The 72,089-nt window shown below is 31.6% G+C and overlaps 2 protein-coding genes across 5 annotated transcripts in view; both read right to left on the reverse strand.

Annotated features, from left to right (window-relative positions):
* Positions 1–2,938: 2,938 nt before the first annotated feature.
* On the reverse strand, positions 2,939–56,956 carry LOC108910799 (dihydropyrimidinase). Its single transcript, XM_018715527.2, has 8 exons — positions 56,682–56,956; positions 24,512–24,791; positions 21,194–21,609; positions 16,140–16,372; positions 10,195–10,531; positions 9,910–10,122; positions 9,188–9,317; positions 2,939–4,093 (listed from the first exon to the last, which is right to left on the reverse strand). Exons 1-8 carry the CDS (start codon positions 56,718–56,720, stop codon positions 4,017–4,019), a joined length of 1,725 nt encoding a protein of 574 aa, XP_018571043.1. The 5' UTR covers positions 56,721–56,956; the 3' UTR covers positions 2,939–4,016.
* Positions 56,957–62,218: 5,262 nt separating this feature from the next.
* Positions 62,219–72,089, reverse strand: part of LOC108910797 (cAMP-specific 3',5'-cyclic phosphodiesterase, isoforms N/G) — a 311,572-nt gene continuing 301,701 nt past the window's right edge. For 3 of the 4 annotated variants that reach the window (XM_018715522.2, XM_018715523.1, XM_018715524.2), the window contains 2 exons: positions 64,641–64,734; positions 62,219–63,883 (listed from right to left, as the gene is read on the reverse strand). In XM_018715522.2, coding sequence (XP_018571038.1) covers positions 62,607–63,883; positions 64,641–64,734 — 1,371 coding nt within the window. In that variant the 3' untranslated portion in view covers positions 62,219–62,606. Of the gene's footprint in view, positions 63,884–64,640; positions 64,735–65,888; positions 66,244–72,089 lie in introns of those variants that run through there. The other variant, XM_018715525.1, reaches the window with a different exon arrangement.

The raw sequence follows: 72,089 nt of genomic DNA on the forward strand, positions 1-72,089 counted from the left end.
GCAAAAAAAGAAAATCGGATTTTTTTCAACCTTCTAATGTGGTTTCCCCTTAATGTATAGTATTTATCTCAATATTTTTTATAGTAGATATTAAGTACAAATTAGGGAAATGTGAAGTAAACATAAAAACACAGTATTTTGCAGAAGTATTAAATTTTATTATTAAATACATTACAATAAATCTAAAAAAGATTATATAACTGCAAAAAATAATGTGCAACTTAAATAAAACGTGCTATAGGTACTTTTACTAAATGTAGGTACTGTTTACATGCAAAAGCTAAAACTAACAATCACATCCCGCACATATTCATTTCAAGATATTTTTATCAGATTTCAGTAGGTATTTGTTAACAATTAACTATTTATGTAAAAGAAATGCTGTGTTACATAGGTAAGCAACTAAAGACATATCCATTAGAGGACAGGTTGTTTGTAGTATTGTTGGAAATCTAAGGAATAGGTATTTGAAAAATATTAGAAAATAAAAACAATATAAATTTGCAAATAATACAAATAAAATATACTTCTAAGTAGAGGTGCAGTAAAGATGGAAAATTTCTAAGGATCATAAAATCATCAGTGTTTGGTATTTTCACATAAATTTGTGTATCCAAATTCAAATAGAAACCGAATAATTTGTACAAATTTTAATTTTGCAATTAAATCTTGTGAGATCTGGGACTATAAACTGATTTCAATAAATTTTACATACAATAGACAGCAAAAGTATTCGTACAGGAGAGCATGCGGAGGCACAACAGTCTGTTATCACATAAACACATGATGGCATGATGGCCAGTAGTGGATGGATTACTTACCACAACACATCTTTAGTATTGTTATTAATAATGGAAAGTTCAGAAGCTAGTAGGAAATAAACACATTAACTGTACAAACAAAGATGGTATATGCAAAAGTATTCGTACATCATTTTTAGTAAGCAGGCATTAGCATGATGGTAGTTGACGGATCTCTTTTTACATTGTAGTACTCTGGAAGTAGTTCAGCTTACAGTTTACATGCGTATGATTAACGTTTTTCGTGATGTCTGGATGGAAAGAAAAAGAAACGAAAATTGCCAAGAGAAATATAATATCAAGATTATGCAGCCAACAGAAATAATGATTTCAGATAATGATCAGCAATAGCAAAGGCTATCAACGGAAACCATTCAACTGTTTAGTATGTTATCAAGAAATTTGGTAACTAAAACAACATTGAAAATAAAAGTAGAAGCAGACATATTGGAAATAATCCATGATTAAATGCACCTGCAATAACCAGGGAAGTAGAAGGCTTCAATAAAAGTTTGTCCGGATACAATTCACAGGGTACTTAAACGTGCTAACCTGAAATTGTGCATCACCCATCAGAAGCTGTACATTATTGCTACAAATAGCAAATTTTAGATTTTGAAAAATAGTATATAATTGAAAATCCTGATTTCTGGAATAGTCATTTTCTCCCATGAATCGAAATTTAATATATTTGGATCCGGCGGACAAAGAAAACCAAATGAAGAGCTGAATCCCAACAATTTGCAATCTATTGTGGAACATGAAGGACAAGAAGTCATGATATGGGGCTGTATGTTTAGCAAAGGTGTTGGAAATTAGTAATAATAGAGGGTATAATGGATGTGTACTAGTGTGCATCCTGAAAGAAAAATTTAAAACAAAACGCCAATTTGCTTAGAATGGGAAATGATTACAATCCCCAGCAGGACAACCCAAAGCATAGAGCTTACATACTATGTCAGTGAATGGCATTCAATATATTGAGAATTTATAGGTCAAACTTGAAAAACGTGTACGAAAATGTAATATAACTAGTACAAGCCAATTGAAAACCATACTGCATGACGAATGGAAGATGCATGGGCTCTGATTTGACCCAGAAATTAGTAGCTTCTATGCCACGCTCTCTAAAATTTTTTTTTTTAAATCTGATGGATATCCAACCAAATATTAAATGTGTAAATTCCCTACAATACATATTTGGTGCTTCATAATTTCACAACTGTACAAATACTATTACAATATACACGGTGTTCCGAAATTAATGCAACAAAATTTAGTCACAGTTTCTTACGACAAATTTAGGGGATCAGTGTTTTTTATTTTTGCCAAGTGGCCCCCCCTCTTTCGGAGTTACAGACAGCCCCCTGAAATCCGTCCCTAAGAATAATCTTTTTTTTTATAGCTCAGAATCCTGTTGTACGAGAATGACTAAATTTGATACACAGGGATTTTATGACATGTGGAATCTGATGATGCACACTTTTTGGGGGGGGAACCCCCTTAAGACAATTTTTCGTGGACCCCCTTGTCTTTAGACCCAAAAGAATTTGGTCTCATTTAAATTCTTTAAAATTATTAATCTGCCAGAAAGTCATTAAATTTAGAAACTTTTTTGTCTCTCGATACTCTTTTCGTAAAACGCAAAGTTTCCGAGAAAAATGTCAAAATGCGATCGAATGCATATCGTGATTCGCCATTTTCCTCAAAAACATTGTGTTTTACGAAAAAAATATCGAGACAAAAAAGTTTCTAAATTCAATGGCTTTCTAGTTAACTAATAATTTTTAAGAAATTTAAATTTGCGACCAAATTTTTTTGGTTCCAAAGACAAGGGAGCCCACGAAAAAGTGTCTTAAGGCAGTTCCCTGCCAAAAAGCGTAGCACTATCAGATTATGAAACCTATCATGTGAATGTCATAAAACCCCTGAGTACCAAATTTAGTGATTCTCGTAAAACAGCGTTCTGAGATATAAAGAAGACTATTCTTAGGGGATGATTTCAAGGGGCTGTAACTCCAAGAGGGGGCAATTTGGTAAAACGAAAAAATACGGGTCCCCTAAATTTGCCATAAGAATCTATGACCAAATTTTGTTGCATTAATTTTGGGACACCCTGTATATTTGGTGCTTGGCAAGTTCTTTTAATTTTCCATTCTTTATTAATGCTTTTTTTTTATTAGGTATGAGGGTGTAGAGGTCCTAAACCCACAATGACTTAATAAAAGTGTTGTTTATGTTTGTGTTTTATTTACATCGATACAGATCTATTGAGTGTTGCATGCTTTCCTGTACAAATTTCTTGGCCACTGTATTTCTAAATACCTTTCGAAATTCAAATAGATCAGAATACCGAAGTGTTTAAAATAAATAATGCATATCCTTGAAAAAAAAGCTACATTTTGTAAAATAATGTGAAATAGTCTCCAATATTGCCTATTATACAACAGCTAATTGTTGCGCTTTGCTTTTTATGTTGATTTTACGTTTAGTTAGTCCTTAATGTATCTTGTTTTTCTAAAAGTAAAAAACACATTATATAATTTCTTTAATCGTGAATTAAAGGGAAGTATATCTATAATGATAGTCGACCAACAAACAGTCCTTATTTTCTAACTACTTCCATCGAACAATGAGCAGTCTGAATGTTAATAAATATTCCTAAATTGATTCATTATACTTATCGATTATTCAATTCTAAAAAAAGAGAAACAAAACATACTTGAGCTATTATTAGATCTACACAATGAATTTTGAAGATCAGTAATCTTTTTGGCTGCAAAGAGACGGAGAACATTATTAAGAGATATTTCTTCTATTCTATTTTTTTCTTGAAAAATATCTTTAGACACCCCATACTATTAACACAGAAAATAATATTTGTATTGTTGAAAAATAAGGCAGTTTCAACAAACCCCCATTTATCCTAGCCTAATTTAATTTATGCATCAATAAATAACGATTTTAACTAAAACAACTAAGTTTAACAGTAAGTCAACAAAACTTTCAAACTGAACAATTCAATTTGATTATGCTCCCGACACATCAGTAGAAAATCATCAGTATAAATAATAACTGGTAATATATCAAAGGAAATAAATAATACAGGTACAGTTACTATTAATAATATTAAAGTAATTATTTATACTTTGGTACTGTTTTGTTTTCATGGTTTATTTAAGCAATGTTGAAGCGAACACATTTTTCTGTTATTCTTTACCAGAAACCGGAAGATTTTCCACCTGGAGGGTTCCGTACGCGAATACATGATTTTCTCTCGACATCAAGGTCCTCTGAAAAATACAAAGTACTATTAATATATTAATTTCTTTAGGGATAACATTTAGTTTTTTATTCAATGTTATCTTGAACATTATAACAAATTTCAGAACTAGATTCTACAATGAAAATTGGTGAGGATAGTTCAAGTTCAAATCAACAGAGATCCAAGAATCAGGGTGTTGAAGATAAAAAAAATAAACTCAGTTGTACTTATACCTTAGAAACCTAATAATTAATAACCCTTTCGCTGCGCGAAAGTTTACCGCGGGCGTTTATACTCGTCTGGAGCAGTTAGACTACTTATATTTTTACATTATGTTGTGTTAAATTAAATTAAAATATGTTTAAAGGTTTCAAAATAATTGTAATAGTTTTGTTATTAATATTTTATAAAGTATCCATCACTACGCTCCTCAATCTCAAACTTGTTGCTGTTGTCGCTCTTCGATAAATTTTCTTCCAGTCTTCTGTCAATTTTCTAGATATTTTTACGATTTTATTTTAAATAAAATACAATATATCAACAGCCGTATTAAATAGAAACTAAAAAAGAGATGAACAAATCTTGGCATTATTACCAGTACCTTCTTCCATAAAAATAATTGCCATAATCGCTATGAGCTCCGCCCACAAAAATTTCCTATACCAATTGCAGCAACCGAGTCACTAATGCGCATAGTTGCGCATATATACGGTTTGAGCAGCCTGATCCAGTTTAACTATTCAAGCGAATTAATTCGTCTGGAGCAGTGAGAGTTAAAGGAGATATACGGCTGACTGAAAAAAATGGTAAATTTAGAATATGTAGACTATATACTGCTAATAAAAGTGATCTCTTGTTTCTGTTGAAAACGAAGTGTCGAAAATTTTTATTTGAACTACCTTCCAACTTTTCCTTTTTTCAATTTCAACTGTTTGAGGTGAAAATTTGATATGCTGGAGTATGGAAATACAATGAAGATATTTTATTTATTTGTACCATTTCAATAGGTTGCACCATATTGTAGTATAATAGGGATGTGTCCTTAAGTAAAATTCTATAGGAATGTATTAATATAAGTACGTTTAATAATAATATGTCTTGTTTCTTATAATTACATGCTTCATTCGAAAATCCTCAAAATAATAATAAAGTGTGAGATGAATGACGTCCTGTATTGGCTAAAGTAAAATTTACGAATTTCAATAAAATGTTTAGTCAATGACAGTCAATATAACAACAGTGTAAATTTACAATACACTAGATTTAATCACAAGGAAACACAAATGCAATTAACTTACTTTGGAAATATAGAATTCATTGTGTATACGCCTTTATAGTTGCTAGAGTTGCAACACTGTCAATCTACAATACACTGGATTTAATCGCAAGAAAATTTTAAGTGTAAGTATCTTGATCGAGCATTGACAGTTCAATTATTTACTTTTTGCGAATTATTATCAGCCGAAAATGCAACATTTTACGAATGTAGAGCTAGCAGATATTCATAATACCCATTTCTGGTCAGACGAAAATCCACGGGCAATACGCACAAATTTTCAAAATAGATTATTTGCAATAAATGTGGACAAGAACTTTTGGAGGACCAAGCTACTTAGACCAATTCAGTTTCCCGTTTGTCTGAATGCAGAAGGATACTTAAACTTTCTGCAAAATGATGTAAGAGAACTATTGGATGATACACTGTTAAATGTACGATTAACGTTACACTATCAACAACATAATGTTATAAATTGGTTAATCGACCATTTTCCTGGTAGGTGGATAGGTGGATTCCATGGCCACCTCGATCTGGAGACCTAAATCCTTTAGATTACTTTCTGTGGGGTAGGATGAAGGCTGTAGTTTACGCTACAGAAATAAATCCTTTGGAAGAATTACAACAGAGGATTCATTTGGCTGCGAATCAAACCAGACAAAATAATTTTAAAGTTTTGTGGTCTTTGCAGACAATTCGACGTCGAGCTGAAAGATGTATTCAGCAAAATTGAATTCTTTTTGATAATTTGCTATAAAAATTACTATTGAAATAAAGATAAGTTTTATTAATAGTGTGGTTTTCAATTATCTTTATTAGTTTGTAATGAACCGGTATTGATGTTAAGTTTTGTGTAAGAGTTTTGCTATTTATTTCTTTAATTAACTTAATTGGCAAGAGCAATTATTGTCCGCGAGTCGAGCTGAACCGTCCGTTTGCCCCACTCTGACGAGTGCCGCGCGCATAATCCCACCAAGACTCCTGGTCAGTTAAGGGGGGATTGTGGCAATAAAACAACCGTGCCTGGACGAAAACAGGCAGTTCAGATCCTGAACTCGAAGAGCTCCAGCTCCAGCCCTGAGGACCACCCCGAGGACCTGACACCGACCCAGAGACCGCCATCCGAACCGAAGGAGTTAGCCACCAGGAGCAGCGACCCGGAATAAGTAAGCAAATTGTATTTCCTGATCTTTACTTGTCCTGATATTGGTATAAGTCCTGCCGAGTTTTGAACTCTATTTTGAACTAAGTGCTGTCCGGTGCGGCGGCGGCGTTATCAGGCGGAGGTTGACTGTGCATAACATCGCCTTCGTTTTGAGGAACGTAGCTAGGGCACATTAACTGAAACCGCTGGTTGACTGTGCATAACATCGCCAGTGGAAGACGTTAGGTGCTGGCCAAACCGTGACAGATAGACCCAGGAAGTTGGCTGTGCATAACACCGCTTTCAGGAGACATCTGTCGTATACAGTACGTGGTGCGGCAGCGGCGTTGTCTGGCGGCGGGTTGACTGTGCATAACATCGCCCTCGTTTTGACGAACGTTGCGGGGTACCTTGACTGAAACTGCTGGTTGACTGTGCATAACATCGCCAGCGGAAGACGTTAAGTGCCAGCCGTACCGACGGATAGACCCAGGGAGTTGGCTGTGCATAACACCGCTTCCAGGAGAAATCTGTCACCGGCCGCGCGTCCGAACGTGCACTCGAATAGACTTTGCCTCCCGTCACCCAAACTATTCCTGTACCTGATCACCGTTTGCTTATTTATGCCATTTGTGTATTGCTTGCTTCGCTTCCTCCTTGGCTGGTATTAACTCCGCATATTTCCGTTGCATTTGCTAGAAACCGCCGACGATATTTATTTGTAGCATTAGAGTAGCCCGTAATCTATTTTTCTTTGTTTCAGAGCCATTTGGAATCGGCATATTTGTTGATTATTTATTACTCTGATTTGCTAACTGTGTTTTTCTTTCTAGCACCGACCGAAATTAAAACCGAATACCGTTGGCGTACCGTTTCTTATAGTATTAGATTGTTTATTGTAAAAATAAACTAACCGCCTAATACTGCATTTGCCTACCATACCGATTTTTGTGTCCTGACCACCGATATTTTAGTATGTTCTAATTTTGTAATTCTTTACAGCGCCGGAAAACCGAATAGGCATTTTTAATCCCGTGATATATAATTGCTCTAACCAATTCTATTTTTATTCCCACCGTTTGTACATTATTTGTACATTTCTAATTTTAGTTGTTTATAATAACTGTAATAAGAATCTGTTTTACTTTTGTTTGTTTGTTTCAAGTTCAATAGGCCTGATTAATAAATCTAGTAAATATAATTCCCGTTTGTATTCATTCTTAACACCGATAAGATTGATAAATTCCGCTCAGTAAAAAGTCGCACTATCTTTTTGTGACCTACACTGATAAGACCGTTTATTTTGAAAGGAAAATAACACTACACTCAGAGAACTACTTTGCTTGAAATTAAGAGAAATATAACAGACCCCTGGAATTAAACTTTCTTCACTGCAGCTATCCCGAGTACTTACTCTAAACCGAGGGTAGGTTTCACGTGGAGTTTCCCCCACGTAACCGATTGGGAAACTGGCGCCCGAGACAAAAACCGAACAAAAAGATTCAATCCGGAGTACGTTCCTGTGACGTCACTCACCACCGCCGGCTGCCAACCACCGCTGCCGATAAACTAGTAGTCGAGGGTCGTCACAAAATTAGGCGTCCAAATATGGACGTCAGTGACGTCAATAAATCTAGAAAATTAGAATTTGAAATTGTGAATTAAGATTCTGTTTAGAGTTGGTAGTATACCGGGGGCGGCCACAAGTAACGTCTGAACCGAACCGTCACCACCGCAAAATCAAAGCCAAGTAAATAAAGTACGTTACAAAAATTTGGCGCCAGAGCAAAAGGGACGTTACAAGTTTATTGTATTACCTTTTAATAATTTCAATTGTTTTTTTTTAACTTTGTCAAATAATAATTTACTAAAAATAATAAATTTCTGTGAAAATAACAATTCGCAAAAAGTAAAATAACTGAACTGTCAATGCAAATGACGCCAAACGCGTTTTTGTTCTTCACAACCCGATACGATAGAAAATCTTGACAATTTCGATTCCCGGTGATTAACACATGTAACATTATTTTTAAACGGATTTTCACAAAAATGGATCATTGTACCAATATGGACCAAGAGTATCTTTTTTTACTAAAAAACTGAAATTTCATACTTTTTAGTCAAAAGTAACAAAGTCAAAGCATAAAAAAGTTATGGTAAATTTTTCCTCCCTTCCCCCAAGTGTTGGAACGTATGTAATGGAAACTTGCAAATTTCGTTTTAATAGCGGACTATGAGCACGTAAGAGTTAAGCTAGTTACCAAATTTCGTAAATTTATCCCAACTTATTTCAGTTATTTAGAAAAATCCATCATCAGAGTATATAAAGAAATAGTAATGTTTTTCTACTTAGAACACTGTAGAAATATTGTCCTTTAATTTCGAGACGCCCTGTATATATATTTTGACAAACAACTTGTATATTTTTCAAATTTGAACAAAGTGCTGCATTAAAATTACAGTATGGCCAAAAGAGTCTAAAGAGTTTCTTGATAGCATACTTTTTTCTTCCTTATTATTACAGATAGATCTATTATGCTTTATCTGTAATATTAAGAAAGCACTCTAGTCATATATTGAAAATATACAGGGTATTCTGTTAAAAAAAATATGTCACAAAATTAACTGGTAGAATATTGCCGCCTCATTTTAAATTATACATTAACATTATGAAAGTGCTGTGAGGATTATAATATACGTACCACTGATAGAAAATGTTGACTGTTGAATATTTCTCTGCCCTTCTGGTCTAGCTCCTCTGCATGAAGGAGTGCTTACTGCTGAATCAGGTAAAGTAGGAGTAGGACATAAAGTATCGTCTTCTAAATGTACCTAAAAAAATTAATTTATTAAGGTAATCTCCTTTTCATTAAATGTTTTGAAAGATTAAGGGCCAATTGTGTTGTCAATATTATGATTTTCATAAGTATTGTAAACACTACTTTACAGTCCAAGAAAATATACTAAAAACCACTCTTAGTCTCCAAACTATTGCTTAAAATACTTGTGAAATGCATAAAGTATTATTTTGTGATACAAATACAGATTAAAATTTAAACGATTAGATCCAGTTTCAATGTACCTTTTTCACATAAAATAAATTAACGGTATTAATGTGTACAATGCAACATATTTTTTTCCCACTACTTTTTGTCACTAAACATTAAACAAAATAGATTAAATCCAATAAACGAATAAGGACAAAGCCACGTTGTCAAGTCCATCAATCCAATTGTAAGTAAAATATGAAATTTTTTCTATTAATGTAATTTTAAGAATTTAACAACGAATTTGCTTTTTATTTGACTGGGATGTAAATATAATTTTGTTTCCAGCTTATGAACTAATGAAAAAGGTCTATTTGTTCTTTCAGCTAAAATGTTTTTGTTAAAAATTAAGATTTTTTTCAATGAGTAGTAATTACCGTATGTATCCTTTGTAACTGATCCACTTCATCGTCTACCCCATTTTTCTCAGCTCTTAATGACGCAAGTTTCTCTGGATCATATATGTAAGGTGCAAAAGTTGGAGTTTCAACAAAATGTCCATGCCCTTCAACAACACGCAACTGACCTTCATCCACACACACTCTTCCATTGACGATCACGTATTGGGGTACCCCATGACATTGCATACCCTAACATAAAAAAAATTATCAAATCTTTCATCAAAACATGTGTACATTAAAATCTTGTGACTTATTATTTACCTCAAAAATATTAAAATCTACAGCTTGGTGATGTGTTGTAACCGATATAGTTCTGATTGCAACAGGGTCCCAAATCACTATGTCTGCATCCGATCCAACAGCAATGCAACCTTTTCTTGGGTACAAATTAAATATTTTTGCAGCATTTGTACTGGTTACGGCTACAAATGTAGTGGGATCGAGAATACCAGTATGCACACCCTTTTCCCAGATAACAGACATTCTGTCTTCTACGCCGTTTACCCCATTTGGAATTTTTCTAAAATCATTTTTTCCTAATTCCTTCTGCGACTTATTAAAAGTACAATTGTCACTGCCAGTTACTTGAAGAACACCCCTACATCAGAAAAATTACGTTGAATATACTTAAAAATTAATTTAAAACGTATATATTCTACATATTTACAAATGCATTTCTAAAATTATGATTATTTAGCCTGTAAACCATTTTTGAACGTCAAAATTTTGAATTTACAATTAAACTGATACAATTTTTTACCTTTTAAGCATCGACTATACAATAATTTCTCTGTTAAACATTTTCTTGAAGTACCTATCTCGATTTACAAGCTACATAATAAATAAAAAACAAATGAATTTCAAAAAATTTTTTTATAAAATAGAAATTAAGAACACGTACCTGGAACTTATAATATCTCAAAATTGCAAATATTAAGCCCAATATAATTAACTTTCCTTAATTTTTTTGTATTCAAAATCTAATAACACGAGATTATTCTCAAAATCCCCATTCCAATTTCTATTCACTTTTAAATTGTATATAAAAATTAAGAAATGTAACAACATTCCAGATATATTTTAATTTATTACAATAATTATACTATTTCTGATTCTTTTTTTTTCTAAATTTAAAAAGANATAAATTATAGGTAAAAATAGGTACAGTGAATTAATTTTTTATAGAAATATTTTTAATAAAACCTTTTTAATACAAAAAAAAACAAAAATATATAAATATCTAAAAAAATAAAGAAATTCAACGAAAATTAGGTAGAACATAATCTTTTCGGATTTTTTGAAAATTTGTCGTCCACTTTATTAATAAAATCTTCATGGTTGTCAAAAATAAGCTTTCTGTGTATACTCATCATTGCTAGGCCATTGAGACGATTTTGTACCATAGTATATTTCTCAGCCAGGTTTTTATTCTTCTGTTCTTCTATTTTTCATTCCCCCTATATAAAATTGGTACGTTACATATATAGCTTTAGTTGCACCGCAAACTTTTATTCTGATTCCGATAGATAAAAATTGATTTTTTTTTTTAATTTAAAGCTAAATTTTTAAAATATGAAAATGTATTACGTTTTAGCATAAAATTTTATATTTTTTCATTCTCTTGTCAATAAATATTTATACTGATTTTTTACAATTTTTTTGAAAAAAAAAAATAAGTACCTAGTGTATTAGTTTTCAAAATTAAAGTTTACGTATATAAAATATTTTATTAAAAATTTCCAATATATTTTCTTAGCTGAAAGAATTTTTGTACTATTTTCGAATTTCTAGAGGGGGCAGCTGCTCCCCCTTGTCCAGGCCCTTGTTTATCATAAATATTAAAATCCAATATTTGATTTTAGTAACTTGTACAAGTTACTGGCATCCTCTGCAACCTGGTTTAAGGTCTACATATTTAATAAAAAAATATTTGAATTTAATTTGTTTTCTGTTTTAGTTAATGGCTTGTATATCTATAAATTGGGTTTACCTGTGTATATTTGTTTTTGCTATAAATGGCTTATGTAAAAATAACAAAAATGTTTTTGATCCTCAGATCAATTTTTTGCAAATAAAATAGATAAAAATAATTAATAATAATTCTTGTTGATTAATAAAAGTAATGTTACTAAATTTTAGTACACTGTACCTAAGTTACTGCAGTAAATGTAATAAAGTAGGTATTAAAAATGTTTGCCTTATACTATATATAAAATGCTCATCCAACTATGATACAACTAATGTCACAAAATAAGTCAGGAGTTAATTTTAAAAAGTTCTTGTAAATGTGTGCACAAAAGCTTTCCTTTTAAGACAGAAATAGAATGTGTATACACTCTGTATGTTGAATGATATATGTTTTATGAAATTACATGATTTAAACGCTATGATGCATATTAGGTACTTTACATTTGAACTTTTCTAAAGGAAACATCTGGAGATTTATACACGTCACAATACATGTATGATGACAACTTTTGAAATCAGTTTATATTAGGTACAAGTAGGTAGGTATATAGAATTAAAAAAATTGCCATATTATGTAACTAAGAGCATCGAATTTAGGAAGCTGTGTATAGGTACTAATTTCAGATATTTCAAAGAATGTATTACTTATTTTCTTACACAATATAAACCAAAAGATACATAAAAATTCTTCTAATATCTCTTTAATATGTGAACCAACTGAAATATGGCAAAAGGGGTCAAGTAGTAAATATAATGTATTTAGGTACTTTAATTTACATAATTAAATTTGCAGTTCCTGACAAATTGCAAAATAAGCTGGTGAAGTCATCATTCTGTTAAAATGCTATCCCTAATTTCTTTATCATTATAAGGAAATTAAGGTTTTTAGTAGGTAGCTCTATTGTAAGAATCGATAGGATTGTTCGTTCCTATAAAATAGAATTGAAATTTTAATTTTGAAGGACAAAACCAATTTTGTGTGTGCTTTCTTTTCCTCATGTCCTCTTTAATACCTTTGTATAATGAAGATTTACAAAACCGTTTTTTTAACTGGTTAGCCAGAAAGCGTACCTTCTTATTCTTAAGTAAATCTAAAGTTTTAAATATGTCTGTAGTTATTTCTGGTTTTTTAAATGTCTAATAAAATTCTTCAGCTGTGAATACAATGGGTATTTCTAAATTTAGTATTACTAAACATATTTAAAAAAAGTGGGTTATAATTAATAGGTATAAATTAAAATGAGATCACCAGTTCACCTCATTGACAGGAAAGGTTAATATAATTATACTAACTTGAAGTAAATTATATTATTAAGTATTTACAACCAAAAAACGTTTTTGATACATGCAGGGTATAACTTTAAGTAGGGCAATCATTTCATATTTTTACTAAAAAGTGTCTTTTACTATTATTTTGAAGCACTATGTTTAATTTGTGAATCTCAGTGTCAATGACCTTCAACATCTAGTTTAGGTATATTACATAATATCCCATCTGACGTGACAAAATTCAAAGTGGAATTGTGTGCAATGTTTTGTATAGTATAAATGTACATTATAATTTTTTTTATTTTAGTGTTTGTTAGTGATGATATGGTGTGTTTGAGTGTCTTCATTGTTAAAATATCTGTGTGACATGAAATCAACATGCACTTATACAAAATTCCAGTTGGCTATGTGCTCTTGGAAAGTGTGGTTGTTTGAGGTTACAGTATCCTATTGAAAAAAAGTAATGTGTTTTTAAATAGGTATATGTATAGGGTAGACTCTGAACCAATATGACCCCCTTCAAAGTTACGCCCTGAATAACTGTAGATATGGCTTAATTACATTGCTAACCTACAGCAATTGTAAAATATCAACGCCTATGACTAAGGGAAAATTTTTATTGCAAAAACATGTTTTCATTGACTTCTTTTATATTACCATATTAACCACTAACTATTATATTAATAAAATTATTTAGTTGACTTTTTTTTATGTTGCCATTTTCTAACTTATAAGAAATTCGTATTCTATAGTTTGTTACTAAAAAGTGTTAAAGCTTGAATAACCTGAGTTTTGAATCTAGCAGATGGAATTAATATATTCGTAAAATGAGTTGTTTAATTCTATATACAAAATGTTAGTGGTTAATTCACACTTACGATGACAACAAAGCCAAAAGTCGGGATGAGTCAGTATTAGAACGAATTGGTGGTGAAGTGATCATGTTGGCATTAAGGGGTTCTCCGGTAATGCCTACAGAAGAAGCTTCGATCTCTCCAAATACCTTCTGACCGCTGGAGCGTTTTGTACTGATAATCTCTCCAGACTTTTCTGATGTAATGTGTGCCAAATAAAGTGGAGCATTTACCTATATTTAAAATTATGTAAAGGAGTACGAGAACTTTGATGGGTTAGTAAATTGGAAATCGTAGTTGCCACACAGAAGGGGTTATTCGGGATGCAATTCAACAGTGCAAACAAAACAAACAAAACAAAGAAAAGACTTACTGTGCTAAGAAATTCATTAAACTTAAAGGTGTTGTGGGGTCCGGTCTTAGAGGAGGACTAAGGACGTGGCCGGCCGAGTGATGGAAGCATTCGTGTTTGTAATGAGAACCATCTGTACCAAGAGCTGCTACTAATGTCTCACCATACACTCGGGTACCACGTTTGCATGCTTGATCTAAAATTTCTGCAGCTGATTTACTCATCACATGCACTACATACAACGGATTATCTACCTATAACCACACAACTTAAAATAAAAAAAAAAGAAAAAGGACATAAATAATTGTTTACTATTTAGTCCATCAGGGCTAACAATTTATCATTTTAATGGTTTAATGTATTAACTGGGGCATCCCACAATTAATAAGATATACAACAACTCTAAATAGGCACCAAAATATTATAATTTAACTTAATTTACTTTAATTTAAAAGTTGACATTAAGAGATATACAAGACTCAAGTTTTTTTTTTTTTGTAGTAACTAAGGTAGTTCATAAGTTAGTTATTTAAAAATTGCCAAAGGTTTTTTGTAGGACAAATAGTATTTTAATAGATTCACTTATGCTCTGATATATTCATCCACCTTTATCTTTTTTGCCCTCAGGTATTTGACAGTTTCAATTAAAGATTCATATCTCTTCATTATGATTACATAAAAAGATTCTTTAATTTCTTTAAATGGCATATACTATAGGTACCCCTGGAAAAATAGGCTCTTCCCATAGTATAGTTTACGGATGGCGCCAAAATGGCTAGAGGAATGGGTGCAGGAACATCTGGACTCAAACCTAGAAGGAAATGAGAAAGCGGATGAACATCTCAGTGTGGTCAGGTGGGCTTTGGGCAAATGAATGAATGAGTCACAACATAGGAAATATTAAGCTGCAAAACCAGGGCAAAGCCATATGAAAGAACATATGAAGTGTCCTNTGCCAGGTGTCCCGGGTTGGGTCAAGCCAACACAGGTCTTCCAGCTTGGTATCCCATAGATACCAGAATTAAAAAATTTTAAGATGCATCAAACACTTCATGAAACATGCGTTACCAGCTCTTGAACTAATATGGCTTAATTACATTGCTAACCTACAGCAATTGTAAAATATCAACGCCTATGACTAAGGGAAATTTTTTATTGCAAAAACATGTTTTCATTGACTTCTTTTATATTACCATATTAACCACTAACTATTATATTAATAAAATTATTTAGTTGACTTTTTTTTATGTTGCCATTTTCTAACTTATAAGAAATTCGTATTCTATAGTTTGTTACTAAAAAGTGTTAAAGCTTGAATAACCTGAGTTTTGAATCTAGCAGATGGAATTAATATATTCGTAAAATGAGTTGTTTAATTCTATATACAAAATGTTAGTGGTTAATTCACACTTACGATGACAACAAAGCCAAAAGTCGGGATGAGTCAGTATTAGAACGAATTGGTGGTGAAGTGATCATGTTGGCATTAAGGGGTTCTCCGGTAATGCCTACAGAAGAAGCTTCGATCTCTCCAAATACCTTCTGACCGCTGGAGCGTTTTGTACTGATAATCTCTCCAGACTTTTCTGATGTAATGTGTGCCAAATAAAGTGGAGCATTTACCTATATTTAAAATTATGTAAAGGAGTACGAGAACTTTGATGGGTTAGTAAATTGGAAATCGTAGTTGCCACACAGAAGGGGTTATTCGGGATGCAATTCAACAGTGCAAACAAAACAAACAAAACAAAGAAAAGACTTACTGTGCTAAGAAATTCATTAAACTTAAAGGTGTTGTGGGGTCCGGTCTTAGAGGAGGACTAAGGACGTGGCCGGCCGAGTGATGGAAGCATTCGTGTTTGTAATGAGAACCATCTGTACCAAGAGCTGCTACTAATGTCTCACCATACACTCGGGTACCACGTTTGCATGCTTGATCTAAAATTTCTGCAGCTGATTTACTCATCACATGCACTACATACAACGGATTATCTACCTATAACCACACAACTTAAAATAAAAAAAAAAGAAAAAGGACATAAATAATTGTTTACTATTTAGTCCATCAGGGCTAACAATTTATCATTTTAATGGTTTAATGTATTAACTGGGGCATCCCACAATTAATAAGATATACAACAACTCTAAATAGGCACCAAAATATTATAATTTAACTTAATTTACTTTAATTTAAAAGTTGACATTAAGAGATATACAAGACTCAAGTTTTTTTTTTTTTGTAGTAACTAAGGTAGTTCATAAGTTAGTTATTTAAAAATTGCCAAAGGTTTTTTGTAGGACAAATAGTATTTTAATAGATTCACTTATGCTCTGATATATTCATCCACCTTTATCTTTTTTGCCCTCAGGTATTTGACAGTTTCAATTAAAGATTCATATCTCTTCATTATGATTACATAAAAAGATTCTTTAATTTCTTTAAATGGCATATACTATAGGTACCCCTGGAAAAATAGGCTCTTCCCATAGTATAGTTTACGGATGGCGCCAAAATGGCTAGAGGAATGGGTGCAGGAACATCTGGACTCAAACCTAGAAGGAAATGAGAAAGCGGATGAACATCTCAGTGTGGTCAGGTGGGCTTTGGGCAAATGAATGAATGAGTCACAACATAGGAAATATTAAGCTGCAAAACCAGGGCAAAGCCATATGAAAGAACGTATGAAGTGTCCTGTGCAGAAAAGAATAAATAAGTTGCTGAGCTTGAATAGAATACGGCTCAGGAAAGTGATGGGACTTATAATGGGACACTTTTACTTTAGGAAACATGTATACAGGACAGGCTACGGCTTATATATAGTCCGGTTTGCTCAGGATGTGACTTAGCGGATTAAACTTCTCTGTATATCTTGAGAATTTGCACGTAGCAGAATGATGCTCCTGGGAAAACCCTTTTTGGGTCTCAAGGAGCTGAGATAAGTTTTGGCAGAGAAGCTTTTAGACTTAATTAAAAGAACAAAGCTTCTTGCTGAATAGGTTTGAACAGTGGGACGGACAATATGCCTGATAAAACCGTGGTGCTATGGGACTTGAATAGAACCTAACCACAGAAATAAGAAGAAAGCACTTAACCAACAAAATACTGAGTTATTAATGGTTGTTGAGAGATATGTCTCTCGCTCTAAAGCATCAACAATTGCCATGGACGCCTGTGAACTGACAATGTCAAAATCGTAATCTGATGAAATTAAGGCACTATAACACCAGTGAAATTGTTGCTGTTAAATAAATTTCAATTTTTTATCAATACTTTAAAAAATGTTACGTCAAACAATTAATAGAAAAATTGTGATTTTTGTCCCTGTGTATTCCTCTGTATCTATCTCAATGTCAACCTTCCGACCAAAGTAAGTTTGATTAAATATTAATACTTTGCAGTCTCTCAGATAGCTATTCTGTGTCTCATTAATTCTGGAATGTCCTGCATCTCCATATTTACTCTTTACTTAATTACAGAATAGCCAAGAGATACAAGTTTGCTCTCTAGTGCAACTCTGAAAATCATTAGCCCAAAATGACATTCTCCAGCAAGCAGCTTAAAGAACTTAAAGAATAATGGTATATAAAGCAGACACTCTATTCTACAGAATGAATACTCACTTGTCAAGCAAAAATTAAAACTAAAAGTAAAAAACAATTCCTTTAAATAATTTAAATTTGAATTCTTAATTACGTTCAATATTTGTGATAGGTTGGTTCCAATAATTTTTCAGTTGCTGCTAATACTTTTTGTCTATAACTTTTGATATGAGTATTTGTAATTTCCTTCATAAAAAATAATTCTGTGGCAATTGCTATTGTAGGGAAAAACAATTTATCACAATTTATACTACCTACACCTACTGATATAAAGTATGAGTAGTTCCATTAAACATTTAGATAGATATATAAAATATTCGGCAAGAGCGAGTAAAAACATTAATAATGTAGTAAAAAAATACTATATTTATGAAATTATAAAGAATTTTAATAACTAAACCTGAGAGCAAACCGATTTGAAAAAGATAAGGATTTTATTGTTATGCACGTATTTTCACAATAAAAATATTTTTGTCATGAAGATAAGTTTAATACCTAAATAAACAAAAGCAAATTATTTATATTTCAACAAATTTAATTTAGATTGAGTTTTTTAAACTATGTATGTATATATTTTTTATTTTTTAATACTAGTTCTTGAATAGGTACTTTAAGTTGTTAGCAATTCAAACAAATTTCCCAAATTCTCTTCAAATGAAGTCTTGTACAGGGTCCTTCACATAACATGTTACCCTTCTTATATTATTTACATTTCTGTCTAGGACAACATGCACGATAAAGATCAGTTTTATTAAATTTTCCTTCTTCAAAGAAATATGTTTGTTGACTGTGATTTTAGAATCATTTCCATTTTTTAATTATCATGATATATACATAACATATATTTGCTTTGATGGTATTGTACAAAATTTTATTGGTTTATTTACTGGGCTTCCACAATGGACAAAGTCAAAATTGCCATGAAACCAGCACACATTTATGTTTTTCCGAAGTTATTCAACAAATCTTTAAATATAATTTTAAGAAAAAAAATTTATACGAGGTTTTTGTCAAAAAGTAACCGGAATTTTTAAATTACACGTGTTGTATCTTGTCTATCGAGTTGACTTTCATTTGTGTATTGGTAGCCCTGTCAGACGCATACCTGTCAATTTTTAGGCAGCTGCCACGATTAATTTGTGTTTAGCGAGCGCATGAGTAAGACATATCTCAGTGTTTTTGTCGATTTTTTGTGTGGTGAAATGTCAGGTCAGAGATATGTCCGATATTTTGTGTTAAAAACAGAATTAAGTACAGAGAATATCACAGCCACTAATTTATCAATGGTACAAATATTTTCAGGAAGCCTAAGAAGACATTGAAGATGAGGCAAAATCTGGTCAAATGTGAAGGTCCTTCTAACAGTTTTCTTCAGCTATAATGGAATAATTCGTCTCGAATTTTTACTGCTGTACAGTTAACAACAAGTACAAGTTTTGAGCAATTTGCGTGAAGCAGGAGAAGACAATAACACAAAGAGACAACTCGTGGATTTTGTTCCACGACAACATATTGGCACATACCACTTTGCATATCCAACAGTTATTGGCGAAACACAACACCCTATTCTTCGGACATGACCCCTGTGACTTTTTCCTATTTTCTAAACTCAAAAGGACACTCAAAGGACAACATTTTTCAACAACAGATGAGATAAAGGCAAAATCGCAAACCGTGCTCAAGGCGATATCACCAGAGTTTCTCAAACTGAAAACTACATAGGCATAAGTACTCGTATATAATATCACACGGGGGACTACTTTGTAGGGAATAGGATAAAAATTGAAGAATAAATATTTTCTGAGAAAAATAACAATTCCCGTTAGGTACTTTTTGAACAAACCTCGTATTATAAAAGGTGTTCTAAATAAGGATATTTTTTTATTAAAGTTTTCTTGTAATTTTAAAGATCTGCAAGAAGTCCTAATTTAATCTCAATGTAGATGATCTTTCTATGACAGATTTTGAAAGATAAAGTACACAAAGAAAATTTTAATAATTTATATGACCTAAGAAAGAAAATATTGAATAGAGTACTATTAATAAAGTGGGTAACATGGCGTTACGAAAAAAGTATTTGGTTTGTATGTCTGTCAACGGTATATAAAACATTTTTTGTAGTAAGATATTTTTTCTTAATAGAGAGAACTTAAAAACTTGTTCGGTAAATTTAAGAGTGGAAAATATACTAATGCAGTGGTTACATGGCTACTAGTATGTGCAGAATCAGCAAGTAAACCAACATATTGTTGAAGTTCAATATAGGTATTTCATTGATATTGCAAGAAATTTTTTTAAAACTGTGGTCTTTGCCATTATTTTCTAGATGGAAAAGTAAAAAAGATAAAGGGGTTAGAATGTTATGTGAATGGCCTGACCAATGTAACCGTATTTATTCAAAAAAATTAGCAATGAAAATAAANTTTCTTAATAGAGAGAACTTAAAAACTTGTTCGGTAAATTTAAGAGTGGAAAATATACTAATGCAGTGGTTACATGGCTACTAGTATGTGCAGAATCAGGAAGTAAACCAAAATATTGTTGTAACTCAATATATTTCATTTATATTACAAGAAATTTTTTTAATACTGTGGTCTGCCATTATTTTCTAGATGGAAAAGTAAAAATGATAAAGGGGTTAAAATGTTATGTGAATGACCCTGACCAATGTAACCGTATTTATTAAAAAAAAATAGCAATGAAAATAAATTTTTATTCTAATTTAGTTTCCATGTAAGGTACAAATAAGGTATATTCAAAAATAGTTAAAAAAAGTTCTGAACGATAGCATACCTAGATAGGTGATGCTGGTGAGAATTTATAGAAATTATTATTATTACTTAGAAATTTCAATTATCTTTAATTTATTGCCAAATGCTTAAAATTAATCTTACTCGTTAAATTGAATTTATTAAGGAATAAAAATTGTTTGGCCAAATTAATTTTAACAATTTACAAAATTTTACCTTGGAAAAGAATTAATTTGCATTATAATTTGCCTAATTTAAATGAATTTTTAATGTGTCCCTGAGTATCTAGATATAATTTTGAATAATGAATTCGGTTAATTGAAAATGATTATATGTATGTGAAAAAAAATATTGCTGCAGTTATAAAATTTAATTATTGTTAACTTTAGAACAGGGTAGGTAAATAAATTTTAATACTATGTAGGGTTGCAGTATAACATGCACTATTGCTTATCTAACAGACTGACCTGTTTCGCAATGACGCAGGCCCTGTTAACTGCTTCAGCTTCAACCTCTTCAGGTCTGGACAACTCGTGTCCTTCTGGTCCCGTAATACCTTTGGCCAATAGTTTTTCTGCATTCTTTGCAATCACAAGCCCATTCTCTGCATGCACTTGTGCGAGAGCTCCTAATTTTTGGCACTGATCAAAAGCACTGTAGAGTTCGGCGTCATTTAACATAAAATCGTAGGCCATAAACATCTTGAAGGAATTAACACCATGCTCCTTGCATAGTATTTCCATTTCCTTCTTTACTTGTTCTGACCAATAGGGCAGGCAGACGTGGAGACTATAGTCACAGCACACTTTACCGTCTGCTTTCTGTCGGTATTCATAATAAGCATCAATAAGAGATTCGCCCTTCTTGGGAAACACAAAATCAACTGTAAAAATTCATGGTTTTTATAGTAACAGGCAATTAAATAGGTAAGTTACATTTATCGATTTAGTTGATTTCATTCATTCTGGGTAATTTGTTAGAACTTGACAATAGTTTAAAGATATATTAGCCTAACATGCATAATCACCTGTAAAATATCCCATTGTAATGTCTCTGAAATACTATTCAATAATAGTCAGGTGATAGATTGAGAAAGATCACAAAGACATTTATCATATGTATGTTCTTCGATATTCCCATATGTTTTGTTTAATTTTTTAATTCAATGACTTGGTTGGCAAGTACCATGTTAAATAAGACTGATGCAAAAGTGTAAGATGGGCAACTTTTATTCCTCAAGAATACGAGCCCTTAAAACTAGGGTGGGAAAAGACTCTCACTTCATTATCTCCAAACTATTATTTCATTGATCACGACACACCATCCTGTTGAAGACTATAGAGTTTCCATTTAGATATCATCTTGTCATACCTGGTAGTAATGATTCATCAAGAATTTCCTGGTATTTTTTGGCATTTGGTACCACACACAGAGTACAAAATTCCCAATCCCAAAATTCTAGTAACTTTACCGCAATCAATTTTTTGTAAAAATTAACAAAATTCCATATTACAACAATATAAAAGCAATACAAACTGCAGTGGATTTTCACTTCAGTTTCATAAGCTGTGCTATACTTCAGTTTCAACTTGTCAACACACCCACTATTTTGGGTCAGCTCTTATTACCTCTGTTCATGAACTTGCTCATTGGTACCTTAATACCGAGTAATATTTATACAGTTCAGCATATTTCAACATTAAATTGCCAAAAGAAATTGTACAATTTGAGAAACAATAATTTGAAATAACATAAAATATGTTTAGATATGGAGCTTTAAAATTTAAAAAATCCTTGTACACATATAAGTAATAGAACAAGTTTCTGAAAAGAAAGTGTTTGGTCCAACATATAGGGTGTCAGAAGTTTGACTGCCATTACTTCAGCATGAGATAGAGTAATCATAAATGAACAAAAAAGTTGTATATTACGGAGGCGTAAGATTAACAGTTTTCAAAATACAGCGAGTATTAGTATTGGGAAGTTTTATCACAACGTGACAACAACGCTTAACCTAACGCTACACAGTTAATGCATTCCACGTGTGGACGCGGCAGACTTGTCCTACGGAAAAAATGTAAACAATTAAGTATTGTGAAACATTTAGTAAATTTCAAGACAATTGTTTTCCAGTTTTTAAATATATAAAATAAAATGTATCGATTTTGTAGTATAAAGATAGTGTGCTTAAATTTTAGCTCGATTTTTTTAGTAATTATGAATCTTTTAAAATAGGAACTTAACTTCTAACCAAATTATGAATTTGAAATATATGTAATTAAAGTACCAAAAGATTCACGTCATCCAAATAATCATACATATTAAAAATAATTTAGGTAGGTATTTACCGAAAAGCAAAATTCAGTAATTTTTGAACTCACAAGTACAAAACAAACTACAACATATTCGTATGCTCCAAATGCCCATCACTATTTTCGATGCACGCACGACACCTCCAAATCCAATTTTCGCGCACTTGCTGAAAAACACCTCAAGAAAAGGAAATAGTGGTGCGCAAAAAACACTCAAGCAAGGTCCAATTCCAGATACCAACTGAATTGCGTATTGCTGGACAGTTTAGTATCTCGTGTTATCCGCCGCGCCGTTGTCACATTGCTCGATATGAATTTTATCGAATTTTAAATTTATTACAACGCTAACTATTTTTTAGAATTAAGCATAAAGAAGTTCAAAAAGTGATAAATATTGTATTTTATGGTATTCTATGCACACAATTATGTCAATATTCCTTAATTAATCGAACTTTTGTACATCAAGATGAAGATTATGATAATATTTTTCTCGGAAATGGTTGAGTTTTGGATCATATAAGGTTTTTTGTTTATGTTAATGTATTCTATTGTCTGTTAAAATTAAGGCAGTCAAACTTCTGTATAGTTGTTATGGTTCATATTATTGTGATCTACTAATGGTATTGAACAGGAAAATATGAATGTATGTACAAATTTTCCAGTAAAAAGGGGAGAATTTTGCGCAAAAGTCGTTTTCATTCATACCATTTAGCACATAAGGGAAGTTTGTGGATGATTCTTGGAATGTACAAAACATGCAATATTTTTTAATGGACTAGACTGTGGAAGACGATATTAGGAATTATCATAGTACCATAAAAATGTTAAGTTTTACGATCACTTACTAACAATGAAGTTTTTGATAAATCTTAGGGCTGTACCATAACATGATCCCATGATTTACCAGCAGGCCTCATATGCACAGGCACAGATCCTTAAAATATAAGGTTTGCTTTATGGAAGCAGACGGTTCAGGTACAATGAAGCACTTCCGTGTTTTAACAAAGAAGTTCATGGCTTTTGGTACTGAATGTTATATAACTGTTTGGATTAGGCTGTGGTGATTTAACTTCTAGGATTCAGATCTTATACTGGGGATATATGACTAATTTGTTATACATTCAACTAATTAATAGTGAACGAGATCTAGTACAAGCAGACATAAACAATAATGCCATAAATATAATCTGTGAGCAACGGAACAACATTGATCACAAACAACAATTTCTTATTCGCCAATTCCGACTACTGTGTTGAAACTGGAACATTTTTACTAAGTGTTCCTATCCTATATAATCTTAAGCAAATATTCATATGAATCTTTTGTGAATCTTTTACTTTACGGTATTTCTTTTTTTGGTGGAAAACTATCCATTTTATTTTTACCATGTTCAAATAAATCACCCTGTATGTCTGAGAACCTACATAATATCACACTAATATTGAAGCAAATAAATATCGTCGTCTACTTACTGATCATTGTGGTACCACCAGCTACAGCTGCTTTTGTTCCATTGTAGAAATCATCGACACTTTTGGTGCCCATGAATTCAAATTCAAAGTGAGTGTGAGGATCAATACCACCGGGCAACACATACTTGCCTCTGGCATCGATCACCCTGGTTCCTCCTGGAATGATGAGATTCTTTCCAATCTGCTTGATGATGCCATCTTCAACGTAAATGTCTTCATCGGTGATTTCCTCATCACTGACCACTTTACCGTTTTTGATTAAAAGTCGATTTTGTGAGCTCTGAAAATAAAAAGTAGTCTTAAGTATACATTTTTTTGTTTATTTTATAAAATCTAATTTAAATTGTAATAAGTTTACCCGTGACTAAGCAGTTTGCAGCATGTCTAATTTTATCTTGTATGTTTATTTCACTTTATATTTTTCTTGTACTTTTTTATATCATGTATTGTTCTTTGATATTTTTTAACAAAACTTACTAATGCAGGTAATTTTTAACTACAACCCTTTATTTGTCCTTTAAGTGGACATATCCTGTTTAGACAAAAATGAATTTGAATTATAATAAAAACAGCTTGTTATGTAAATGTTATTATATTATGTTATGTAAATGTTATTTACATGTCCATTTTTATATACTTTATTAAAAGTACAGTAAATACGTATATTTGTCATCGATCATATTTTTACTCATGATTCATGATGTTATATGCATTTGCACAAAATTAACGACAGACAGGAAGGATGTGTATGCCTTTTAAGAAGTGTAAATATCAACTAACAAGTGGAACTGAAATATTTATTTATATGTTTTAATTTCATTATAAACATATTGCTAATAGATTAGGAACATAAATCTATTTACAGAAACTCAATAAACAATATTTAAAAATAAGTTTTACACAATTATTAATGAATATTCTATTAGAACAAATGTTAATTTATATAAATTATGTAAAAAATAATAAATAAAATAATCTTTGATTATGCTGCTATATTTAGGGTACGAAAAAAATCATAAAGATTAGGATTTCATAAAGCAATAATAATTTTTATAGGGTTTTCATTTATATTTTGACACCTAGATAAAGATAGCAGAATAACATATATTTTATGTAGATGTGGTGTGAAAATAGTATGGTGTGCTCGTCAGCTGGCTCGATTTCGTCTTGTCTGCGCATGACGTCACCTGAGACCAACTCAAACGTGTATGAATGTAGTACAAATTTGTACTACACTCACACCACGGCAGCTATAATATATATAAAAAGATAATTTAAGTGTACGTAAAACCTAAAACATGTACCTAATTTCCACATTTACATTTCGTATGAATTGTGTTTAGTCAGATTAAGTATGTAGGATCTAAATGTGATCGCAATCTTAAAGATTGTCTCAAGTGTAAAATCGTAAGAAACGTTAACCGTCATATTAAAATGTGAAGATATTTGGGCTGAAACAGCTCTGGACTATCGGGTACAACAGAAATTTGCATATCCATGCCAATATGTCATGATTTCGCCAATCTTGCTCTCAAGTGACGTGCGTGAGCACACCATTCACACATGTAAAGAAACGTTTTTGAGCGTTTTCTGTACCTACTTTTGGTTTAATGAAAATAAGTAAATATAAAAAAATTAGAAACAAAGCGAATTGAATTTTTTTAAAGCACTAATTTTCGCATATTTGGATAGAATGCTCTCTAGAATTAGACTCTCGTTTCGCAAGCCTCCTGCACTCGTCTCATCAATGTGTGTCCAGACCTTTAATAAATCTAAATCTCATTCTTCTAATATTAATAGAGATATGACAAAGAGGATACCATAAGTCTAACGTGGTAGTAAAAGATTATTCGTTTTAAGCAAATAATAAGTTCCACACATGTTTATGGAATAATCTTATGGCCATATGTCTCTTATTATTAGAAAATAAACTTATCAAACCATATACCAATGAAATTCTAAGAAACAGTAAAAATAATATATGAAAAATCCAAAACTAACTTTTGCTTATGTTTATAAGTATAAAATACATTTCTAGCTATAGATCGTCAGAATTGACGCTAATTAATTATTAACAAATACTATTAGGATCAAAATTGATTTATATATATAATATGGAGTTATTGCATTTGGTTAGTTTTATTTAATTAGTTTACCTACTTAAAAGCTAATGTTTAAAAATTTAATAGATTCTATTCCAGTCTCTATATTTTTTTATACTATTAGTCGCTATAAGTTTTTTTAAGTAGTCGTAATCCAATTATGGAAGCTAGTAGTACTTATTTGCTTTGAAACGTTGTATGTACACGACAGGTGCAATAATTTTTTTCTAAACTTTCCCTACTGAGACAATTAATAACTGTAACACCTGCCTTAATTAATTAAATATATAGTATAGAATCAACCAGGTACCCGTTATGGACCTATTAAGAAACAGTAGGTATCCAATTTATTTCAACATTTAAATCCTTTACTCTGTTTTGTTATGTTTGTAAATCTTACCGGAGACATTTTTATTTTCAATTTAAGTATTTTCTTGTATCTATTAACATTGAACTAGGTACTTATTTTATGCTAATATACTCGATTCTAAATTTACCTCGAAATTTATTTTAAGAATTTTCCTAAATTTACTGTATTTTCTAATAATAACTTTATGTATAAAACTTTGCTTTCTTGCATTTAATATATTCTAATTATAGACAGACCATAGCGTGGCAAAAGCGCACCGACTACAAATACACAAAATATTGCACTACTTAAATTTATTTCCATAAACCTTAGATTAGACATTTCGTGTTTCGATGAATTTAACTGAATTTCATTTCCTCCAATATTTCAGCTAAAATGAAAAAGTCTTGTCATAGCAAACACGCAAAATTTATCGATTGTACGTCTGCAAGGTACCAGACTGTGTGAGTTTGTTATATAAAATAAGCATTGCGGGATATACATCTAACAAGCACACTGAATCATGTGCTATTTTGCTTTGGCATGACTAAAGAGAACACCAAACTGTAAACAAGTTATTTAATGACAATTTTCCCACAATACATATGTATGAGTACAAGAACCCTAACCAGTAAATTGAACGATGTGAACCACACACTTTGTAGGAGGACTTTTTTTATTTTCTTCAATGCCATAACTTTATTTTTGACTGAAAATGTATAGACAAGTACTTGTTCTGAAAAGTGTCACAAGTGTCCTTCTAAAAGCAATATACACCGATAACCAATATCCAATATCAACCAATATACAGGGTGATAGAAGTTTGACTGCCTTAATTTTAACAAACGATAGAATACATTAAAATAAACAAAAAAAAACTTATATGACATGGGTCCGAAACTCAACCATTTCCGAGAAAAAAAAATTATCAAAATCTCCAACTTGATGTACAAAAGTTCGATTAATTAAGGAATATTGACATAACTGCGAGTATAGAATACCATAAAATACAATGTTTATAACTTTTTTTAACTTCTTTATGCTTAATTCTGAAAAATAATTAGCGTTGTAATAAATTTAAAATTCGATTCGAATTAATATCGAGCAATGTGACAACGGCGCGGCGGTTAATACGAGGTACTAAGCTGTCCAGCAATACGCACTTCAGTTGGTATCTGGATTTGGACCATGTCTGAGTGTTTTTGCGTACCACTATTTATTTTCCTTGAGGTGTTTTCCAACGAGTGCGCGAAAATTGGATTCGGTGTCGTGCGTGCACCGAAAATGGTGGTGGATATTTTGAGCATATGTTGTAGTTTGTTTTGTACTTGTGCGTTTAAAAATTATTGAATTTTACTTTTAATACGTATGATTATTTGGACGACNATTCGATTCGAATTAATATCGAGCAATGTGACAACGGCGCGGCGGTTAATACGAGGTACTAAGCTGTCCAGCAATACGCACTTCAGTTGGTATCTGGATTTGGACCATGTCTGAGTGTTTTTGCGTACCACTATTTATTTTCCTTGAGGTGTTTTCCAACGAGTGCGCGAAAATTGGATTCGGTGTCGTGCGTGCACCGAAAATGGTGGTGGATATTTTGAGCATATGTTGTAGTTTGTTTTGTACTTGTGCGTTTAAAAATTATTGAATTTTACTTTTAATACGTATGATTATTTGGACGACGCGAATATTTGGGTACTTTAATTACATATTTTTCAAATTCATAATTTGATTAAAAGTTAAGAGATTCATAATTACTAAAATTCGAGCTAAAATTTAAGCACAACACTATTTTCGTACATATTTTATTTAGAAACTGGAAAACAATTGTCTTGAAATTTGCCAATGTTTCACAACAATAGTTGTTTACATTTTTTCCGTAGGACAAGTCTGCCGTGTGCACACGTGGTATGCTTCAGCTGAGTAGCATTAGGTTAAGCGCTGGTGTCACGTTGTGATGAAACTCACCAATATTAATACTCGCTGTATTTTGAAAACTGTTAATCTTACACTCTTGTAATATAGAACTTTTTTGTTCATTTATGATTACTCTATCTCATGCTGAAGAAATGGCAGTCAAACTTTTTACACCCTGTATAAGGTAAAACAAAAGTTTCGGTGGCTATTATCTCCGGAACTAGAAGAGATACGAAAATCTACTCAAAATCACTTCTAAAAGAGGAATTTAAATGTCGTGCCCTCTTCAAATAATTAAATAATAGAAATGATTATTTTATTTACTTTTGCTTTCTTTGTTTCCTATAACTTTCAATTAAACATTGTAAGAGTATTTACCATTAACGTCATAAAGTTACGGGTAGATATCTTACTTCAGTGTTACCTATAATAATTCATAATATATTGCTGAAGAATCTCAACTTGAGGTGTTTCCTTGAGTAGTTTTGGTTGATTTTTTTTTATTTTACAGATAGCAATCATTTCAACTTGTTCGTCCTTATTGTACCACACATTACGCAGTTTTAACTGCATACGGTCCAAATTGTACGAGTTAAACTCGTGAAACGTTCAATTATTGGAGAGACAGCAGATAACAATAGCGGCGATTGTAGAGATAAAACTGAAAACAAAGATGTTCGCAATATTTTACAAGGAATCAAGAAAATACCAACACAAAAATGACCCTGACCTATTTAAAATGGTTCAATTTCTATCACCAAGATCTAAATATTATTTACTATAATTCTCATAAATTAATTAATAATATTTTTAGTTTCGTGACTTAAGCTAATTCAAAATCTTGTTATACAACAGAGTTAAACACAATTCTCTAAACTGTAGTATTATTTGTGTATTTTGTACTTTCTTACATTTTGTGACAATGACAGTTTAATTCTGATATTTGAAAGAACAAAGACACAAAAATATAGATGGAGAATAATACAAACTGAAAAATTAAACACGGGTCAACTTCTCGCAAAAATAACCGAATTATCTCTCTTTTTAATATTTTTCTGTCTTCATTCATTCAAATATCAATATTAAACTGTCATATGTCGTGTCATTGTCGCCACATGTAATAAAGTACAATATACAATCAAATAATGCTACGCTTACTTCAGAGAATAGTGTTTGGTTCTGATGTAAAACAGAATCTTTTGAACTTACAACAGAAGTTACGAAATTAACAGTACTATAATGATTATTCTGGTCATAGTAGAATACAGAATTGGTTTGTGTATTATTTCTGTGTACGAGCAAATTTTTTGGAAAAATATCGACAAAAAAACAAAAACAGTAAGTCAAAGTAAGGGCTGACGTTTGTTCACAAATTTTGATGCTTGCAGGCCGTTAGGGTTCGTTGTTGCATTCCACGCTTTCAGGTCTGCCAAATTACTTACATGACTTATACTATCATGTTATTACAGTTTAAGTAGCAAATTACCTCTTTTTAACGAGTGCTTTTTTAGATCTGATTAATTTCGCCGCCACCTGGCCGCGGACGACCTAACTTCCCTTAAAACTATAATATGTAAAGTCAACAATTAGACGGGCAGGGCAGGACAAATATAATTTGCTACGTCATCTAAGTTCCGCCTTTTGTTATCATAGCAACGGCTTTGAGTCAATTTCTTTAAGTTCTTTAAGATATAGCCACTGAAACTTGTGAAAAGTATGTATTTAATTTGAATGAGTATCAACACTCATATGCTGTTTATTTTATTAAATTGATGATATTTAGTTTTTTATATTTCCCTTAAAGAAATAAATTCGCTCAGGTCGCGGTAACAAATTATAATTAATAAATGACTTTAGTCTGGGAGTTATTAATAATTTTCACGTTAATTAATTCTATTTGTGTTCCAAATCAAGCGTATTATTCACAATGGCAAAACCTCTCGCCTTTCCCATAAATGCCTGGTGTTAACTTTAAAGCTTTTGTCTCTAGGTGACAGGTATACATGGACTTTTAACTCCCTCTTTGGTTAAAATTAATATCTTCCATCATTGCGTGAATTGTATATAATTTTCACCATTAAATTATAATTAAGTCAGCTCGATGCGTGCTTGCGTGAACTTAGCTTTTGTAACTCAGTTGCACACGTAAAAATGGCTACTTGTAATTCTCTACAAGCGAGGAATATAATCATAACTCGTTAATAGCTACTGACTGTTCATATTAACCGTTAACTTAGTTTTATTTACGTTTAACGTTGTCTTTGCGTTTCAGAGACGGTGCACAGTGGGTGAAAACGTTCAAAATTCCGTACGAGGTATTAAAAGTAGTCCAAATTGGGATATATCTTTTAAATACTCGTAATTATGTCCGCTTTCTTATGTTACTGCGATAATTGCAATATTTTAAAATCTCAACTTGCGATATCTTAAATACTCTTATAAACTACAATCGGAAATGTTTTCCATGCCACAAAATATTAATAATATATAGCGAATATAAAAAAGTAAGGTTCATTGTAAACCCTTTAAAATTGTTGAAACCATAAGTCTAAATTCATTAAACTAAACCCACAAAACCCAGATCCATAAAATTTAAACCAATAAAATCTAAACTCACAAAACCTAAACCAACAGTTTATGGTTTTAACAATTTGTGATTGAAGGGTTTACAATTACTGGTTTTAAAATATTGTAATTGTCGCAGTGGTATAAGATAGCGTACATAATTGAGAGTAAGTATTAAAAAAAATATATTCCAATTTGGGCAACTTTGACTATCTCGCACGGAATTTGAGCGTTTCCGCCCACTGTACAGGGTTCTTCACGGCAAGTGGCCTATTAGACGTTTCAGAGGAACCAAGGATAATATGACACTGAAATTGTGTTTAGGGGGTTATCAGATATGTCCCTTCAATGAAAATAATGCCATCAACGTAGCACTTCCGGTTATACCGTAAGTAGCTGTCAACTTCGTTATTTTAAATGGAACACCCTATATATTATTGCATTATCGACAAGGTAAATTAAAAATAAGTCAAAAATGTTAAAGCTTTCCTGTACCTAAATCTAACCGTTTTCGAGATAATCGTCGTTTTACAAAAAAATTGACAGATGGAAGCGCTTCGAAAATTCCTTATATCTTTCTTAGATCTGGGAGCTTTAACTTGCTTTTCGGAATACACAAAGAACATAAGATGCACTACCTTCCGCTATCAAAATTACATGAAGAAAATTATACTAAGTGTCTCATTTTTCACGTTACATTTTGAAAACTTAAAACCGATAAATTTTTTTAAATTCAAATGGAACACTCTGTATTTTCTGCATCATATTATAGAAAATCAAATTCTCTTTTCACCGATATAGACATTGTAGGGGTTACAGTTTCAATTTTCTCAGATATTTGCGGTTTACTACATTTTCACGAATACTACATTTAAATATATCAAATATGCCTTGAAAGGCAAATATTGGTACTATCATTGAGTATTCTACAAATATCAAGTATTTGCTCGACAAGAAAAATGCAAAATAATTATTCTAATACAGATATTTTGAATTTTCGAAACGCTTGCATCTGTCAAAATTTTTATAAAATGTCGATTATCTCGAAAATGGTTAGATTCACGTACAGGGAAGCTTTAACAATTTTGACTTATTTTTAATAATTAATTGTCGATAATATACAGAGTGTTCCATTTAAAATAACGAAGTTGACAGCTACCTCCGGTATAACCGGAAGTGCTACGTTGATGGCATTATTTTCATTGAAGATAACATATCTGATAACCCCCGTAAACAAAATTTCAGTCATATTGTCTTTGGTTCCTCTGAAACGTTTAATAGGCCACTTACCGTGAAGAACCCGTATAAAGTTAGCCGGCCAATTTTAAAATTTGTAAGTAATGTTAATGATCAGAATCTGTCGTTACTTTGTGGTAAATTTACTGTGAAAAATATATTGTCTGTCCAGTATACAACGTTTAAAAAATAGGGGTGTCTCGCTAACTTTATATGACCTTTATATGAACCACTTAGAAATTGCCGTAAATTTGTTGGAAACAAATGATGAAAATCGTTTCTTTGTCTTTTGTTTATATAAAACAACAAAAAAACTGAGTAATTTTATGTAAAGTTAGAGAGCCATCCCATCAAAATATAATCTTTTTTCAATTCTAATTTCGTCAGTGTCATATCTAAAATTTTTGTTACTGCTGATTATTTTGGAAATTCACTCAGCTCATTTGATTCCTAATTATATTTTAGAGAATAACGATGTATTTCGTTTTATTTTAAATAATCACCATTTTGGGTATTTTTATGTATGTAAAATCTATAACAAAGTTGATAAATTTAAAATAATTAATTTCTCAAACAAAAAAAATATATATAAGAACTTTTTGTTACAAATACAGTTGTAAACACAATGTAACCGGTCAAAATTTAAATCCAAAATTGAATTACCAATATTAAGTAAATAGCTAAATAATAATAGTTATTTAATAAATATCTAAAATAAAAATTAGAAATGATATATTTAANCAAGGTATGGACTACGTTTTTTAGGCACTTTTTAGTAAGATAAAATGAAAATTGGGTGTTTTGTAATCGGAAAACCATACCGCGCTAGAGCGACATGTTGGAGATGTCGGACTCGACAATTGCGCCCTCTATTTTGTCGGACAACCCAATTTGCTTCTTATTTAACACATTTTCTTTTAATTCAAATAAAAAATTTGAGTGTTGTAATCACAAAAGGGAACCCGCCCAGAACAACAGGTTTAAGTACTCGTAGTGCTGAAAAGCGCCCTTCCCATATTCTAAAAATTTTACAGCGTGGTAGACTCGTTAAAACGAAGCGATTCAGACCGTCTTCATGACTTATGTAATCAGTTCGAAAAAAGGTCGCTGGCTTGGGGACTATATGCGACAATTACATTTTTAGATAATCTAATCATTCAAAGAAATATCTTAAAAGATTTCACTATTTCCACATTTTACACTTACAAATAATAATAATAATAATAAATTAATATTTATGAATATAATATTAAATAATATTTATTAATTCTATTAATATAGAACTAATTAATTTACTAATTTAATTAGCAAGGAGGCCAAGAAGCGGAGATCGTAAAATCTTTCTATAGTGGCTATTTTTACGTGTTGGTGTTTGTCAAGGGTAATATTAGAAAGGAAAAAAAAGGAAGATATTTGTTTGAAAAATTACATTATTTATAAATTTCACCATGTCAGGTAGGTGTTTTTGTATTAATAGTATTTAGACAAAACATTATTAGTTTAAGCATACCTACCCATACGTAGATTTGTAATCCGGACGACATACTAATTACAAAATATTTATCACTTTACTAAGATTATATTTTATATTGAACTAATTAACCATTAGGTAACCGTTTTCGATTGGAAAAGGTGTAGTAGTAGTATCTGTAACAACCATTTAAAGATATTTCCAGAGCAGTTATTACAAAGTTGAAAAATGTTAGCTGTACTTTTTTCTATTCTGAAGAATATTAATGCAATTTTGACCTGACACTCGGAAAGATACGTTATTTTTGTATCTATCTGAGGATTTATTCTTAAAATAAAAACTCATTACAAAGTTACTTTAGTTTAGAAATTACTTACCTATGTAAATCAAGTTTTATGTGTAACTGTGAATCTAGTGTTACTTTAGCATTCATCCAGTCTGGATTGGCTGTATCATATTCGAGGTTATTTCACTTTACAAATATGATGGACCTATTTGGAACCACGAACTTACTACACATAATTGATGGCAAATTAAAATTAATCAACGTCATTTATTTTGGTGTAGTTTTTACAATTATTATGGTTATTAGGTCCAGGTCAAGTGTATAAACTTAAATAATTTTCTGAGTAAATCACAAAACGGATAAAGGTTTATCGCGGGTGTATGTCAATATAATAAAAAGTATGGTAAAAGATTAAAAATTGATAACGACTAGTAAACTAATATTAGGATTAAACAATGTATACGCAGATAATAGTTTATCTAAATATGTACAAAAACTAGATGGGGAAATAAAATTTAAACAGTTCGTTGGCTAATAATATTATAGCTTAGGTAATCTTCTACGGTTTAGCTTTACGTTTTTTTTTTGTTTTTCATTTTAAGATGCATGCATCCAAATAGAGAAAGATTGATAAAAACGGTTGTTTCTCTCTCAATCTCTTAAAATCGGCAACCATTTTTTTTAAATCAAAAGTAAAAACATTAGTTATTCTCCTTTGTTTTTGTAGTACAAAATTTGCTTCAAAAAACACATAGGTATTGAACACATCTTTTTTAAAGGAGACATTTAAAAAATTTACTTGTATTCGAATTATTATAATAAAGTAATTAACAAAACATGCAAATCAAATAAGATCACAAAATATAGATAGATACAGATTTCAGTAAATTTAAAAAAAATATACCTACAGTTTCTGGAAAAAGCGTCAATTGTATTTTAGAAGTCAGTTTTAATTCAGAACATACAATTGTATTTTAAATTAGTTATTTGTATTTCTGAAAGTATCAAATGTATTTCAGAATTCGTCAAATATATTTCATAAAAAAAATTGAATAAATTTATTCCTGAAATCCATTATAGATATCAAAATTCACATAAAACATTCCTTGCAAGTAAAATAAACTTGGTGCAGTCCGTATTGTTGAGATAGAATTTCAGAAAGATACCTGCGTCATTTTTTTGGAATTAGCCGCATTCGACACCCAAGGTGTAAAGATATTGGCAGCGTGGCGTTCATTGTAGCAGCTTGCAGTGCATACTGTGTTTTGTAGTTACGAAGGCTTCCTCATAAGTGTATCGCCCTGTGCATTTTCAGTGTAATTTCTTATTAAAACAAATCAATAAAGGTTAAAATAAAAGAAATTAATTTAATTTCCAGTCGAAGAGTATCGTGTTTAACGTGTATGTTCCTAGTGAGTGCCTACAAGTTTGAGATTCTAGTGTAAAAGTGTAAAAAATTTAACAAAGGCTTCAGAACCCAACAAATGTATTACCACAGAGTAAGTAATATCTGTGGTATTACAGTAGAATTTTTACAATTCCTTCAACTTAGAAATGCAATACAAATGATATATTTGTATAGTTTCTTTCTTAGAATCACTTGTGAAATCATCGCTTTCAATATCGATTGAGACACCCAGTATAGAATCGTCTCGATGCAGTCTCGGCATAGTTGTATAAATAAGGGCGTTTTCAGGGGGCACGACAGATTTTTCGTTCTTTATCGACTCTTCCACGATACTTGGCGCCGTATATATCAACGAAGGCGCCATGGAATAAATGGTGAAATCGTGAAAAGTCAACGAAACGGCTTTTAGCTATGTCTACTTGCACTTGGATTGCCGAAACAAGATACCTGTGTACTATTTCTATTATAAGTGTTCATATACTAATTGTTTAAATAACAATATTGACCTTCAAACACAAAATTTTACCGGAGTGATATATCCTTCTTTGTCAACGTTTGGAAACATATGGTTACAGAATATTATCCTTAAAAACAAAATGAGCAACTTTTAAGATAAAACAGAAACCTTCAACTGGTTTCTCCAAAATTATAGATTTATCCATTGAAACAAATTAACTAAATTTAATATAACGGTACTCTTGTAGCACAATAAAATAATTTACTTATTTATCTTTTTATCTTTTATTTTATATTTACTGAAAAATTTTTTTGAGATATGAAACCAATACTTCTCAAAACCATTAAATATTACGTCACAGAGGTATAAAAGGTATAAAATATACTTGCATTTTTTTTAAATAGTGCTATAATATTTTTGCACATTGTATTGGAAGGCTTTTTCGGGAAAGACATTTCAATTCATCTTCAGGCAGAGTCGTGCGCGTTGATTTTTGGAAAACGCTTATAATCACTAATCAGTATATGGTAAATACATCTTATTTAAACAATACGTCTTCGAAATTCTATCGCAGCAGCGGAACTTCTTCACAAACCTCTTTCACTTGAAAAAATTTCTTATTGTTATAATAAAGAGATAAAATAAAAAAGAAACTACAAATCAAACGTTTCTTTTGTATTGTGTTTGTAGTTTAATACATTTGATAAGTAAAACACGAAATAAATACATATGTTACTAGATATGATAATATGGTAGTGCCATTTTTAGCTCTTTTAAGCATTTTCAGATGGAGTAGGTAGGTATATGTATTGTTTTTGTTATAAAGAGAAAAATGTACACAAATATGTATATTCCTTTTTATAAATCGGTGTGCTCACAAATGGTGTTGACAGAACGGAAAACTTCTTTATTTTTAATTTTATGAAAAAAGACATTCTTATCAAAAAATCAAATCAAAAATCGTAGAAAATTTTGCTTTAAGAGGGTCAATGTATACAGTGTATTGAAAAATGATTAATTTTGAAATTTTGAAATTAATAGAAACAGTAGTTGATTTTATTGGTAAAACACACTACATCAGTTAGGAAAATATTATATAAAAAATCATTAATACGTACAAGGTGTCCACATATTGTATTAATCGTAGGTACGGACGACAAGCTAAAAAGTTATTTACTGCACATTATTTTAGTTTGAAAAGTTAAGTAGACCTTGTCAAGAGCAAAAAACTTATTTTCAGTGTAAGTAATGAACATTTTTCAAAATATGAACAAATTTTATTCAGAAAAAGTATTAAACGATTCCTACCTTTGACAGATTAATAAAAATTTCAATAATTTTTTTCCCGATCACTTACAAAAAACTTAAGTGAGTAAGGAGAAATTCAGAAATTCAAGATACGCTTTCAAATTTGGGACATTGAAACACATTTTAATTTTGAACACGTCTTTATAATTAAATTTTGATCAATTATATTCTATTTGTTATACAAGAAAGGCACTTTATTTATACTGAAAATAATTGTTTGTTCCATCAAGGTCTATTTAATTTTTCAGATATAAAAACATATTACAAATTAGATTTTGACCAAGTAAAATAATTCCCCAAAATTTCAAATTTCCCTGTAATTTTTTTTGTCATTGACACCAATGAGTAAGGTAACCCCGTATGTAGTTAATGTTGGAAGATAACAGTCTAGGTTAGACGTGGTGTATACATTGACCAACTTTTTCTACATTCCTATATGAACAGAATTTTTAAATAGAATGTCTTTTTTCATAAAATGAAAAATGAAAAATTTCCCCCTTTTTCAATTCCGTACTTGTATATATTGTACAAAAACTGAAATAGAAAACAAAGTGAGTGAAATATTATGCAAAAGAATGCATATTCAGGGTGGTTACGAATTTAGAGAGAATTTTTTAAAAGGTATTTTTAATAATTAAAATAGTCAAAAGAGCAAAATGAAATTAATAGTAATCAAAGTTGTTAAAACTTGAGAATTAAGAACATATTTCATGTTCCCGAGTAACATATTACATAAAAAGAGGTAAATATTTGTGGTCGTAAATTGCAAGTCGTCCACTTCTTTGTTGCGTTTTTTGCAGTAAACAAAAAATTGCTACTTCAATTTTAGATAATCATCAGTTCCACTTTACTTTTCGTTACAGAAACGTGTGTCATTTATTGCGGGAGTTATTAGTGAACAAATGTTTAATTGAAGTCATTTATTTTTCTAGATTCTTATTTTAGATATGTTTTCTTTTTGTGGAAATACTGTGTCTGTGGTGTGTTTATTAACAACTGTGAATAAAAATATTAAAGTGGCACGTCAAAAGTTAAAAGTAACAATGTATTAATGGACTTGGTGGTAATGTACGGGAATGCTGATGAAAACTGAGAGCAGCTACACATCTTTTTTACAACTGTTTCCAAAATAGAAATACACCAATACTTATAAACAGAGGCAAAGCTGTCGGTGGAGTCAGTGATTTCAAACAAGTTTTCATCGTATCAATGTGGTAAGTCGGTAAAAGAAAATATTTACAAAAAATATTTTGCCAATCGAATTTTCGCACCTCGAGTTATTTACTTTTAAAATACCCTCTCCAACTTTGTAAGCACCCTGCATATCACACGAGTGTAAACTTATATTAGGTATAATCAATAACCAAACAGACAGATATCAGTATATTTATCTTCACGAATGGGGATAATAAACCGAAGCTGAACGACTGAGTGAATGACTCTAGACATGCAAAGCAAATAAGTATATTGCAAATGTATGTTAATATTTCTCAAAGTCCGCCATCGTTATACTCCTATAAAGGGAATAAATTTTATTTAGTAACGTGCTTAATTTAAATGTAAGATTAAAGCTAAAATATTGTCGCGAATATTAGGTATAATACAAAATATAAAATGATATATATTCAGAATTTTATTTTATTTTTTTAATTTTAAGACCATATTTTCTATGACCAACGTAATATACATATAAAAGTGTTTGGTGTTACAGAGAAAGACATATATGTACGGGGTTAAACGATGTTTCAGAATAAAAATTAATTGCTTGCTGACTACTGACCATACGAACGCTTTATATAGACAGCAGTGTAATAAAAGGCTGACATATAACCACTTTAATTTAATCCGGAAGCTAGTCAATTGAATTCTTAATGCATCATTTGAAAATTTGCACATACGAATACATGTACACAGGGCGTTTTTTAAAGTACCTTCAGACTCCGTAAAACCACTACATTCTGTAGTTTTTACATGTGTAATTAGATCTATCGCAATTAATAATTATTTAGTTAAAATAAGTGTAAAAAAATTGTCCTACTATTTACTGAAATTATTGTAATCAGTACCAAAAAGGGCGAGGTAAAAAATAATTTTGGGTCAGATTGGCTTAAATGACATCAGGTACATGTAGATGTAATATTTGTAGCACTGTAGAACATAGCCTCGTTTATGTGTATTATATTAATGAACTTACAATGATTCGCACACTGCCCTATTTCTAATTATAATAATTATTCACCTGATGATAGATAAAACGTTCAATATAAAGGGGGAACGTACGCCCTATAAATATGAGTATACCGAGAACTTACTGTACGTAAATGACATGTATTGGTATATTTACTAATAGGTGGAAACCGTATTTCAACGTTTTTTATTTGGGATATTGTGGCAGTAATACAATTGGATTGCCTACACACTGTTAGATTTTTATGACAGAGAAAAGTGTGTGGTTTTAAGTGTTATCTCATAAACAAAAGAACGTATTTCAGTTGCAGTGACTTCGGATTTTCTTCAGTTTCTGTTTACGGATTAATAACGTTTACGAATGTAACTTTAATGGGATTCTGGAATAAGGGGTTCTAATTCTCTTTTTACAGCTGTGCTCAGATTTTTTACCTATGTGTGCGTAAACGCAGTTTAATTAATTAGGTACTAAAGAACCGTAGAAGATATATACCTCAAACTTGGTACAGTGTAATTTCCTTTTAGTAGCTACATTCACATAAAATTTGAAGTAACCATTTAAGTCGGGATTACAAGGGATTCGAGGAGAGATTGAGAGGTTTCAACTGTCAAAAAAAGAGAATGTTACGTTTCATTGTTTATATTTGGTCAGTTTGATACAGCAGTACTTTCTCTCTTCTTTTTTTCTTTCTGTCTTTATCTCAGGAGAGACATGATGTTTCAAGGGATAAAGATAAAAAGAAACTAGTACTGGATCAAAGAAAATGTTCTTTTACAGATTTAGATGAAACAGTCAAAATGATTGTGTTTATTGTACTCTTTCTGCAAAATGCTGTAAAAATCCAAAAAACCATGACAATGTTAGGCGCTTATACGTAGCGGATCGTAGACAAAATGTCGATTATTTTACCACCATAATTTCTGAATAATTATAAAAATAGTAGCTGCGAAAAAGCAGGTCGCTCTCTACCAGTTCGACAGTAGAATTATTATGTCTCACTCATACTCACTTTACACCAAAAATAGCTTCATCATCCATCGGTTGTATGGCATACTGATGGGAACCAAGTTCAAAATCGGTATATGTCTTAAGGTCAGAATGTAGAATGATAATAGCTGTTTCTATTCTATATAAATCTAGATATTGCAGATATAATTTAATGTTAGTCAAGGCCTTAATCGGCAGAGTAGTTGAAAATTATATTCATTCAAATCAATCGAATTTGTGCAAAATCGTGTACCTTTAGGAAGGCACATTATTTAATTTATGCCTTGTATCAAGTTTGAGGCCTGTATATTGTTAACAATTATTTATTTGTGGCATTTTCAGTTACTCTTTTTATTTAATTAGGTATTTATGTTCCATTGGAAAGAAAAATGGTGCAAAAGTTATTTATTTACTTATTTTTCTTTTTAGTGTGAGATCCAAGTAATAATTTTTTGAAAAAAATTGTTAAAAATTAGAATAACAAATTAGATATACAGGGTGTCCAAAATATTGTAATTTAACCAAACTTACCTATATACAAAGATACACCCCTGAGGAGTTTAAGGCCCCCAAAGTGGGGCCTTAAATTTCGAAAAATATTAATATTTCTGCAACACTACCGTAGAGGAACCAAATTTGGTACATGATTTAGGTTTATTACTGGTCTTCTTTGACTATGATTTAAAGTTAATTGAAGCACTACATTGTACCAAACTTTTTTTTCATTGACCGAATTGAAAAATAGCAATATTAATTCACAGAAGAATTTAATTTTAAATTATTTTTACTCTTATTAAATTTTAAAAAACTTGATGGTTTTCAAGAAAAACCGTATTAACTGACACAAGGTTTTAACAGTGTTCATTAGAAAATAATCAAGAAGTCAGTAATAGGCTTTATTTTTCAAATTTGACAATTGGCCAAATAAATTTTACTTCACTTCTCTCATAATTGTGCAAAAAGTAAACAAGTACCTAGGTAGTTTTTAAATAAGCGAATATTGTATTAAGTAAAAACACAAATAAATAATAAAAATAATATTTTTCAACAACATTCGGAGGTAAATGTTCAAATGAAGTAATTTTATTACTAACTGACAAGTTTGAAAGATAAATTCATTGCCTACTACCACAGAATAAATAGCTACGCTACAGAAGGTTCGTGGGAATGTATTTAGCGAATAGGTCCTAAGGTGGCTGATAGATGGCATGATGATGCATACTTGTTAAAATTTCAAAACTTTGGAATATAGCGGTATTCCAAAGAAGCAGACTAGCGCGTCCGTTTCCATGACAACTATTTATTGGTACTGCCGCTGTTGTCACATGTTTCTATCTTAATAAAGCGCGTTGCGTNTTCTGTAGCGTAGCTATTTATTCTGTGCTACTACTAACTTCGATTATTTTCTAATAAACACTGTTAAAATCTTATTTCAGTTAATACGGTTTTTCTTGAAAACCATAAAGTTTTTTAAAATTTAACAAGAGTAAAAAAAATTTAAAATTAAATTCTGCTGTGAAATAATATTATTTTTCAATTCGGTCAATGAAAAAAAATTTCGGCACAATTTTAGGGGTGAGTCATCCCCAATGAACACCTTGTAGTGCTTCAATTTACTTTAAATCATAGTCAAAGAAGACCTGTAATAAACCTAAATCATGTACCAAATTTGGTTCTTCTGTGGTAGTGTTGCAGATATTAATTTTTTTCGAAATTTAGGGCACTACTTTGGGATGGGGGCAACTTTGTATACATATAGGTAAGTTTGGTTGAACTACAATATTTTGGACACCCCTACCTGCGGGACAACCTGTATATCAGTGACATGTATTTCGATGTCTATTCCTCTACTAGTTGCAAATGATAAAAACATGGCGAAGTTTGAAAGTGACTAACACAAACGGTCATTTGGCAACCTCAAAGTATTTTTTATTACGTTTCTCTTACTTTATTGTGTTCTCCTGTGGTATAGATTACTAATAAGTTACGACTGAAGTTTCCAATATGATTATTAACTTTAAAGTCACATTACCCGGTTGAGCTGGTTATAATTATTACTATTACTTTTCACTCTATTGGGGGTACTTTGAAGACACATTTTAGTGAAATCTAGAAACTGCTTGGAGACTTTTAAGAACAAGCGACTTTAATGGCAATTTTCAAGTTGAGTAGAAGTTTGTATAATTTTTCCATATAACAAATTTAAAGTAACTTTGATCTAGCAATGTAATTCAAAACTGACACACTTTTTTTCGTCTAATGAAAAGAGTGTTACCTGTTCACGAATCCTAACTATAGGTTACAATAACTTTGATATTAGTAATGGTAGTGTATATATTCAATGGTTCTTAAGCAGTTGATCAAAAATTGTGTTTCTCTTCCAGTCATTGAAAAATGTTGGTCTGTTTTTTCTTGTTTAATCAACGCGAGGAACCAGCTTTTGAATATTTATAGCAGCGTCCCTATATAAAAGTTACCGTTTTCATCGAAACAATCAATTTGTCTTTTATCAATATAAATAAAGTAAGAAACTTTTGGTACTTTCTTTCTACTAAATTTATCCTTTGCTGTCGTGATTGATATGATTTTGTAAACGACATTTTTTTTAGTGTATTCCTGTCAACCATACCTCAAATAGATCAGTGTCACGTGTTAGCGTCTACCGTTGAGTGAAATCACTCAACGCACGTATCTAAATTTAAAAATAATATCTAATAATAGTATTAATCTAGATGTAACACAAACTGATATCTAAATATATTGTTCTGTTAGTTTTGCATAATAATAATTCATATTCAAAGGGATCGCTTCCAGCTTATACGAATTTCCGCTATCGTAACCTGCATACTAAACTTCGACCGCAACGAGCACGAACAACAAGACAACAAGAAAAAATGTTTATCTAATATTTATATCTTGTGCCAGTTTCAACAAATTATTCGCACTACAACGTTACAGGAAGTATAAGGAGTGCCTTGAGATTTTTTTAATCTGTATTATTTTGTGTAGGTTTAATACATTCCACTTTCGATGCCACGCTGAGGCATCTCCGTTGTTATTAAAGATAAAGGTAGATATAAACCACTTTTTAGTTATTAAAAAAATTAAAATTTAGATATTTTCAGTAAGTAGGTACCCTGTGGAGGCTACAGTTGAATATTTTTCTTATAGTTTTTTCTTAAATTTGAAAAGAATAATAACAATAACTTCTTCTTTATGAAAAATATGTCCATAATCAAAATTAAATCATTCCACTGAGGAAATACAATTAGTCCTTCTCCCCCTCTACGGCTAAACGTACGTAGGATTTGTCTGGAACATTTTTTGCGATTCCTGATAGATGGCGCTTTAATCAACGAAATTTATTTTTTTTTCTGTTTTTCCTACTGAGAACCTATGCATACGAATAAGTTTACAATAAAAAATATCACGTTTTATGTAGATACATGAAATTCGTCGTTAAAAAAATTTCGAATAATTGGGAGATTGTTATTATTGTAGGAATCCAAATGGCTGGCGAATAAACTACTTTTAGCGTAACCCAGGAACAACAAAGTGGTTCTCTTCGGTGTGCTTGATTAACGTGAGTCCCATCGCCTCTCACGTATCAGGGTTCTTGATTTAAGTGAGTCCCCTTGCCTCTCATCTATCAAGGTACTTGACTTATGTGAGTCCTTTCGCCTCTCACTTATCGGAGTGCCTGATGTTACGTGAGTCTACTCGTCATATCATCGTTTAATTAAAGTAAGTAAGTGCTCAAAAGGATAACCTTCGACTTCAATGCACTTATTAATTCTCATTTCAAATGAATGTGCACAACTGAGAGTGTGTTTGATTGAATTTCGGCACAAGCATTTCTGATACGCTTATATTCTCACGTCTTGTTTGTTTTTGTTCGTAAACTTGTCTTTGAGGTAGCCCCACAAAAATAAATCTGGCGAAATATGATCTGGTGATCTTGTAGGCCAATTTACCGGACCAATTCTATCGATCCAGCTACCACTGAAATCACGATCAAGTACTTCATGTGCTACCACCGAATAGTGTGCTGTGTGCAAACCTTCAAGTAATGTTGGCAATTGATTTTCCAAATCGTATGCACAGGTTGTCTGTAGGAGAAATCGAGAAAAGTTGAATTTCGTCGATTGCAGCACCATCTATCACCATACATCGAAAAAAAATATTCAGACAAATCCTACGTACTTTTGGCCGTTGAATTCGAATTTGCAATAAAAAATAGAGGGGGACGGGGGATTAATTTTAACACTAATGTATTTCCTTCGCGGAATATTTAAACTTTGATTATGAGCAATTTTTTCGCAGACCGCTTATTTTTTGAGATATTTGGAAGTTTCAGGTTAAAAAAATTAAACGATAAGTATAGCTAATTGGTTTTGGAAAAAATAAATTTATAATTTCAGTTTATAGGTGAGTTAACTTATTAAATAATTCAATTTATGCTCCTTATGGACATATTACATAATTATACAAGATGCAACCGAGATGTGACACCTTTGAAGAATTACATAAGAGTTAAGGTAAGTTCATGCAGCAGCGATTTGCAAGTTGTGATTAATTATTTTACCATTTTTGCGACAAAAATTTTACATTCATTCATGCACTTATGCGAAAACTAGTTTTAAATTTCTTATCTTACTTGCCTTGCCATGCCATGCCACAGGCCACAGTCAAGAATTTTAGATATTCTTGAGCCACAATAAACAAAATTAAACAACATAACCTAAACTCACAAAATATTTTGTGATTACATACGCAGGATATTAGAAAGACCAAGACATTCATAAATAAATATTCTGCAATGATGAATGTGATAAATAACAGTGATTATCAGTATATTATGTTATTTATGTCAACAGCGTAGAAGATTGTTAATCGCTTGGTATTTTATAAGGAAAATAAAAAGAAGTCAGAAAAGATCTTGTACCGTGAGAGCGTTATTTTAAAAAACGAAAGACCAGAGACCTAGTTTTTCACAGTACCTACTTTTCAATTTTTCACTTTTCATTTTACAATGTTAAAAAGAATAATTTTCTTTTATAAAAAACTGTAATTTACATAAGCTTCAGTTACTCATTTTCACTGTGCAGAATACCAGCTGTTTTTTGAAAACAGAAAATATCCAGAAAAGTGAAAAGTAAGAAGTGAAAAGTTGAAAAGTACTTGCAAAAACAGGGCCATGGGCGCTTAACATAATTTGGTAATGGAAATGAGATTATATGACACTAATAAGTATTTTAATTACTTGTGAATGACGGAAATTGACGGACTGGACTGCACGTGCGCAGTTGGTCAAAATTATTGCATAATCGCTAAAAATAGACCGTTTCTATTTTCCGCCCCCTATATTTAAATTTTGCGATTCTCGCAATATATTGAATTGATGAAATTTATGTCAAAAATATTTTATTTCAACCAATCAAATTGAAATCCGCAAATTGCTACTGCATGAACTTACTTTTAGATCGATACATTTATTATATGCAATAAAAAACAACTTAAATAAATTATAAAATTATTAAAAGAATGGCACGTATATACAGAGCCTTCATAAATGTTTACACGCCACGTGACTGCCGAGCTTAGGCAACCAACATTGCACGCCTAAATTCCATTTACAATTAACAACGACAAACCGCTACGTCTACCTACACTCGAGATAGTGCGATTGCTGATTGGTTTAATAGAATCTCATGAAAAATTACACCAATCATAAGCCGGTGAAATAGAATGTTGTATTTTAATGCAATTTTGATTTTATTGTTTTAATCATTTTTAATTTTGCCGAAATTTAATTGCCAGCGTGAAGGAACTGTTCCAAACATGTATAGCTGCCTTCGTCCATGTAAATTTTAAATAATCAAGAAATTTAGCAGATGATTGTCCAATTCCAAAGCAAAAAAAGTGAATATATGTCATTATGTAAAAATGTTAGTTGGTATCTCATAACCAGTGTTGCATGGAGTTGCACTCTGCAATGTACAATTTTTGTGATGATTTTGTTGTATCGTTTTTTACAGTTTTTAGTGTTTTTAGAGGCGAAGTATGGATAAAAGTAAAAGAAAATGTCATAGTGTTACATTTATATAAAGTAGCATGCAGCAAATCCATTAGAATACACTTGTTATTATATTAGAGAAGAGAGTCGAAAAATCATCCGCTTTTTAACATAAAATTAGCGTTAATTGGCGGTTTCTGCAAACACAAGATTTGCAAGAAGCCAAGACTTCCGAAATTCTGTTCAGCAGTTCATTTGTTTCAAATCAGAGCATAATCGCCTGGTTTTTTAAATTTGAGGTAAAACGGTTATATTATACTTTTTCTCTCTAGGTTATATGTATACTTTTTCTTTCTAAGATAATTATGATTTTCAATTAGTGCAAAGCGCAGAACATCCCCTTTTTAAGTAGACCATGACCAGCTGTAGTTTCCATTAAGAAAATATATAATTGATCTATAATAAGTTGAAAACCTTTAAATTCGATGAGGTAAAGTGTAATTATTTAAAAAAAAGTCCATCTGTAGCCGTCAAAAACTATAAAACATGAAAAATCTTAATTTCAAATTTATGAATATATTTAGAAAAATGAAAGATGTCTCAGAGCGAATCATACATAATGCAGTTATATTCGTTGTCCTATGGGTAAACCAGGTTATCCTACTTCTCGCTAAATTGCCTTTCCATACAGTTGCACTAATTTAACTACAAATTTAAATTGTGCTAAATAAAAAAAACAAGTTTGACAATCGCGTCTACAATATTTTTGTAAAAATGACATCTTCTAAATGGAATAAATATCAATGTTAATAGGGAAACTTGAAGTTATCTTGAAAACTATGCCAACAGAAAAATATATGCCTCCTAATCCTTATTTTAAAGGAAAGAAAATTACTAAGACAAAAATTTAAAAATAAACTAATTTGTATTTATACAGGGTGTTAGAAGTTTCACTGCCTTAATTTTAACAGACGATAAAATACATTAAAATAAACAAAAAAACCTTATTTGACATGGGTTCTAAACTCAACCATTTCCGAGAAAAAAATTATCAAAATCTCCAACTTGATGTACAAAAGTTCGATTAATTAAGGAATATTGACATAACCGTGTGCATAGAACACCATAAAATACAATGTTTATCACTTTTTTTAACTTCTTTATGTTTAATTCTAAAAAATAATTAGCGTTGTAATAAACTTAAAATTCAATAAAATTCATTTCGAGCAATGTAACAACGTCGCGGCGGTTAACACGAGGTACTAAGCTGTCCAGTAATACGCAATTGGTGTTGGTCTCTGGAATTGGACCGTGCCGGAGTGTTTTTTGCGTACCACTATTTTTTTGTGTTTTCCAACGAGTGCACGAAAATTGGATTCGAAGGTGTCGTGGCTACATCGAAAATGGTGGTAGACATTTCGAGTATAATTATGTTGTAGTTTGTTTTGTACTTGTACGTTCAAAAATTACTTAATTTTGTTTTTTGGTAAGTACCTAAATTTGGACGACGTGAATCTTTGGATACTTTAATTACACATTTTTCTTATTCATAATTACTAAAATTCGAGGTAAAAAAGCACAACACTATCTTCGTACTACAAAATTGTTACATTTTATTTTATTTATTTAAAAACTGGAAAACAATTGTTTCACAATAATTACATTTACATTTTTTCCGTAGGACAAGTCTGCCGCGTGCACACATGGTGTGCACAGTTGTGTAGCGCTGTTGTCACGTTGTGATGAAACTCGACAATATTAATATTCGCTGTATTTTGAAAACTGTTAATCTTACGTCCCTGTAATATACAACTTTTTTGTTCATTTGTGATTACTCTATCTCATGATGAAGTTATGGCAGTCATACTTATTACACCCTGTATAGTTTTGCGAAATTTGCATATAAATAATTGTTTAAAATGTCTTGAAATAAACTAACATTAAGATATTAAACAATGTTTTAAGTATCATAATTTTTTGGAAAAGAAGTTCATCAAATTTAGATACCTAGTGATTTTCAGAAACTACTATACAGTATACAATATTTATCCTTATTTTTTAACAAACAAATAGTAAATACATTAAATAATTATACTAGTTTTAAAATGTAATTGTACTTTGGTTCAACTATCAAAATTCATAAATTTGAAAAGAAGGCAATTTATGAGTCTTGTATTGCTCTCTATTATGTAGATTGTAGACTTACAAAGATTAAAATAAGTAAGTGTAAGTGTTTTCTAACTTATTTGGATAATATGGTCTTCTGGTATTCCGAACCGACAATCCGAAATTAACCAACAATTTTTTGTGTATGTTCAATGTTCATAGAAGTTAGAAGTAAGATTGGCTCCAAGTTTACAAATTGTTAGAAATATTCCCGGAAAATTTCCGACGGAAATTTTTTCAGAAACTTTCCAGGGAAAATTTCTCAAGCTTTGATTATTTCTTCCCGGAAAATTTCCGTTTTGGAAACTTTCAGGGACGGAAAATTTCCCATTGCCCATCTCTAGTTTTTTGTTTTACTTAAGAGACTAAAAATCACAAATTCGACTTAATGGCTAACTTTTCGATACTAGACGCTATAACTACAGACTTTTGATCAACATCATGTCTTCCGCTTCTGTATTCTGTATTCTTTTACAAATATTTGGAAACATATTAATAATTCTATTAGAACGGTGTAGGTATTATCCACAATTTAGTTTCTTCTAAATTCTAATTATTAATTGATCGAAATTAAAAATTAAAAAAGTATAATGGTCTGGAAGAACAACACGAATCAAAATACATCCTACATGTATCTGTCGAATAGAAACATATATTTATGTATGGGAAATGCAGTATCTAGTGTTTGTTTTTCTGTCTACCAATTCACCAGAACACGATCTAGCATTGTGTAATCAAAAACACAAATGCTTTTCCGGATTGCATACGGTTCATCATTCCCATTATTGTTACCCTACTGATATTATCAAACAAGAGTTATTTTTGTATTAGGTATACCTTTGCTATGCGCTGCGTGTATTTAGTACCTTAAGTAGGTTTATAATTTATATATACGGGTTCATATCACACCGGCGATAAAGTTAAAAAGAATATTAAAAAAGTACTTCCGCAAAGCACAGATAGAAATGTGAAACAAGTCGGTTGTAAAGTCCCTGTGTATTTTTAAACCAGTATTAATTATAGCTTTATTTTAGTTATTTGTCGACCTCTTTCTAACCCTATTTTGATTCTGTTCACAAAGATGCATTCTAATTTGAACAGGAAATTATGTAATTATTTTCCTGGATAAATATAAATCAGAAACCAATGGTGTACTTTTCTTATAGGTATAAAGCGACAAATATAACGTAAAATAATCGTAACTATACTTAATTGTTTTCAGAGCTTTTGTTTTTTTACTATTACTAAATATTTTCTTGTGTTGACCTCGTTTCTTTTAAAATAGTCTTAAATAGTATGAAGTATATGAATTCCAATGACATAATTTTCAACATTTTGATCAAAATTTGTTGACCTTAATTCTATTTCCAAATTTTTCGAGCTATTTTTTGACCAAAATTAACAAAATGATTTTTTTAAAATATCATTAAACTCGTATCGAACCTTTTTGTATTAATTTTAATCAAGACAATCTCATCTGATCTTTCTCAATAAAAATGATGTAAATATTTGTTTATAAACTCAGCAAAAAAAATAAGGAAGCAGACAAATTTCCAAATTTCTTTTAGTCATTTTTGAAATACTAAGATCGTGAATAATGCTCGTACCGAGAAAAAAAGAAGCATCTTAAAGCTTAAAGAATCTCGTTTTGAAAACTTGGAATGAAATTTTTTTTGAGCATAACGCTCGGTGCAATCAAAAGAAATAACGCAAAGGCAAAAATTTTACAATATTTTTTTTTTCAAAACTGACGGCTCAGAAATTTTTTTTCTGGCTTAATCAATACCAAGGTCATTTAGCTTGATTTCTCAACTTCAAATTGTTTTTTTTTCTGTACGATTATTGTCCTTCGAGATATCATAAATTAATGATCCTGATCAAGGGCACTTAAGAATGTTTAAGAATTTTTTGTATACTCAGTATCAATTTGAAAAAGTGCAAAAAAATGACTTTTTCTGCTGTTTTGGAAAATCAAAGACTACTTCGCGAATATTGCGAAAAGTACCAATATTTGTAAGTTTTTCTATAGCTCAATATATGTCCAAGAGGCATGTAAATTTTGAAATCGATCGGTCGAAACGTTTTCCTTTCCCGAATCGTCAAAAATAAAAAAAATTAAATGAGCAGGTTTGTAGCTCCTTAAAGATCAACTAATGATGATTAAGAAGAAGACATTTTTTTGCTGAGTTTAAAATAAATATGTTGAATCCAAACTGATTTTGGTTTGATATTTCCTGTTAAATAATCATGTGCTTACAACAGACACTGACACTTCTTGACAGATGAGGAAATAGGAAACTAATTAGATGATCATAATCTATTTAACGGTGTTTATATTTCTTAAATTATTTATTCCTTGTGGAATTAAAGTTTGTAGAATGACTGCATAATCGAAGTTTTAGATCTCTTACTTCAATTACATAAATGTCTGTCGACAAATATGATAAACGATAAAATAATCATTTTGCAATACTATCAATAAAAGTACGTATGTACAGGGTGTTTCAAACTCGATAGTATGGGCCTACTGTGAGGATACAAAGTGGTGTTAAATGGGATGAGGTAAACTCCATTTTCAATCGAAAGTATTATCTTTGGGATTTGACAGAAACGACTAATGACGTCATCAATTATATTTTTCCATAAACATACCCAATTTTTTTTTCCTGTTAAAAATGTCTCTTTTTTTCTAATAAACTTTTATTAGAGAAGTTTTTCTATATTATTTCCCGTTTAAAAGTTATAAGTAATATCGTTTTAAAGTCTCAAAAGAAATACCACCTTAAAATCACATTAGCGGTGAAAGGATCAAGTAGTCGTTGGAAAATAATTGAATGTTCGCTGTTTAGTGCATAAATGTCACAAAATACTTATCATTACTCAATACGAACGTCAAACATATATCTTCTGTGCTTACAAAATGTTTCCTCATTCAGAAAAAGTTGATATGTTGCTAATTTACGGGAGTCACAAAATAATTTAAGAATAGCTGTAGAGTAGTTATATCGAGAAAGGTATCCAGAGTGCCTCATTCCTGATCATAGAACCTTTGCAAGATTGGAGGCGACCTTGTGACGAAATGAAGATGCATTTTCTGTTCGGAAAAATGAAATAATTGACCGAAGGGTAAGAAACAGTGTGAATACAGCTAGACTGTTACAGTAATTCGAACAAAATCCATGAAATTCTATACGGCAGGCTAGCCGGGAATTGAATTTGGATAAATCAGCCATTCAACAAATTTTAAAGACCAATGAGTATGATGACTACAAAATTCACAATTTGGAGCGTTTGCCTGAGCGTCACATTGAAAGTAAACTTAATTTTTATAGCTCAAATCGAGGCTCAAATTGTAGTAAATGTTTCTGTTGTTGATCAAAACCTTTTTGGACGGACGAAAGTCGGTTTGTTAGTAATGGTTTGCCAAACAGGTGCAACGAACACTACTGGTCCATTGAAAATCCCCACTCTGTAAATCCAGTCCAAAACCAAGGCCATTTTGGAGTAAATGTATAGTGCGGCATTATCGGTAGGCATTTAATTGGGCCTTATTTTTATGAAAAAACATTGAACAGCGTAAGTTACCTAAATTTCCTACAACTTCCTGCACTTCTGGAGAATGTGGCTTTGTAGCTAAGGAGAAACCTATGCTTTCAGCACGACGGGGTTCCACCTTCCACCCCACACGGTTAGGATTTTGCAGCAATATTTAGATAACACTTTCCCAGAAAAATGGATTGGGCTTATGGACCTATTCAGTGTCTCGGAAAGTCACTAGATCTAACAGCCCTCGATTTTTTATGGGGGGGGGGTAAAAAATAAGGTATACAAAACACCTTCGCGAGATATTAATCATTTGAAAGAAATCACAAACGCTTGTGTGTTAAACAGCGAAATGTTAATAAACGCAGCCCACAAAGAAGTGAGGCGAAGATGGATATATGTGTCTTGAAATTAGAGAGGTCATATAGAGAATAGATTGTAATATGTATAAAGTATGAAAACGTTTGCCTCATTTTTTAAGTTTAGTTATTGTTATCATCACCTTTTGTTTTAACTGTATTAAATAATTATCGAGTTTAATCCTTTTATTTATTCTTAATGACATTTATGCACTTTAAACAACGAACATTCAATTATTTTCCAACGACTACTTGATCCTTCCACCTCTAATGCGATTTTTAGGTGGTATTTCTTTTTAGACTCTTTAGGACGATATTGCTTATGACTTTTAAACGGGAATACAGAAAAATTTCTTTAATAAAAGCTTATTAGAAAAAGAGAGCTTTTCATCAGAAAAAAAAATGGATGTTTCTGGAAAAAATTTAATTGATGACGTTAGTCGTTTCTGTCAAATCCCAAAGATAATACTTTCTATTGAAAATGGAGCTTACCTCATCCCATTTAACATCACGTGTCCCAAATTTTATTTAAATTTTTTGTATCCTCACAGTAGTCCCATACTATCGAGTTTGAGTCACCCTGTACAATTGGAATAATTTAAAGGAATTGATATTTGGACTGGCAGTTCCGAGAAATTGTAAAGTAATTAAACCTTAAAATTATTTATTTTAACAATCCTTTTTAATTGAGGTAGATATAGTTTTAACACAGCTTAATATTTTAATGTACAAAATACATATAAATTTAGTTCGTTCATTTCTTTAAATCTATTTAAAAGGCAAAATACTCACTTCATGTTATTACAAAATGCATTTACATAATTAAAGATTGTCTGCCTATATTAAAAGAAAGCAGTGCTAATAGATGGAAAATTTAAGGTTACTTCTGTGGTTGGGATTGTCAGCAGAACAAAGGAAGAGTCAATTTGATCTCATTTATTAAAAAGAAAAAACAAAATACGTCTGTTTATTGGGCTAATTGTGATCTACTTAACGGTTATATGAATGATACGATGATTATTAACACTTCTGAACTATCAAACCATAAAATTTCACACGCATGCACCTATTTTTAAAACAGTGGCAAATGTCTCTTTCATAATTATTCTTGCAAATGTATATTTTATTGCATCGAAATTGGAATGTCATATTTCATGTATTCTAACCACATGTAGTTCTATGAACAAGTTTAAAGTATTTTTAGATTATTGCTTCTTTAAGGTGAAATTTTCATCAACGGAACTAATATAACTTCTTTAGAAGCAACAATGGCTTAAATACTATTCTCCTTTGTGATGGTGCCTTTTGTAGTAGGGTTTTCGATGAGATATAGTTAATAGAAGAAAATGATTAGCAAGTTAGAAAGAGTAATTCATTTTTTTTTATCAGCAATGTACCCAATATGTATGTCTAAGTGGGTATTTTTAAACATGTGTGTATCTATCTGTATTAGGTAGGTACGCATTATTAAAAATTCAACATAAGTACATAGCTGAGACACAGAGATAAATGTTCAGTGTCTGCTGCAACAAAACCTTCATAAATGATTACAAGCCACGTGATCAGTAATTTTGTTTGGAACAGTAATTTTATTTCCTTCATGTTGGCAATTAAATTTCGGTAAAATTAAAAATTATTAAAGCAATAAGACCAAGGCTTCATTAAAGCACAACGTTCTGTTTTATCGGCTGAGATTCGTGTAATTTTTTCTATTCAACCAATCAGCATTATCTCGAGCGTAGACGAAGCAGTTTGTCATTGTTCATTGTAAACGAATCATTAATATCGATGACGCCAAGATTTATGGAATTTTCGTTCAAATGTATGGGTTAATAAGTCTCGATAATATGAAATAAAAGAAATATAACTAAAAAATTGTGTCATAAAATATACTGCCTAGAAGATTTAGTACCCTAGTATGTCACTATTGTCAGTAACAAGTATTACGAAGGCCTAACCTCTTAGCACTTTTGTGGCAATATCACTTTTACTATTAGAGAGAGACAAATGCAATTCATGGAAAACAGTCTGGCGTAGTAAGTAAATTATAAAATTAAAAAAAATAGGAGGTCCTTATATTTTTTATCACTGACACTGTATTTGTAGATTTGTTGAAACTCACTTCGTATATTTGAAATTTGTATTTACTTCATTTGCACTAGAAAGCAGTTTTTACATTACCTAATCATCATAAAGAATGTTTGGAATTAACTACAAAGATTTTTAAGTTCTTATTGATTTATTAACAGATTAAATAAAGTAATCAGATTTAGATTAATCGACAACTTCATAAGCTACTCGATAAGCTAACATTAAATGTTATCTTGGTTTATCAAAATATGACAATGAACTTAAACACATTCGTATTTTCAGTTGTATTCCTGATGAGAATAGACAGGTGAAATAGCTCCGCCCAATGAGCGCAGCAGTCCATCCCCACTCCCGCCATTGCACATTTTTTAATGTTTTGCCAATTTACGTTTGACAAGCTAGAGTCTATAGCACAAATTCTATTTAGATGGGGAAATCAGCTGTTTCGCTTCAGCGTTCGGACGCTGTGGTCCGCTGGCGCGTTCCCGGTCAAAAAATGTGATGCGATGACACCGAATTAGTGGGAGTTAAGGGGTAAATGGCTTATCTTTTAAAAGGTCGAGTAAATTTCTTTTTCGCTTTTATGTCTTTATTAGGCCTTCCGAATACGTGGTTAAAATTAATGAGATTGTGACTGAATCACCCTGTATAAAAGTATTCGTTAACAATTTTTAAACTTGTATTTTTTCACAAACAATTTACACTTTTTCCTTAAAAATCAATTTTTAATATTTGCGTAAACTTCGAAAATAAACTGCTAGTTTTCGAAAATTATAGCTCTAAAAAATTGAAAAAAAATCGGAACTGGGTAAGCATAGGATTTGCAAGCATTTCAAAAATTCCATCGATTTCCTCAGACTTCGTGAGCGCAAAAATATTTAAAAAAGAACATAATATACACCTCGATATACACTATTGCAAGGCTTGAAATGTCATGAGGTTCCTAGGTAACTTCGGTTGCACCTTATAACATCCCATGTAATAGGTATTTGAATTTTACATCATTTGTCTTTTCCGATATATTGCCCAAAAACCCTTTTATTTTAACTTTTTTGTTAAGTACTTACGCCTGTGACGAATTACACTTGTAAGAATTTTTTGTTAGTTAGGTACCTATTTTACTTTAGCACACCAGAAATGGGACATGCTGTAGAAAATGATGATATCTTCTTAATATTTTATATAGAAAACAAATACAAATCACATATTTTTGTATTTATCTTGGTTATTCACAATTTAATTTATTATTATTTCTTTTTTTCATAGATATATTTTCGAAAATGTCAATCGTCAGTGAATTAAAGACAAATAAGTAAGTTGTTAGAAAAGTGAAGAAAACGGGAAAATGCAAATCAATGTGTATTTCAGTGATACTTGGATTGCGAAAGGGTGTGGACTTAATGTTATTATTACATACCTTAAAAAACCCGACTATTTGTTTTTTAAACGGTACAGACCGACAGACACACCGCTATTCTTCTTATAAGAATTTATTTTGTAGCTTAATTTTAATGATTGGGCACAGTAAGTTCCTACTTATAAAATGAAGAAGAGGAAAAGGGGCCAATCGATATTTGTAAAATAAATATTTGTATTTATTCGTATTACCTCTAGAGAATGATTATTTATAGAACATGTTTATTTAATTATTATTAGATGATATTAAGGCAAATTTTAATTCAATTAATGTAAAATAACACCGGTTTTTTACATACCTGTAAGTGGATAGGTACTTTCTTCACAGGGGTGCTCATTTTTCCTCTCCCTAGTTTCTCAAATCCTCTGAAACCTTCAACGCTGGTGGTAGCGGTGCTACTTATTGTACAGAAATAAAACGCGGATTATCGCACTACTTCAATACGGATACAGATAGACACTACACCCTATCTGAGCTGAAATAGGAACTAATGTGAAACTGGAAGTGGAACTCGGGGCAACACGCAGCACTAACCAGGAAACATGGGGCACAAATAACGCGGAATAGCGGAACATAGAGTAGTCTTTTTAGAAGTAAGCTCAACTTACACGATACCACCGCGATGTCGCTATTTCTCTGGCCATGTGACAGAGGACAGAGGCGTTACTAGTAATTGGATCGACAAGTCTATTGGTAAAAATAAAAATATTTACTTCAAATACCAATTTGAAACTTACTAATTCACACAGGTTAGTCAAACTTGAACATATAAATGCTAATATGTAAGCATGTACTGCTCTTATAATTTACGTTGGATATAATCGATCGTCATTAAAGTAATATATTCTCCTTTGTATTACAGCTTTGAGAATTTTCACTACACTATAGAAAAACACATTTGTATTTATTTTGATTAGATTAATTATGCAAAGCATTATTCCGATTATGTATATAAAATTTTAGTAGCATTTAGATACTTACCTATTTCTAAATCTCGATTAGAGAGAAGTACTCAACGTTCAACTATAGGCAATAATTTATACATACATATACGTGTGTGGAGGGTTGCATAATGCTTTTAAAAGTTAAATTGTGGATACCTTTATTTAAAAGAGGTACTACATACAACTGTAGGCAGCCATTTATACGCACAAGTATTTAAATGGTTGCATAGTCCAGTTAAATGTTAAAATATATAATTTTGAATATATTTATTTTACATGATAAATGTACAAATGAGGACTAATAAAACCTAGTTCCTATTTAAAATCATTATATTAATAAAAAATAGTATATTACCTGTATCTAATATACTTACATCTTCAAAAATTCTACTTTCAAATATATTAACACTTCCCATACACTTTTCCGAAAACCTTTACAGAATATGAGATTGTTCGAAATCTAGATATAAATATCCAAACGAAGACATCTAATTGCATTTTAACTATTGCCCTAATTTCATTGTTACATACAGGTACTTCGCTCTTTAGGATTTGTTTTTAAAAAATGTTAACCTCAAATACAAAAGAGTTATTTGTAATTTAATAATTTTTTGAATAGCTCGACTAGTTAGATACTTCATTCATAGTAATATCAAGAGAGTACAATAGCGCTAAAATATTAAAATGATAATCGAATAAAGGAAGTTAATAGTTATAAGAAAATGTTTTATATTTTCGGTCAGTAGACATTTCCGTTTCATCTTCGAGGAATCAATACATTTTGCTCCAATTTAATAAACTGTTCTACATTTGACAGGGTATCAATTTTACCTGGACTCTGTAGCAGTAGAAGCTGTCGATCTGTATATCAATCTAAAGCTCTTTTTATAATAGTATAATTTTTCAAACAATGCGTTAAAATTTAGCCGGAAAAATATATTTTCAACAGAATATTAATAAAATTAAACAGTTAATTTAGAAAACCGGCAAATTATTATTAATAAATATAATAAATGCAATAAATAATAATTAAGGAACTAGTTGTCGAATCAACCGATATGCCCTTTGGACGTAAGCAGTCTCATAAGTTTGTCGGCTAATATTGCGGTTTTTGTGTTTTACTTACATTAAAACCTGTTTCAAATTTACCAATTTTCGACTCGCTAAATTGACCAAGAAATTAACGCTTTCATATTGGTGCGTGTAATACAAAAATTGATAAGAAATTGAGGACAATATAGCGTGTTCTAAACATTGGTCAATTATATTGGACAACCTTTTCGGAAAACCTCGGCAACACTATTATCTCATTCAGAAGTTGACATACTTTAAAAGGCACGGTGGATAGAAATTCCTGAACCTTCTTGCTTATCTCTGCATGGGAAAAGACGTGAAAGGTCTTGATTCCATCAACTCATTATTCAAAATGTAAACCTGAGTAGAAGCAAAGAAAATCCTATTGCTCAGATAGTTAACTTAATTGTTCTTTTTCATTTATTCTCGCTAAATAATTAATTTCTCTACTAAGTTTCACTTTTGTTAATTATGTGTTTTGGTTGATTAAAGTTAATACGTTCCAATAAATTCTTCACAAACACTAAAATGAATACTACTCTCATTTCACTGGCAAAAATACCTAATATTTGCACGACTTTCCTCAGTTGTTCTTTTTTGCAATTTAAAATGGAATATATATCCATCGATTAATTTTGAACACTACATGAATCGTTTCCGACACCGTTTTTTTTTCATTAGCAACATTTGTATTAGCTTGTAACGTAGAATTCGTCATTCAAATTTGGTTAAGAATTTTTGTTACACCTTGCATACGTTTGGACAGAATACACATTTTTCTTTTTGATTGTCTAACTTTTTAAGAATACAAAGGTGTATATACATGTTCTGTTTGTAATGATAAGGTGATAAAATTATTATTTTTTAGTTGTTTATGTTTATATCCGCTTTTTAATAACCCTTTGACATTCGGTGCATGCAACCATTCAGGGTGATAATTTCTTAGAACTACGATCCTCTAGCACCTTTCAATTTTTTTGTTGTAAAGACACACTCACTCTTCTTTTGAGAAAAGGTAAATTCTCTATTTTATTTCTTAGCTTTTCTTTTAAATCATTAATAATTCTTTTAATTAACAATCAATTTAATAGTTAATAAATTATATTAAGGTTTAAATTTAAAGGCGTCATTGCACAATTGTGAAAACTGACTCCACTCGAGGATTATAGTAAGTCCATCACTGCAATAGTGTCTTGATGGCAATCATTGAAGAAGCACCAGATTTGGGAGCAGATACTGATGCGCCAAAGAATATTTGATATTAAAATATATTATACAGTAAGTTGTAGATGACCTAATGTGAAGTAAATGTGAAGTAAATTATTTGTAAATGTCAAAATTTGCTCTTCATATTTTTAGTTTATGACCTGTAGGATACGGTTTTTGAAAAAATGTTGTTCGATATTCGATTGTGAAATTCTTTATCAATCTCGAACGATTTTTTTTTGCTCATTTTCGCTCTCAAATAAAACTTTAATTCTCAAATGCATTTTGCAATCTAGCATCAAAAATAACTATTTCCGCACGTATTTTAGTTTAGAAAGATCTACTTTTCCACATTAATGCAGAAAAGTGGTTTTATTTTGGTTTGCTTATCTTGGTCAATAGGGAGTAGTTTTCCTGTTTACGCAATTTCTATTTACATCAACTTTTTAGCCTATTTTTTCAGAATGTAGCGTTATAAATATATCAAAAATGGTCTGGAGTTCGAGTTATTTATTTTTTATTTTTCTCACGCTCGTAGAAAAAAAGTTGTTCTTAAATTAAGAGTACAGCATCTTTTCCACACTCGACTCCGTGAGTCAATTCCTCTTCGCGTCGTTCGGTCAGCGGAAGTCGCGTGCGAAGAAGTACTGCTTTCCGCAGTTCTTAGGAAAATAACTATTACATTTCATGTATCCAAAGAATATGAATAATTTATATACAAATTAATGAAATCGGTAATTATAGTAATTACCTACTTGTCATATGTGTTACAATGTTTAGTTAAATACTAGTCTGAATATCTTTCTTAGGCCACTGTACCGATTTGAGTAACTTATATTAATAAACTTAACCAATGAATATATGTTTAGTAAATCGAATCCATTTGATCTGTGTTGCAATTTTGTAATAAGCTAAATCCTGAATATTTTCTTCTTCCAATTTTTAAGACATTGATACTATTTTCAATACATGAACTATTGCACTTGTCTAAGTTATATTAACCATTTAGAGTTACCATGTGACCCAAGAGTTGAAGAGAGAAAACATATTTTCAAACATTGTACAATATTGATTAGGTTGAAAATGAGACATATGATGGATATAACAGCTCCGACATCTCTCATCAAATCGTCGAACTTTGTACTTGCACTGAAAACATTATTAGATGCTTTCTAAGTGTGTGATATGAGGTCTGCTAATAAAATTTGAAGTTGAAGTTCTTTACAAAAAATATATCGGAAAATTAAAATATTTAACGTCCTGTATATCATAAATGTGAAATTGGGACATATTTTGGTAGATAGTTTTCTTAAAATGACCTAAGGAATCTGCTCCTTTCATATACAGGGTCAGAAAGTCCCCATGGTTCATTGGCCGTTAAGTGAGAGCGATAAAGAAAGTCATAGAAATCCGTGCGATAGAGAAAGACTTCTTATTTGTGGAAGGGTGAAATGGGCGGTGACTATTAGACGCCTTCATTATAGCCATCTTTCTCTATCGCACGGATTTCTATGACTTACTTTATCGCTCTCACGTAACGGCCGATGAACCATGGGGACTTTCCGACCTGTATTAGTATTACGTTGTATTTGAGGACAGAAACTGATTGATTGGCATTCAACCAAACTTTTCTTAAAAGATACTTGTCTTCTCAGCAATGTCAATGCGTTTTTTGCGTAAAATGAAATCTTCAGTTATAATATTATGTGACATACACATACATGCATCTTATCATTAATTATATATACACATGTATATCCAATGAAATCAGTCAAAAAAATTACAAAGGTATTTGAAGTAAGATGGTTTTTCGGGTGGTATGCTGTGACCTGTGCACCTACCTGGTGTCCGCAAGGCTACAGGCGTAAGCATAACCCGAAAAATCATCGTACTTTAAATACCAGCACGAACTGTGAATGCTACCACCATTATAGATGCCTACTTTTAAACGCCACTGAGAAGGGTTGTAGCTAACGACATTACAGTATTGTCTTAGTTGTATCAGATTTCAATGCAATAATTTTGTTCCTCCAGCAGTCTTAAACTGTTATCAAATATATACTTCCAGCGAGTTTAAGGGCACGAACCAGTTGGTCAAATAAATACTCCTCAACTGCTGCAGAAATATGCTTTCTGAAGAAATTATTGTTGAACACCACAATACATCTTTATTAGTTTATAACAAACATGATTTTATTTTTTAAGCCTGTTCTGTTCTGTCTTATCAAAAATATCAGACATCTAAGCAAATCGTGTTATAACTATTTTGTCTGTTAACTAAAACTATAATATAAATAATATAATTTTCTTTAGAAAAGTAGTATACTTTTTTGCCAATTTAAAATTTTGTTCTGTTATCACCTTTGTGATATGGAAACTCATGTCAACTCTGATTAGTTAATAATGTTAAGTAGCTTTATTGTTTGCTTTTTTTGGTATGTCAAAAATTGTGTTACAACTTTGTAATAAATTGAGATACTTTTTCAATATTTCTTACAACAACTATTTCACAGGATTTTTGTAGACTGTCCTTAATAATAACTATTTGTCAAATTCTTAACGTATTTTGTGAGTTAGTAAATAAAAAAGGAAAAACATGAATAAAACAATGTTTAAAATGGAGAGAGCTTTACTTGTGTGTAACATAGCTGACATGACACATAGTACCTATACATACACAGGGCTGAGTATTACACCGACAGATTATTATGAATTATGTACAGATGTATAGTCAGTAGGGGCGGTGTCTTCCTAAGTAAGGCATGACAAAAGGGTCGTGGAAAGGCCAAACAGAATATAATAATTTAAAGATACACTCCCAGGAACTGCGGGGACAGGCTGCGTCTCAGCCCGAAGATTCAGTCAAGCGATGCAAACATAACAAACGCCGCGCCAGCGCGGTGTGGCACACAAAGACAGGACGCCAGCGTCTACTGCCGCACGCGCCACCATTGCTGCACCTTCTCGGTCAGCTTCCTGCAGAGGCCCACCAGCCTCCGTCACATCGGAGCCTCGGCCTCGGACTCGGCCTCGCCTTCCTCGAGGGTGACTTGGAAGCGAATGCCTGGGCGCTGCGGGTCAGGTACTTCTTCTGCTGGCGGGCTGGGAGGGATGGCGCTCTGGTACCAATCGCGGTTCTCCTCCAAGGTGTCGAGGATGTCTTGCGCGTCTGGGTGTACTAGATCGGCCCAGGTTTCCCACAGAGGATGTACTATGTAATCAATGAAACCTACTTGGGATTTTTCTATAGTCGCAGAGTGTCGGTCACACATAGGACTAATATCCATCTTAGCTTCACGCTCCTTGTCTCCCTGCTGGAAGAATTCCTCCATGAGCAGATCCACCCAGCGCCTGTACAGGGCCAGCGGTTTGGTGGGGTTGCTTAAGTCGGCGCAATGCACCAGGTTCTCTAAGACTTGGATGCGGTCTGTGTAGTTGTCCAGCAACAGCACACCCGAACCTGCCACCTTCTTGGTCTCCACCATGGTTTTTAAATCTGCCAGCAGACTCATGTGTTTAGACATGTCAGTACTAAGAACCATATCGATGACCATCTTGCGCAGAGTCTGCCTCTGCTTCTTGGTCATATTGCAGAAGATATCACACCCTTCATTCGAAAGTAGTTTAAAAGCGACTGCTAAATGATGATTTTCCAATACACTCTCATCATTGTACATTAATGCTAATTCGGAACTAGAATTTATTAAAAATTGATTAGTAAGTCCAGGGTGGTCTACGTCGTGGATGCAGGCAGCAAATAATGCTGCAGTTACCTCCAAAGGAGTGAATACAGACTCCAGAGCCGGAGTATTCAATAAGACATGCGTGCTTTGAGTAACATCGGCCGCATGGAGTGAATTATGAAAGGGATTATCTTTAACGTAGTGGTCTTCTAGAGTCATCATGAAAGTGATGAACGTTTTAGATGGGATGCCCATTGCTTTGAGAAGGTCTCTATTGCTAAAGGTAGTATAAGCTACGCAGGTCAAGGGTCTTCCATTACTTAGTTCACCTATGCGGAAAATATCAATACCCCAGTGGTCTATAACCATTAAACATTTTCCTAATTCATCTTCGTAAGGAGTTTCTACACCGTGCAACGGTAATTTTTCGCCAGTGAATGAGTTGGTATGACACAGCGGCTTGCGATTGACGCCGGATATCTGTGACATAGTAGTGTGGGGACCTCTGGGGCGCTCCTTGCGCTGGGTCCCCTTTGGCGGTTCGGCCGCTTCATCTGTGCGCAGGGTTGGTATGTCCAACTCCTGCTGTTTATCTGTAAACAAAACATACATTATAGTAAACCAAAATACTTCGATAATAAAATTAACTTCATCTCCGAATTAATTTGTGTTTTCAAATTATTTTAGAGTGAAAATAATTCTAAAGATTTGAGTGAAACTCTTGAACATCTGCGGTTTCTACAGGGTGTACTTAATTGTAGGAGCTCAGCCTACCAAATAATCTTGAGACTAAAATATGCTAACGAGATCAAATATAATATCTTAATCCAAAGTTAATAAAAGAAAACATCTTTGCCTGTAACTGCGAACTAGTATTTTCCAATTTTATATGACGTTTTTTATTGCTCAATAGCGTCTCTGATTAAAGCAATAGTTTTGTTTGATAATAAAATCGATTTGGTAAAAAATACTTTCAACTTTCTCTAAAGAAGCCTATAGCTTTTAATATAAACATTGTCTGGAACAATACGCTCACTCCCATCCAATAATTAATTTACAACATATTTCTAGGTTTTCTTAAAGGAATATAAGAGTATCTTTTTAGTAGTTATTGTTTGTTTTAAGTAATTTCGATCAGTATCATAACCTTTTTTATTTTTAAATTATTATTAATTTAATTATTAAATTTATGATCACAGCAAGTTACTGGAGTTAGTATTAATAGATGAATAAATGTATTAATTATATTTTGTTCAATTCAATCGTGTGTTTGGCTCAAGATTACCTGTAGAGTGTGTGCTTCTTGACTTAAAACCGCCCTATAATGCTGTTTTAAGAAGGTCAACTTACCAAGAAAAGTAGAACAGATGTATTCCGATATTTGGTTTCCAGATTTGCTTGATTCAGAGAAATGAGACAACTCCTTGTTAAGCATACGCTTAAACTGTAAAGAAAAAAAGTGCATTAGTATACGCGCTAATTTATAAAACATTTTTTTATTTATAGCTATACTCATGTTGTGTTATTTTTATATATGGCATTTCAGTTTGTACTAATTAGGCAAATGTGTTAAATACTAATGCTTGTCTAGTAAAAGGTTTCCAATCTGACATCGCCAGATATGGAATCGATGTATAATTTTAATCCATACAACCCACCGAGTTTAAAATTAAGGATACTTATTGGATGATACTAAATTGTTAATATTGATGAGGACAGTTCCCTCTGTGAGATAATTGACAGTAAAAGTAAGGATTATTTAAGAATACCAATTAATTTTAAGGGATATGGAAAACAAAAAGCATTTGCGTAATTTGTATTAAAGGGATTATTTATAAGATCTAAACAATTTTTAAATACCCATTATCCCCTTGTTTTTTCGTGAACTCCTTAATCTAAAGTCCTTTATCAATTAACAAATAGCTGCAACATTCTTATTTATTTAAACATTATTATAGATCAAGATAACTGTAATTACATAACTACAAACAAACATGAAATTGTCGCCTGAATAGGCGTCAATAGGGGTCAAATTAGTTTCTTATGCTAATATTTATCGTGAGTGGTTTTGCTAATTAAATACGAGAAAACTATAAATTATCTTACTAATTAGTAATATTTCATGGGTGGAAGACTGAAATGCGACTGTTAATAGAACAGTTAAATGTTAACTCAATTAATGAATATGCATTAATTGCATTATTGATAAAATTGAATTATGTGAAAGAACAAGAAAATATCAACTGATGACGTAGATATGTTATTATCGGGGCAATATCTTTTTTGTTTTGCAACTTTTAAAACGATTCGTAAGTTAATTTATAAACAGCAAAAATGGTAATTACGGTTTCGACTGACAAACTAATTACTGAATACCTACTTTCTCAGTATCAACGTCAGAGAAGTTACCTATAGCTTATGTTCATTAATTTAATCATTGATATGGTAATTTCAAATAATAAATAACTTATCAGCTAAAAGAAATACTGAAGTAGATATGAGAATATTAATTTAAATTTGTTTGTTAATTCAAGCGCGTATATTTCCGCATAGCATAATGCTGACAAAGAGTTTTTCAAAACAATTTTCAAAATGTACCTTAATTTCGGCTATGGCAGCCGTGAGGGCAATGTCAGCCATGATGTTAAGCCAGGGCAGGTTTTCAAAAAGCTTGTCAGAATTTGGCGGCACCCTCTCAAAAACTTCTTCCTGGGATATCGCTTTTTTTAAAACCCTTCTATGGGCGGTCGGATTTTCATCCGAAGTCAACATTTTAAAAATCCAGTATTGCACTAATTATCAATTATAAATTAACACCAGTAGTTTACTAAACTAGACAGTTAACGAAAACAAACTTCAATGTGTGAGCAAAATCGGCTCGAGTGAAAGCGATGAGCACTTGTTTTACTACGAGATACTATTCCAAAGCTCGGTATGTTGTTCAGTGGAACAGCGGACCGTGACTGCCAACTGCGATACGCGCGTTTTCTTAAATATACCGCCGACTACGTTTTTCCGCTTATCCTGAAATGTTTATACTACCGGCTAAAATTTGACTCAGAAATCTGTTTGTGTGTGTCACATCGCTCGTATGCTCTGCTTATCATATCATATATTTTATCGTGGACCAAATCTACGCAGAATCATTTGTTTAGATTATTATTCTAATTAAAATTGTGCCAATAATTTTGGGCGTTGTTTTTCATGTACGTGCAATGTTTTTGTTTACTTGTATTTCCAGAATTTCCACAAATAAGGGTGTAGTAACATTTGCCGCTTTCCTTGTTAAGAAAATAAGGTGTTTATATAAAATTTGTTTTTGATTGTGACGATATGAGAATAAGTGCGCGAATACTTGGATTTTAAAGAATAATAATTGTAACAACAGTTTTTTTCTGTTATGTTAATATGAATTAGTTTTAACATCTAAGGACTGGAAGTATTACAATATACCTACTAGGTTTGAATCATTTCCGATGGTTAAGGAAAAAATAGTAATCATTACTATTATGCATAATATGGAGTAAACTTTTAATTATTGAAGTTAAGACTAAAACTTGACTAAGGCTTGTCATTATTAAATGCTGTCGGAAAGGACACAGGGTTGAAAAATAAACATTATTTACTGCCATCATCCTTAAAATTGATTGCAACGTCTACTTCTGATAAAATTAATAACACATATAAAAAGTTAAAGTACAGATTAGGCATTGGAAGTAGCAATTCTACATACTTAAACCATGAGAAACCCCAAATATTTATGTTTTATTGATCCTCAAGGAATTTACAGTCGAAATCTAATAAAATTATACTTCCTGCATATTTTAGTTAATAAATTAGGTCACTTATTGTAAATAGAAGAAATTATTGGTAATATAACAATAAAATCATTGGAATTTTATATTTATTATACGAGTTTAGATTTTAACAAAAATCGTTAATATAATATAAATCAATATTCTCCTCATTCTAATCGCCAGAACTTTGAGATTTGTGCGGGAGAGGGGGCGGCATATTATTATCCAGTAAGCTGCATGTACGCCCAGGAATGACTTACGTTGATAAGCCCTAACCATTATTCAGTGCAGGAATGAGGAAAACCTCATTAATTAGGGGGGTGGTGAAGCACCCACAGGTAGGTATCAGTTTCTCAAATTGACCCAAGCCAACGTTCTTCCGCCCTACCATACCCCCAGAGAGGGTGCCTAATTCCTCTCTACAAATATAGCTGATTTTGCAGCCGCAGGGATCGAGCCCCCTACGTGGCGTAGCATACTTCGATTCAAGTATTGACACCTCGAACAGCTCGACCATCGACCGATATTATTATTATACAATATTTAAAAGTACTTTATTGACAACTCTTTTTTCATATTTGTACCCATCAGTGTTCTGTTGTATAACAATTTCTTGATATCCCAATTGGAACTGTGTCGCCTTCATATATTTTGTTTTATTTAACACAAAGTTTTGTGATGCTTGAAATATCCTAAACGTGATAGCTGAAATTCCCTACTAGATTACGAATTTCGAAAATACCACAACTTCTAATTTGTAATATGCTTAGGTACTTGCTGTAAAGCAGTCCCATGTGAAATATGGAAGCAAATATAACTCTGGAACACAAGTAGAATGAAATATTTATAGCAAGATAATAATTTAACTTTTCCTTATAATATGCAGGGTATCTTTTTTAAGTTGGGGTTTTTCCTTTTGACAGAACTCGACAAAGTAAACAAATTTTTCAAAATCTTAAACACAGCGGAACAGGCATTTGAAAACCGTGGAATAGTAGTGATTTGGGTTTTAAATATAATACATTTCAATGTCTAAAATGGCCCAAATTTTCAGTAGTGATGGTATTGATACATGGAGAGTGTCATCAAAATGTCGCCATAGTATCGCAATTGTATGCTGACCGTGTTCTTTAGAGATTTCTGTGCAGGTCGAGAAAAATGTTTTACACATTGTTGAAAAAGATCCAACAACTATTACCAGACATATAGTTGCAAATCATAAAAAAATATAATAGGTATAATAATTATTATGAACTTAAAAAAACTAAAAGTAATTGAAATTATTTAAAATTTATTAAGTTATAATGCGTTCTATAAAACATTGAAATTGGATTCAATAACTTCCAATAAGTAACTTTCTGTAATTGCCAATTTTCTAATGTCAACAAACTGACAGAAATTGCCAAGGCAGCCAAGCATTATGGAAGTGTGTTTTTTTTTTCTCGTGGTACTTTAATTGACCCTTTCTGTACTTGTTACTAAATTGTCATTTTTATTGTAAACGAATATCAATTGTAAATGCTCACTGCTTGTAAATTAATGGTTAATTAAATAATGGATTTTTATAAACAACTGTACTTCTGAATTACTCTCCACAACTATCCATATCCATCCTAAAATACTAGTTTTGAATGGCTTTGCAACGGAACGTGCGAGATGCAAATTTTTCAAACATTTTTCTAGGAAGGATGAGACAACTTTTACTCTGTTTGAACTATTTGTGGGTGTGATGTCAAGTGTAAAACAATCCTTGTGGAATTTACGACAATCCTCAGTCTTACTTTAGACATGAAGTGAAGGATTATTTAAATAATGAATTTCCCATGCAATAGGTGGAGAATCCGCAAAGGATCAATATCACAACCTCCTAGGTCAACAGATTGTAATTTATACCGTTTTTATATTATGAGATTACAAAACGAAAAGTTTTTGGTGTATAAGATTGAAGTGAATGCAGTGGAGGAATTACGAGAATACATAGAAAACGTAAAAAAGAGAGTCGTAAATACTCCGAGCGATAGTTTGTATGAATGAAAGCAGTTACAATAATTTTAAATACCTCTATGCAGGCTCAGAAGTTTTTTATGCTCGTTATCTTTGAGTTTTCCGTAAAAACTGATATTTGAAAAATGTTTTTTACTTTAAAAGACACCTGTATTCTCATATTTAATATTTTCGTAGTACAAATATAAATAAGTATTAAAAGACTATATTTCCTTAACTGTTTTGTAAATATCTATTTTGAAATTGAGGAAAAAATATACAAATGAAGGTATCTGGGGTGAAGGACAATGCAATTTTGTAATCTTAAGGCTGGCTTTTTATAGACAAAGATCGCACTTTTAGTAAGACAATGATAGAACAAGAAAATTTATTTATAAAAATGTTGAAGGAATCCTCCTAATTTTTCGCAGTGAAAGATTACGAAAAACTTGAGTATACATGTAAACATCGGAATGGTAGGTACCTTTCCTGTTTTGTCGAAAATTTTGAAAAAAATACCCAATAATTATAAAATTCACTGATAATTATGTATAACCCCCCCCCCAAAAAAAAATAACTTATCTAATTATAATTGTATACATTTTCCATGTTGTGGACACTTATCACTTATGTATAACGTCTAGTCCAAATTTTAGTTTTTTAATTACATTGTATAGACATTTATCCTTATTTGGTACGTAGGGACACGTAAGTTTCTCATTTCAGTTTACGTAAAAGTGTTACTAATGAAAAATAAATTACATTTCCTTTATCTGGGATTATCATGTCTATACTGTGACGTCGTTTTGCAAACCGAAAAATATTTGTTTTTTACAATTTGTACTTGAATTAATAAAATTGTTTAGATATTTAATTCTTAAAATATATTTTAATCAAGTATATTAAGATCCTCCAAAAATTGTGTTTTTTATTTACTATACACCTGTATTGATTTTAAAATGATAATATTAAAAATATCAAATAAAATTTATTTTAGTACAGTTAGAAGTTTATCTTGCACTTATTTGCTAATTAGGTAATATTTTTAATATCTTATCTAAATATTTTGATAAACTCTTAAAATATGCAGATAAACTAGAAAGGTTATAAAAAAAGAATAAGCTTATCTTATAGAATTAAGAGTAGGATTAGTCATTTAACATTATGATTATCTATATTACGTGGATGTATGTATTCCACTTATGAACAAAAAAATGTCTAAATATATAATATTAGCTGATAAATTCCTTAGTTCATTGTTTTAATAAACTGAGAAATCGTACCTATGGTTATTCCGACGCAATTTTTGTTGTACTTTTGAGATTTTTGGCCAAAGGCCAGAGTAATTCCCTTAATTGCTGGCAAGTGATATAAACCGTTTTTATTAGAAATAAACACTAAATGTATTTTTAAAGATCAAAATATAAAGTGTGTGAACGTATGGTTTCGCCGGAAACTGTGGATTCCCGAAAACTAGAACTTCATAGAATAGATTCTAGATCTATAAATTTAATGGAAGTGTTCCATTTGTTACATAATATCTATAATTTGTAAATATTTATACAAAATCTAAACATGACCGTATTAAATAAAATTTTCACGCTTATGGAAAATATAACATGTTTTCTTAAATCGATTCTTACTCTGGCAAGGTGGAACCTGGTATGGTGTACAGATCTAGAGGGATGGGTGCAGGAATATGTGGACTGAGACCCAGATGGAGTGCAAGCTACAGTCTAGGGAGGTTTCCCACTGTATGTCAAGCAGACATATTCCCGACAGTGGCGTGTTTAGTAGAGAATGTACCTAGAGGTTATAAACATAAACTCATATACATATTCTCCGGCAGTCAAACAGTAATTAAGGCTTTGGACAGGGTAAGTTCAAAACTAGTATGGCAACGCACTAAAGAAAATGAGAAACTGGATAAACTTGCTAGGAAGGGATCCGAAATAGAGTTCATTGATCCGGTGCTCTTGTGCAACACATCTCCCAGTGTGGTCGAGGGGCTCTGAGAAAATGGACTGAGTCAAAACATATAAAATACTAGGCTTCTAGACTACTACGAAATAACTTATGGGCTATCTTTGGCAGAAAAGCACGAATGAATTCTGAGCTTAATAAAATTTGGCTCAAGAAAGTGAGGGGATATATGTCACATTTAGGAAACATTTATACAAGCTAAAACTGGTAGACAGTCCGGTCTGCTCAGGATGTGACTCGGTGGATGAAGCTTCTCTGCATATCCTGAGCGAGTGCCCCAAGATTTGCACGTAGTAGAATTATGCTCCTGGGAAAATCTTTTCTGGAACCCAAGGAGTTGTGAGAAGTGTCGGCAAGGAAGCTGATTAGGATTTAATAGTGAGACGCACCATAGGACTGATAAGGCTGTGGTGCTATGGGACTTGAATCTATTCAACCACAACCAAACCACAGATATGAGAATAAGAAGAAAACGATTTTTAAGGATTTTCAAAGATTGAGCGTGACAGATTTGATCATTTGGTCAAGAGCAGTTAAAGATATAGACTTCAAATTTCAAATTTTTAACAAGACCTAACCATATTTAAAAGGCAATTATGTTGCTTCAACTTCTCAACTATTACAGGAACGTAGTAGATGTATTAGTCTTATTTTACTCAAATAAGGATCAATTTGTGCAAAACTTTAATAAACCATACATGTTTTATGTATATCCTGCTATTAACAGTGCTTAGGATATTGTCGACGGTTTTGGATTTTTAACCACTCATTCCAAAAAAAAAAAGGAAAAACTTCACCAGACAATTTCTACTGCAGGCGATCTATATAAATCAGCAACCGAAAATACGATGTACCAACTTTAAAGTCTGTATCGACGAATTGTAACATAATGCATGGCTATACTAAACTTACATTCAGAAAAATATATAAAACTCAAGTTTCCTGATAATTTCCTATATAAATGGGATTCACAGTATTATAGAGCATCGTTTCTCTGTTAGCACTAAATTATATGGTGATTTCCTAATCACTAGAG

The sequence above is a fragment of the Anoplophora glabripennis genome, unplaced genomic scaffold (genome assembly GCF_000390285.2).
Source record: "Anoplophora glabripennis isolate ALB-LARVAE unplaced genomic scaffold, Agla_2.0 scaffold380, whole genome shotgun sequence".
NCBI classification, from domain to species: Eukaryota; Metazoa; Arthropoda; class Insecta; order Coleoptera; family Cerambycidae; genus Anoplophora; species Anoplophora glabripennis.

Excerpts from the sequence above, each read along its gene's own strand:
- LOC108910799 (XM_018715527.2), bottom strand. The coding sequence starts at position 56,720 with ATGAGCACCCCTGTGAAGAAAGTACCTATCCACTTACAG. Across the intron at positions 21,610-24,511 it reads TGGTGGTACCACAATGATCA|TTGATTTTGTGTTTCCCAAG; the intron begins GTAAGTAGACGA and ends GAATTTTTACAG. Across the intron at positions 4,094-9,187 it reads GTCAACATTTTCTATCAGTG|AGGACCTTGATGTCGAGAGA; the intron begins GTACGTATATTA and ends TGTATTTTTCAG.